This window comes from Pogona vitticeps, chromosome 1 (genome assembly GCF_051106095.1).
Source record: "Pogona vitticeps strain Pit_001003342236 chromosome 1, PviZW2.1, whole genome shotgun sequence".
NCBI classification, from domain to species: domain Eukaryota; kingdom Metazoa; phylum Chordata; class Lepidosauria; order Squamata; family Agamidae; genus Pogona; species Pogona vitticeps.
In genome coordinates this window covers 289925468-289985206 of record NC_135783.1, presented here as the reverse complement: position 1 = coordinate 289985206, position 59739 = coordinate 289925468, and the positions used below count along the sequence as shown (strand labels likewise).

General features: G+C 40.5%; 1 protein-coding gene across 1 annotated transcript; it reads left to right on the top strand.

The window, feature by feature from the left end:
* Nucleotides 1-23690: 23690 nt before the first annotated feature.
* LOC110082493 (astacin-like metalloendopeptidase) lies at nucleotides 23691-56443 on the top strand. Its single transcript, XM_020800080.3, has 12 exons — nucleotides 23691-24940; nucleotides 25068-25092; nucleotides 26712-26849; nucleotides 32646-32763; nucleotides 33348-33526; nucleotides 38578-38659; nucleotides 39849-39976; nucleotides 40809-40924; nucleotides 42750-42975; nucleotides 46715-46833; nucleotides 48214-48436; nucleotides 56222-56443. Exons 1-12 carry the CDS (start codon nucleotides 24866-24868, stop codon nucleotides 56233-56235), a joined length of 1443 nt encoding a protein of 480 aa, XP_020655739.3. The 5' UTR covers nucleotides 23691-24865; the 3' UTR covers nucleotides 56236-56443.
* Nucleotides 56444-59739: the final 3296 nt, after the last annotated feature.

Genomic DNA, 59739 nt, shown 5'->3' with positions numbered 1-59739 from the left:
ATGCAAAATGCAAGTAGATAAATAGGTACCACCATGGTGGGAAAGTAACAACATTCCGTGTCTAGTCACGCTGGCCACGTGACCACGGAAACTGTCTTCGGACAAATGCTAGCTCTATGGTTTGGAAACGGAGATGAGCACCACCCCTTAGAGTTGGACTCGACTAGACAAATTGTCAAGGGGAACCTTTACCTTTACCTTACTAAATAAAATATATGAGTGACATTCCGTTTACTGTGTGATAATCAATCAGGGTGATATTCTGGCATATAGATTACAAACAAAATCAAGGGAAGATTCCCAGGGGGCAGCAGTGCATTTACACAATTCTGCTTATTGCTCCAGCTATGACCTTTTCTGAATCGACCTGACTTTGAATGCACTCCCACAGAGCCGCAGTTTGTTCACACTCTTGTTGCTTTTCAGAAGGGTATGGAAACATTTTTTTAGCTGACATATGGAGCTATTTAATTTATTCTGACAATTTTAACTACCTGTTTGTAGTCTAAACTATTTTAATGATTTTATTTCTGAGCCTTTAAAAAAATCTTATCTCAGTAATGTTATGGAGGAATCAGTTTGCTCCTTGATGTTGCCATCTGTTTTACTGATACTTGTAAGCTGCCTTGAGTACTACTCTGTTGTGGAAAGGTATAGCACCTAGGTAACTAATAAATACTAACAATATGCTCATAGTCACTGACAGGTGATTTAACAATAGTGGCTAGAACCAGTAGAACATCACAACTAGAGTAGGCCCATTGGATCAGTGGCAATTTGGTGTGCCAGCTCTTCTGTAAGTTCCTTTGATTCAACTGTTCTCCTCTAACTGTAAATTACTTCTGGATTTCAGCCAACATCACCTTCATGATTTCAAGTACATACTGTTTATTATAATGCATGAAGCCTTATATCAACAACTACTGTGCAAGATAGACTAAAGCTAGCATTACGCTCAGAGCCTCTCTGCCTGAAGAAACAAATGAACCTCATTGTTATCTATCAATATCTTCTCAATTATCTGTTGTCCTCTTGCTTATACAAACAAGCCATAAAATGCACGAGATATTCCATGCTGCTGAAGCAGTGCATTCAGTGCACTGGCTAAAAGTAGCAGCTCTTTTCATCTGGGCACTTACTGAAAAGTATAGCAAGCAGTTTGGTTTGCTTGTGATCCCTGGGCTGTATCAAGAGATCGTAACCTCATTAACATCAGCAAGAATAGTCCAGCTCCGGTCATTAGACCAGAGGCTCCCAAACCTGGTAACCCAGGTCTTCTTGCACTGTAATTCCCAGAAGCCTTCATCACCACCTGTGTAGGCCAAAGTTTCTAGGAATTGCAGTTGAAGAACACCCAGGTTACTCAATCAGTATGCCCAATACAGTTATTTCCTAATACCTAGGCATGGCTGGCTGTTAATGTGCACTAGAGGTGGGGACAAGGCAACAAAATGGCAGCTTGTCTTGGTTCGTGGGTCATCAAGCTTGACAACCCATGAGCCATGAATTGCCCCCCAGTGGCCCCGCAAACGATTCATTGGATCATTTTTTTAGACAGCCCCTGGGGCTAATCTTTTACAAAAAAGCCCTGGTTCCCACAGTCTTCCTATGCCCTACTGGGGCTTGGATAAGGCTTTCCCTCTCTTTTCCCAGCCCCACTGTCTTTGTGCACTGGGGGATGACTTGGGTTGGGCTTTCCCCCTCTTCCTATACCCCTGCAGAGGCATAGAAAGAGGGGGAAAGCCCAACCCAAGCCATCCACCAGCTCCACTGCCTTTGCAAAGGCAGCAGGGCTGGAGGATCGCTTTGATCCCTTTCTCCTTTTTCCCACAGGGCATAGAAAGAGGAGAAATGCACAATCAAGCCATCTACCCACCCCAGGGGTGGGATTCCCTTTGGGCAGGCTTTAGCAAGCCCCCCCATGGAAGGGAAAATCCCTCTCTGCTTATGCCCCCAAGGAACAGCTGACCCGCAGGGGCATAAGCAGATAGGGAACAAAGGGATGAATGTAAAAAGGTTATATTAATTGCTTCATATTCGTTTGGGTCTCTGGACTTCAAGAATGTGAAGCAATGAATATCTGATGAATCAGGGATATTAGTTGAATATCCCTGATTCATTTTTATATTCATCCCCATGTCTAATGTCCACTCTTTTTCTTTGGCACAATCACTGTGTCAGGGACACAGTGGGTTTTTTAAAAGGGGAATATAATGACTAGATAACATTCATATAATACTGTAACTATATGACTATAAGAATGTTCCAGATGTCAAAACATTTCCAGAATTTTAAAATTCAGAATTCCATATCTGAAGGGCTGTGACTCTAAATTCTGAATCTAAATATAAGTTCTAGTGCACATCCGTAGTAAATCCCTAGTAACTAGTAGTGTGGTTGAAATTTGTGTCAAAGCAAGCTTCCATCTCTCTGTCTGTGTAAATGATAAAGAACCTGACAGCTTGAATGCTATTCTCATTGTTTACTTTCATTCATTAACAAAACTTTATACCATTATATTGAGCCTTGTGGCACAGTGGTTAAAGTGAAGTACTTCAGTCAAAACTCTGCTCATGACCTGCATTTGATCCCAATTGATTCAAGTAGCTGACTTAAGGTTGGCTCACCTTCCATCCTTCCAAGGTTGGTAAATTGAGTATGCCGCTTGCTGCGGGGCAGCAGCAATGTGTAGCCTGCATAATTAAATTGTAAGCATATGGGGCTTTAAGCATATGGGGCAGTATATAAGCAGCACACTTTGTTGTTTGCTTTTTCTGTGTGCATTATAGTATACTTTTTGTTTACAAAGCCTGTTTATTAGTTTTGAAGACACCAGTCACCAGACATTTTCATGCACTCTTCTGTGTGTTTCACCAGCAGTATTCTTAATGTTTCTACAAGGGTAGTGTAAAAAGCAAAAAGCAAACTGTGCTGTTTATATACTGCCCCATTGCACTTAAAGCACTCTCTAGGAGGTTTACAAGTTAATTATGTAGGCTGCATATTGTCTCCCCAGCAAGATACATATCCCCCCCCCCAACTCAGCATTTCACCAACCTTGGAAGGACAGAAGGCTGAGTCAGCTTTGTGCTGGCTACCTGGGATTGAACTCTCGGTCATGAGCACAGTTTTGGCTGCATGAAGTACAGCAGTTTAACCACTGTATCTCAAGAGTAAAGTCAGCCCTTACCTGTTGCATTGCTTGCACAGTAGCATAAAAGCAAACATTTGGCTGTTTCCGTAGATTGGTGATAGGGATAATCCAGGAGAAGGAATCTCCATTCACAGGTTCGAACAGTAACCGTAAACTTAGTGCAAGGTTTTGGAGTGGTCACCATTTTAGTGGTACCGCAACACAGGTGAGGAAGCTGTGCAAGTGATTAAAACCCGATACGTAGTGTAGGAAATAATACTGGCATACCCTGTAGGACTATTAGAGCAGTAATAAAAAGGAAAGAAAAAGAAAAGAAAAAGAAAAGAAAAACAGAAGTTTTACAGTGCTTTAAAGACAAACAAATTTACTTCAGTATGGGCTTTCATGCATTACAATCCACTTTCTTTGCTTTGTCCCATGTGTCCTTCCGACTAAGGCGACAAACTGTAATCCATGAGCTCTCGTGCAGAGATAAATCTGTTAGTTTTTAATTGTCACAGTATTCTTGTGTTTTTGTTTGTGTTGATTTTGTTATGAAAGCTGAAATAGGACAACACATTTACCTCTCTGAAAACCATGGAAGGACGGGCCAGGATTTCTTTAGATGCTGCCACCTCCAGCAGAAGCAATTGGGCAGCATGCAGCAGCATACAGTTTTGGGAGAGTCCTGGAGATAACAACATAAATACCGAGTTTATGAGCTAAGTCACTAAATGAAATATTAAAATATTAAGATGTATTTTACAGATATTTTAGAAATATAATCCCCTTTCATCAACCTGCCCACGTTACCATCTAAATAAAAAATATTGAAATGTACTTTTATTTCATGTTTTTATATGGAAAACAATCCCCTCCCGAATTAATTAATCCTTCCAAAAGGCTACATTCACACTATATGTGTCTAACGCCCAATAGCATATAAATCATCAGCAAGATAATGTAACGTAGGCCATCGGTGTAAGCATTTGTTATCACCTACCAGTCACACACCAGCTAAAGTAGGGAGTCAAGAGATAAAAGAAGCAACAGGTAAGTTTGACTTTAGAGTTCAAGACGAAGCAGGGTGAAGGCTAATACAATTTTGTAAAGAGAACAAGCTGGTCATCACAAACACTGTTTTCCAAAAAAACAAGAGGCAACTCTACACATGGACATCACCAGATGGGCAATACCGAAATCAGATTGATTATGTTCTCTGCAACCAAAGATGGAGAAGCTCTATACAGTCAGCAAAAACAAGACCTGGAACTGATTGTGGCTCTGATCATCAGCTTCTTATAGCAAAACTCAAGCTTAAACTGAAGAAAGTAGGAAAAACCACTGGACTAGTCAGGTGTAATCTAAACCAAATCCCTTATGAAAACACAGTGGAAGTGAAGAACAGCTTTAAGGAACTCGATTTGGTGGACAGAGTGCCTGAAGAACTTTGGATAGAGGCTTATAACACTATACAGGAGGCAGTTACAAAAACCATCCCAAAGAAAAGGAAATGCAAGAAATCAAAGTGGCTGTCCAACGAGGCCTTAGAAATAACAGAGAGGAGAAGGGAAACAAAATGCAAGGGAGATAGGGAAAGTTACAGAAAATTCAATGCAGAATTCCAAAGAATAGCAAGAAGAGACAAGAGGGCCTTCTTAAATGAACAATGCAAAGAAATAGAGGAAAATAATAGAAAAGGAAAAACCAGAGATCTGTTCAGGAAAATTGGAGATATTAGAGGAACATTTTGTGCAAAGATGAACATGATAAAGGACAAAAATGGAAGGGACCTAATAGAAGCAGAAGACATCAGGAAGAGGTGGCAAGAATAAACAGAGGAATTATATCAGAAAGATTTGGATATCCCAGACAACCCAAACAATGTAGTTGCTGACCTTGAGCCAGATATCCTGGAGAGTGAAGTCAAGTGGGCCTTAGAAAGCCTGGCTAACAACAAGGCCAGTGGATTTGATGGCATTCCAGTGGAACTATTTAAAATCTTAAAAGATGGTGCTGTTAAGGTGTTGCACTCAATAGGCCAGCAACTTTGGAAAACTTAGCAGTGGCCAGAGGACTGGAAAGATCAGTCTACATCCTAATCCCAAAGAAGGCCAGTGCCAAAGAATGCTCCAACTACCATACAATTGCACTCATTTCACATGCTAGCAAGGTTATTCTCAAAATCCTCCAAGGTAGGCTTCAGCAGTATGTGGACCGAGAACTCCCAGAAGTACAGGCTGGATTTCGAAGGGGCAGAGAAACTAGAGACCAAATTGCTAAATGCACTGGAAGGATTATGGAGAAAGCCAGAGATTGCCAGAAAAACAACTACCAGTCACATGACTTAGTGTACAACGGACATGACTTAACAACTAAACAAAAACAACCACCAGTCACATGACTTAGTGTACAACAGCAAATGCCCACAATGACTTATTGGCTTGCTGCCATGCATGGCTGAAATTTCAGCTGGTGGAGTTTTGCTAGCACTAATGTGTAATCATGTTTGTGATTTTATTGCACCATAAACCTTCTGTTGTTTTAAACTGTTCTGTAAACTGCCTTGAGTCCCAGTTCTTAGAGACACGGACCACATGAATGAAATAATAAATAATGGGATTCTGTTGAAAGAATCAAGGAGGGGATTGCATCTCCAATAATGGCGCACCTCAAACACATTCAGAGGGTAGGTGTGAGTGTCTTTTTCTCTCTCAGAACTTTGGACGTAGCTGAGATTAAGCACAGCTTCTCCTTGCACAGATATCTCCTAAGCCACAGTTTAAAAAGACAGTCTGACAGAAGGGTTAGTGTAGAAAGGCATGAGCTTGGTCTGTTTGGCAGCTTCATATTATCAGAGTGAGCATTGCTACCCTGTTTCCCCGAAAAGAAGACCTAATCTGAAAATAAGGCCTAGTCTGATTTTTCAGGATGCTCGTAATATAAGCCCTACCCCAAAAATTAGCCCCAGTTAAGTGAAACCCCACCCTCCACGACTGTACAGCAACCAGAAGATGACATAACTGTAAAATAAAACATCCCCTGAAAATAAGCCCTAATGCATTTTTGAAGCAAAAATCATTATAAGACCCTGTCTCATTTTCGGAGAAACACAGTATTACTGAGTGAGTGGCACCCTCGTGTGGCCTTTACAAAGATATCTTAAAATGAGCTCCTTTAAAACTTGGTGTGCTAGGAAAGAGTCTGTCTTTCATCAGGGGTTCATTTGTAGATCTAATCGGTTGCAATATCCTGCCACAGAGTCTGACCTCATTTCAGTCCCCCTGCTCTGGAGGTTTTCTTTCTCCATTCTTCAAGATGTGTGGAAATCAACAGGGACTGTGTGTTAAGACAGCAGGTAATAGAGTCATTTGTCACCAGGAGCTAACATGCAGCATATAAGGGTCACCTGCCAGAGCATGATGCAAGGCAGATTAAAAACAAAGAAACCAAGGCTACCTAGTATGCCATAACATTAACCCTTAGCAAAGAATGCACAGTGATAGTGAAAAGGAGTGGCTGGTAGACAGAAGGATGACAAATTTATTCTTAGTTTCTAATACAGAGAGAAATCTTGCTGCTCTTGGTCAAAATAATTCCTTCTTTCTGCAAGTCACGAGTCCTGCTGAGAACCACATTACGAGGGTTTTCCAATGCATATCAGAGCATGAAGTTCCAAGACCTCTTGGCCTCCCATGAACCTACCCAGGATTGGTTTAAAGTTTCAGTTTGGAAGAGTCTTCAAGCTAGTCATTTCTCATGATGAGCTCATTAAACTAATAGTCCTCATGTGCATAAGGGAAGGTGCTGCACAGCCAGGCAGGTCTATTCTGATGAGTGATGACACCATAAAGCCATAAGAGTAAAAAGTAAATGGAGTTCAAGGCTTCCGATGTGCAGAGGAGCAGACTGCAGTATTATTACCTTCAAATGAAAAAGGAACCCCTGCAGGGCAAGGCCTTTCATTCCACAGCATATAACCTGCCATACGCATCCAGTTCCCTCCCGGAGGCAAAGGCATGTGAGATGAAGCCTGAAACCTATATTCACGATGATGCAATTTCACAAAGTATGGGACGGAGTCAGCAGAGCAAAGCCCTCTGGACTACCTGGTGTCCCTTTGTGTTGCCATTACAGGAAGGTGAACAGACACAGCTTCAATGGATCCCAGGAAAACAAGAGTGGAACATGGTTGCAACAACACAAGTTATTGTACCTTTGTTTCATTTTATTGTTTCATTTTACATTGCAAAGCTTTTTGGGGGGGGGGGTTTGCAGGAATAAGGCTGTTAAGAAGAGCAAGCTGTACTAAAAGAGTGGGCATTTAAAAGGTAAAGGTTCCCCTTGACAATTTTTGTCTAGTCGTGTTCGACTCTAGAAGGCGGTGCTCATCCCCGTTTCCAAGCCATAGAGCCAGTGTTTTGTCCGAAGACAATATTCCGTGGTCACATGGCCAGTGCGACTTAGACACGGAATGCTGTTACCTTCCCACCAAGGTGGTCCCTATCTATCTATTTGCATTTGCATGCTTTCGAACCGCTAGGTTGGCGGGAGCTGGGACAAAGCAACGGGAGCTCACTCCGTCGCATGGATTCGATCTTACGACTGCTTGGTCTTCTGACCCTGCAGCACAGGCTTCTGCGGTTTAGCCCGCAGCATCACCACATCCCATTTAAAAAGTTATGCTTAATGGCTCTCTCCACTAAAAGAACTTGAAAGCTTTTTGTTGTAGACCACTTTGTTTTAACAACATTAGCATCGTAGCCTGGAGAATCAGTGTTCTAAGTCTTCTTGGTTTCTGTTAAAAGAAAATGCAGAACCCTATTGTCCCCAACAACATACACCATCAGCACTCCCACTCCATACTGGTGTAGGTGCCAGGCAGAAAGGCCTACAGCATGCAACCCTCTGACTTCCTTGCCACATTGGTAGGTATCATTCAACTTTAGACAGTGAAGCCAACAACATTATTACCACAGGCAGTGTTAATTCTAGCACTTCCTTCCAGCTGTTCTATGACATCTCTCAGTTACTCCCTCTCAAACACACACTTCTAATATTAGCAATAGAAGGGCTGGAGAAAAATAAATATTGAAAGTGCTGGCAGTGCAATTAAAGAAAAATCCAGCTTTCTAGTATAGCAATTTTCAATTAGTTGGGTGACTCAAGAATAATGAAAGACAGGGGTTCAGCTTGAAATGCTATGAACTGCACAGTGGGTTCACTGTGGATTCAAATGATTGAATAGGACTGTGCTGGTTGGGCGAACAAAGCCTTAAAATTCACTTTTCCATGTGTGTTTACTGTCTTGTTCTCAGCCAGAAAAGGCCTAGAGAAACCGTGCATCCAGTGTTTGGGACAAAAGGTTAGGCCTACAACTTGTCCCTCTCATCCTCAGATCCTGGGAGACAGAGAATGAAAGCAAGTCAACGAGCAAAAGTGAAACCAAACCACATTGGCACGGTTGTGTACAGTGCACAGCCAGGTTTGATTAAGTAGCAAGGTTTGGCCATAGAATTCTAGATTCAAGATCAGGCAATCCGCATCACCAAGCCAGCAAAGCCAAACAGGAATCTACCAAGGAAGGGGGGTAAGAAATGAGACACTGATCAGGCTTGATAAATTTGAGTAGGCAAATATCCAGGAAGTGAGGTTTAGCTGTCAGAATTCCAAATAAGCACAGGCAATATGCTGTTGTTATTTACCATTAGGTCACAATTCCTCCAGTGGGGGCATGACATTTATTTTGGAATAAATCCCATTGAATTCACTGAGCACAATATCAAGTTGCATCCAGATTTATGTGCAAAACTGGGCTGGGTGGAAGTGGATTTTCCTTCCTCCCCACCCCATGGAAGTTCCTCCTAGAATGATATATGGAAGATGAAGGGATTGCATCAGTAGGGTGAACTGTGGCCATGTCTCCTCCCCCAAATCAGGTAGAGATAGAGGCATAATCCAATTACAGAGTTCTTCCGCCCATGGAAGGCAAATCTTGGATGCAGTCTCTCATAAGCAGCTATGTTGGTCCACTGAAAACAATCCGAATATCCCAATGTGGAAATACATTTTTTTTAATCTAAATATTTTATTAATTTTTCAATATATCTACATTCAATTTGTGCTTGTTAAACATTGCGTTACGCAGGTTGCTTATAATTAGAGTGGTGCCCCGCATAGCGAGGTTAATCCGTTCCGGATTAACCTTCGCTATGGGGAAACATCGGTATACGGAACGGGGAAACCCATAGGAACGCCCTTAAGGCGTTCCAAATGGGCCCAAAACACACCGTTCTGCGATGTTTCCCCATCCGGCCGCGGGCATTTTTGGTGTTCCGGTGGCCATTTTTGGTGTTCTGGCAGCCATTTTGGGTGTTCCGGTGGCCATTTTGGAACCGCCGAACAGCTGTTCCCCCATCGCACTGCGAAGAAACATCGGTATGAAAAATCTGCATCGCTATGCGGATTCATCGTTATACGGTGCGCTTGTTATGCGAGGCACCACTGTATTTGTTTGTTGCATCTTGGTGTCTTCTTAGTTGTCCCTTCAAAATCTATACATTTTTTATAACATTTAAACTATTCATGTGTGTATTTTAGTGTACAATATTGACTACTATCATAATATTGTTCTCATAATATACAAAATCTTCTAATAACTTACCTAATAAAAGTAATCCACTGGAAACAATCAAAAAATCCCAGTGTGTAAATACATTTATTGATTAGATCTAGACATAGATTGATTACCTTACCTTACCTTATATGCGTATATGCTGTCTTTCTCCCAGAACTGGGATCCATGGCAACTTATAATTAAGAAACAATTGCATTAAAGTAAGTGGCTGAAATCCAGCAGTAAATCATAATTAGAGTAGGTCCACTGACTCAATGGGACTTACAGAGGAATTGACTCAGCAAATCCCCACTGATTCAAGAGGCATACTTTGGCTGTAACGTACAACTGGATTTCAGACAATAAGTTACTAATGTTGGGCAAAATCCTGTTTGTGTAGTTACACGAGCCTAAACTGGAATCTGGCACAATAAATAACCAAGGTAAACCAATCAACCCCCCCCCCAACATTCCTTGCTAGGGCTGTCTTTTGGGAGCATTGAGTTGAGGAGGAGAGCCTTTGATAGTCAAAAATTGCTTACAGATCACCACTACCAGGATCAGAACCACTGGTAACAATCCAGCAGCACTTTTTTTTTTGACTAATTAAGTCCCCCCACCCCCATTCCAAGGTTCCCAAAGGCTTCCCTGGGGCAAAGGGGAGCTCCGAATCTGAAGAGAGGAGAGAGGTAGTTAAGCTATTGATTTGTTTAAAATGATTGTTTCTGGTGCCTGCAGTTTACTCCAGTTTAACTATGGTAACAACAGTTTTAACAGAATTAAATTCATTATATTATTAAAAGATATGCTTTACCACTTTTCATCAGGCTGAAATAGGAGTTGGATACTAAACAAAAGAACTAGTGGGTTGCAAGACTCTTCAACTTTCCCTTCATTTGCTAATCTTTAGGAATTCTGAACTGACTTAAAAAGTAATTTCCTTAACTCATAAAAATTGACAAGAAATTAATCTAACAACATCATGACTCTTCAGTGCATTATTCATCTAACTCGCCAGCAAATTCAGATTTATAAATGATTCACAAGTTACACAGATCTTAGAACATCAGATGAATCAATACTGTTATTTCATCACAATTCCCCTCGAGGTTGTTGCTTTTTAAATGAAGAAAATGCACACATTCACATTGGTATATCATATTCAGCTCTACATTACTCATATCAGGAACATTTTCTAGAAAATTTATGTGAAATACATAGTTAAAAATCCTACTGTCCCATGTCTAGCAACTTCTACAAAACTTATATTTATTGGATTGTGACAGAGTACATTATATGTACCATAGACATATTACTTAAAAAAAAGGAGAATTAAAGCACAAAATAAAAGTCTTTATCATCCAAACATCAATCAGCCGGATACATACTAATCTTCCTAATAAAGATGAATAAAGAGTTAGTTTTTGAAGTTGTAGGCATGTTAGTTGTGGGAAGCATTTCAACAAGAAACTGAAAACAAAAAAGCAAAAAAGCACATATACACACACAAACACAAACACACACACAGAGAGAGAGAGAGCAATGTTGTATCAACTTTAAGACTAGCTTCTATATTTTAAGGGCCAGCTTTTGTGGAAAATGTCCACTTCTCAAGAACTGGATATGTTTAGTCTTGAGAAAAGAAGACTGAGAGGAGATATGATAGCACTTTCAAATACTTCAAAGGCTGCCATACAGAGGAAGAGACGGATGTGTTCTCAATCATCCCAGAGTGCAGGACACGCAACAATGGGCTTAAGTCACAGGAAGCCAGATTTGTTTGAATGTCAGGAAAAACTTCCTGACTGTTAGAGCAGTACGACAGTGGAACCAGTTACCTTGGAAGTTGGTGAGTGCTCCAACACTGGAGGCATTAAAAAAAAAAACCTAGATAAGCACATGGCAGATATGCTTTGATTGTATTCCTGCATTGATCAGGGGTTGAGCTAAGCCCCTTTCAACTCAGTTATTCTATGATTCATCAGACATAACAGTTAGAATACAGATATTGCACAGTAAAACATTCAAGCAGGACTCTACGGTAAAGGGACAGTGGTGTTTGCATTTCACACCTAGTACTGTATGGGCACTCCCTAGTAAAAATTTATGGGCACACCCTCTTTCTTTCTCTGGTGAAGATACCTCTTCAGAGGCTGAGAAGTGGGTGAGTCTCCAGATATAAGAATATTGCCCATTAACTTTTAAGTGCAATTATCTGTTGGTCCTGAAGCTGGGAAACAGCCTGACAACATAGAGGGTTTGGAGCAAAGACGAATTCCCAGAAAGAACAGTCCAGACCAACCTTGATAGAGAGTCTCTCAACTTAGGCCTCCAACACCAACTTTTCTAGGAGTTCTGCTACAAGGAGGATGAGAAGCCCCGAGCAAGGCCTGGGACATTCCACGTTGCGTCTTCAGAACTGGTCACCTCAGAATTTGTCCACCCAAGACAGAAGCTCTTGAGGACCTGGCTGTGCATTTCTCAGAATGAGTGGGCTCTGCTGGATCTAGGCCAAATGGGTCTGCACAGGGAAATCATGGAAGAAAGTTTGGCCAATATGGTGCCTCTGGAAAATCTTAGGAGGCAACAGTGAAGTGTTCTATCAGGTGGCCTTCAAAGCCTTTGTGCCTCTTGCAGCACAGAAACTCATGTTCTCATCGCAGCTCTACCACAAATTCACCAAGCGGAAAATATTAAGAAACAGCAAATGAGAAACTATTGGTTAAAGCAGTGGTCCCCAACCTTGGGCCTCCAGATGTTCTTGGACTTCAACTCCCAGAAATCCTGGCCAGCAGAGGTGGCGGCGAAGGCTTCTGGGAGTTGTAGTCCAAGAACATCTGGAGGCCCAAGGTTGGGGACCAGTGGGTTAAAGAACACAAGGTCGAAGAGGTGATCATATTAATATCTGCTCTCTTAAAGGCAACCAGTAGGCAGCAGTATTAGCTGAAAGTGACCCTGCTGGAGGAAGCTAAGACAGAGACACTCAAACTAATTTTTGTTAGTACTACATAGTAGGTGCCAATGGTAAATCCTTACTGAACTTCCCTTATCATGAAAACCTTATGATGGGATAGAGATGGAGTATGAAACTCCTAAGCAACCAGCTACTAAGGAAGAGCTAAGGAAAGTCCAAAGCTGCATAACGTGTAAATTTGGAACATGGAACATGAGAAGTCTGAATCAAGAGAAACTGGAAACCGTAAAGCACGAAATGGAATGTATAAACAGAGACACAAAATCTATTAATACAATATATCTTTCTGTGTGCAACAAAATCTTATCCCCGTGTTCGATATACCCCAAAGAGCCCTAAACCTAATATATTTCACTGATGATTTATATTGTATTAAACTGTGAATCTACTAATCCTATTTCCTATTCCTAACTATATTAAGTCAACAATATACAATGTGATACAGAGAATGTAAATGTAAGTTGAGGGTTCAGAAAAGGACACAGAGAACACTGCTGCAGTGCAGGGTTGTGACAGAGCATATCTGAACATCAGCAAATGTTCAGGAGATTTATAAGCAGCGATACCCACCTTTCAACTGAAGAGAACCAATGTGAAAAAAATGCCTTCTGGTGTCTGTGCCTGCATCTAGATTTCATTGGTGCAGACAGATATAATTTACAGATTTGCTGTCATTCCAGCCCCCAGCCTTAGGATATCCATGGCAACCCCAATCAGGAGACACAGAGTTCTCTGTATCCACTACCCTTAGTGCTAGAGTGTTCTTAAGATCATGGTCACACCAGTGAAATGTCCCCCTGTTTTCTTCCATCTTTTACTCCCTCAGCAGTTGCATGTTGCGATCACATGACATATATTCTGGGTTGTGTGTTCTGACATGTTTTTGAATTACTATAACATTTCCCTAAATTTGATGCAATATGACTGGCTACATTTTGGTACTAGAATACTTCCCTCTGGGTTGTTTATGTCTCTGGGACTGCTTTTTGCCTTTAAAAAAAAAATCATTACATCAAAGTTTCGGCAACATTGCCTTGATGGGTATGAGTTTCTCTGCTGCCTTTGTGGCTCTTGCAGCAGAGAAACTCATGTTCTCTATGCAGCTCTACCACAAGTTCACCAAGAGAAAAACATGAAAGAACTTAGGGGAGGGAGCACCACCTGGTGGAAGGATCTGCAAACAAGTGAAGTGCAGAGGCCAATGACATAAGTTTTCCAATGCATTGGAACTCTACTCGCTAATATATATATATATTTAAAAAAATAAAAGGACATACAGGCAAATGACATCACTGGTTGAAGCAACACAAGGTGGATTTTCAGAAGAAGTATCAGTACAGACATGCACAAAGGACACCACTGTAAAACTGTTGCATGATAAATCCCACAACAAAAAGTAGAAGCCTCCTGGCAGATGGAATTTGATGAGGAGATAGCACAGAAGCAGACCAAAAGATTCAGTAACGGCCATGCATCATCTGACCACGCATACAAAAAAATAAAAATCAAAAAATCAAAATTAATGAGAAAGAACTGCTGGTGTGACCATGTCCTAAGTTTCATTTTTTAAAGAAATAACTCCGGGAAGCCTAAGAAATAGGTTTCACTTTCACTTCTTCCTCTAGCAATGATAAACCTAGCCTTTCGCTTTCTAGTGTGTAGGAGTACACGAGACTCCAAATATTAGGAATTATCATTACATATATTCAGAACTATGAAATTAGGATTCAAATATATTCAGAACTATCTAAATACGGCATTACTCACTGAATTCCAAATATTTGCAAATCCAAATACACATGCTTTCTCTTTTCCAAAGCAAAAAATTGCAAGACTAACAATAAAAGCCCTATTCAAGTAGACATTTGCCCTTAATTTCTTAGTATTTCTTCCTTTGTGCAGAACATGCAACTCTTCTTTATCTTCTGCTTTAAATAATTGGGATTGATTTCCGTCTCTGGTTTGATACTCCCAACTTGCCATTTAAGCAAATTAACAGCCCACACATTTAGCACCATGTTAGTGTTAGGTTTCTTGAGGAGTTTCATAGGCTGGCCCACCCCATATATGCAACCTGGTCATACTAATCAGGGGATCAGGTACCGCTAGATAGAGACACAACAGCTATTTCTGTGTTTACAGCATGTGCATGAAGAGGAGGCCATTTCCGTCCACAACAATAACATAAACAGTTATCAATGTTGCCGCTTATCCCACAGCCCCATTCCTTTCCATATTGTGGTGTCCTTGCACATGAGGAATTAAAGCAAAACCAAAATTATGCTCCTGCATACAACAGTCCTACTGTAGATTCAGCATACTTAGAGGAAATGGCAAGAAAACAATATTTGAAGAGTAAAAACACATCTGAATGCCCACACATGTGAAGCTAGCTATTTGGTTATTTAGACAAGCAAGAGAGCTCCAGAATGGCTGAATTACAGGTGCCATTTTCACCCACGAAGGGCAAGATTAGGGATATAGCATGCTCTTGGTGTGGTGGTGGTGGCTAATTTTTACTGAGCACAGCTCTTCACACTCATTCCTGCCTGCCATTGCTGCTGAACTGCTTTTTTTTTTTTTTTTTTTGGTTAACCTGTGGGCATCTTTCTTGGCTGGCCAACAAGGCAGCTTGAAAGTACCCAAAGATGAGTACTGCTCTTTCAATTGAGGCTGTGGACACACGCCATTTTATTTTAAACTCCCAGAATTCTCTCTGGGGGGTTCTTGGAGAGTTCTGTCCAACACCCCCCCCCAATCCCCTAATTTTCATTTTATCATCAGGCTACAGGGCCCTGGCCATAACCTGGAAATCTAATAATAACAGCACCACTGCTTTCACATTCTGCTATTGCTGTTACTTTGAGAACAAACAGGTGCCCAAGAAAGAGGTGGTAATGAACACGAGTTGTTGTTTGCATAGGAAGCAGATTGAGAAGAAGAAAGGAATTTGGAGTAATTTTGGAACTGGAATGGGAATGAACTTTAGCTGTCATACCAAAAGCTTGTATACAGGCCTATTATGTCTATCCCTGCATGCCTACCCTTTACAGCTGATCTGCTTCTACCAGCAGAAATCAGTCCAATTAAAATGAGATCATTCATTTACCAGATAATGCAACGTTGTGAAAAGGGAGCAGATGACCTAACTGGATAAGTGGCTTAGTCCTAGAACGATCCTGTATCATTAATAAAGCCTGACAGCAGCTGATTTTTAAATCCTGCTTTATTCCTAGTTAAGACATTGAAATAGGATCACATTAATCATAAGCCTAATTAGCGGCACTTTGTCATAACAGGAGTCTGACACATTCTACATCAGGTACTATTCCCTTGGGCTACAAAACAAGCCCTGGAGTTCACCTCCCCTTCTACGCTGCAGCGCTATGGGATGGTTACCTACAAGGAACAGAATCCTGAACATCAGAGAAGCCCTCCTTTTAAAGGCTAAAAAAGGAATTCATGGTAGAAGTTTTAAGCACTTGTCCTTCAGGAGAGTCTTCTTGCAAATAAGGCTATGTTTTCTGCTATACAGAAGAACGGCTCTGTGAGGAAGATGCTTTACTGAAATCTAGGTAAGAAACCAGAAAAAAGAACCCTGTAGTAAAGTTGAACATTTTGACTTGGATATAGAGTCATTTTTGGTAAAACTGTCCAATTCCTCCACCACTTGGATGGATCTGCAGGATAGTTCCGTACAACACATCCCTCAATCCCCTGACAACCCCACTGTGGTTTCTTTTAACAGATGGTACACCATGGGTTTATCAGCATTGACAGGATGTTTATATCCAACGAAATAGATCCTGACGGATAGTCTGCAGTTGGGCTACCTGACTAACTGGAAGCAATACCAAAATTCTCCTTCAATCAGGCTTTACAAGAGGTGACAAGTACTTATATAAAGTACTGCTCTGTCAGAGGTGGTCTAGCTACAGAAGACTCGGCTGACCAATAAGACCTTCCTATCTCCTTTTGCACTCCATTATTTCTCTATCAGGAGGTTATACATATACTAGAAAAGGTCAGAATGAAACAAAGTCATGCCAAGTAATAGCCCTGTAGTGACTATAACTATTTATAAAGATAACTGAGATCTTCCTTTGTTACAAATGACTGAGAGAAATGCACATGGTCATCTGTATTAATATAATGCAGGGGCAGATATCTTTTTTTTAGCCCAGGACCAAATTCCAGTTTAACAACAGTCTTGGGACTAAAGGCATGGGACAAGACCAAGGGTGAGAAGGCAGGACCAAAGTAAAATTGATGAAGCCAGATGTGGTTGTTATAAATCTAGACATTTTCTCATCAAGTAAACCCAATACATCAGCTTTAGCCACCCAAATAGCAAAGCACAAAAGATATGCAAGGTATCTACTGCATGTTGTTGCTCTGTGCCTTCAAGTTGGAACTGACTTAAAAGGTAAAGGTAAAGGTTCCCCTTGACAAGTTTTTGTCCAGTCGTGTCCGACTCTAGGGGGCGGCGCTCATCCCGCTCTTCAAGCCATAGAGCCAGCGTTTGTCTGAAGACAATCTTTCCATGGTCACATGGCCAGTGTGATTTAGACACGGAATGCTATTTACCTTCCCACCGAGATGGTACCTATTTATCTACTCGCATTTGCATGCTTTCGAACCGCTAGGTTGGCGGGAGCTGGGACAGGCGACGGGTGCTCATTCCGTCGCGTGGATTCGATCTTACGACTGCTTGGTCTTCTGACCCTGCAGCACAGGCTTCTGCGGTTTAGCCCACAGCGCCACCACGTCCCTATGGAACTGACTTATAGTGACCTTAATAGGACTTTTACAGTAAGTGAATTATTTAAGGAGTAGTTTTACCAGTTCTGTGTGCACACCATGAGTTTCCATGGCAATGTGGATATTTGAGCCCTATTCTCCAGGGTCCTAATCCATTACTATACCACACTAGGAATCTGTAAATTTACTGCTTAAATAGCTTTCATTACCTTGATTGATCCAATCATCAATCAGAGGTAGGAGCAGAAAATAATCCAGGCGAGATAGGAAACACTTAGGGCAACCACTAATCTTTTTTGGAGTATATTTCCCCGCCTAAGAGCTCTTCTCAGGTTCCAGGGCCCCCGTCAAATAAGGATACAACATGAACAGATAAACATAAAATCATTTATTATTGAGCATCAATAAAACATGAATATTCCGACATGCTTGACAAAACCTTTAAAAAGACTGTATGAAATTAAACATCTATGAGGCCTAATGCAATCCTTGAACTTGTTGCTTTTCTACAAGTGTCATGATATTGTTACCAGCCATTTTTGGGTTTTGGTTTTCCGGCAAGGAATCAGGCGAGAATGCAACAGCTGAACCAAATGTCCGATTTTATTTTGAATAGCAAAGTAACAGGAAAGGTCAGCTGGCACTTCCCTTAAAAGCAGAGAGAACCCCGATTATATAGAGTACATACATTTTATAATGATATAGACAAAGAGCAATAAAATGCTACATTTCTATTGGTCAATTGTACCCCAACTTTACATGGGATGTGCTGGCACTGTGGGCTAAACCTCAGAAGCATCTGTGCTGCAGGGTCAGAAGACCAGCAGTCGTAAGATTGAATCCACGTGATGGAGTGAGCTCCTGTTGCTTTGTCCCAGCTCCTCGCCAACCTAGCAGTTCGAAAGCATACAAATGTGAGTGGATAAAGAGGTACCACCCCGGTGGGAAGGTAAAACGGCATTCCTGAGTCACGCTGCCCACATGGCAACAGAAATTGTCTTCGGATAACCGCTGGCTCTACGGCTTGAAAACGGGATGAGCACCGACCCCTAGAGTCGGACATGACTGGACAAAAATTTGTCAAGGGGAACCTTTACCTTTACCCCAACTTTGGATCCAGTCCCTCATTGGGTAATTGATGCCAACTACACTAATCTATTGGTTATACAGAAATACGCATATTGTGCCCCCATGTTCCCTTGACCTGTGCCCAAGATGTGCCTGAAAGTCTTGGAATAAGGGTATCCATTTCCCCTTATCTTTTGGTATGTTGATGTGTCTTCTTCCTGGGCCCTGGTGTATGGCCTTCAATACTGTGAAATTTTACAACAATTATGGCTGGCATCCTCCTAGAAGCATTCCAAGGATGGGCCATTTGCTACATGAAAAAGTAAAAGGACAGTAAGGGAGAGTTACATTGTTATTCTATGTGTGCCATAAATACTTCTAGGTGAGGTGTGAATATTTCAGGGTTAGATATTCCTAGAATTCCAAATCTAGGCCTGTGTTTTCTCTTGGCCTGTCAATTGTTAATTCTAAAATCTAGTTTCATTTCTACTCGGTATCAATATCAGGGTGTTTCAACTTTTAAATATCACCTTTTAATTATTCTAAGGCACCTTGGATCCTTTAAAGAGAAAGGTGAGGTAAAAATATTTTAAATAATACATAAATTTATTTAATAATTATTCATTCATCATTCATTTTGTATTCCACTCCCATTAGCGTCACAGCACTACTCTGGGAGAATTACAACTTGTAAAATAGAAAACAAAAATAATAGGCAATAATCATATATGAAAGGATCAGAGTTTGAAAAAGTTGATTTTTTTTCACTTTACAGTTCTTGAATTCACATGTATGGGAAGACAGACATGTTTTGACATTTTCTGCATGCTGCAGTTGACATCAACAGGCATTACCAAATGACAAGGAAAAGAGTCCAGTATTAACTACAAATCTTCTGTGCTCTCAAAATGGGAGCACACATAGTGTAGTTTATTATATATGCCAGTAGAGAGCAATAGCAGACTAGGTTTGGAATGGCTCCCCGGTGGCTGGTTGCGAAATAGTGAGATGCAGGGACTGGGAACCACTTTGATGGAGGTGAACAATGAAGGATGTAAAAAGCTGACTAGTTTTTCTTTTTTACGTAAATAATTAAATCCCAAACCTTCATTTTAAGTGTCTTGAGTATTTAACAAAGAACTTAATTTATAAAGTGAAAAAAAAATGAGGATTCATATAATAAAGTCTACAAAATGATTCATAGGGTCCCTTCCAGCTCTGCAGTTCTAAGATGATGATGATTAACTAATACAACATATTAAAAGCAATAATTCCATAAAAATAGGCAGCAAAACTAAAATTGCTTTAACAAAAAAATAAAAAGAATATTGACAGTACTTAAAATCCTGTGGGGGGTGGAGAAAAAGGTGAGGAGTCCCTTCATCAGACTGCCCCAACCTGGTGCCTATTATGTCATGTGGACAATGGGAATTGCAATCCAGTCCATCCGGGATGGGCATCATTGGAGGAATTTGGTCTAGATCAGCAGTTCCCAATTCTTTTTTTGACATCAGACCACCTTTCTAATTTTTTGAAGCCCTCATGCATCCTCACCTCTCCTTTATGATCCATCAAATCCTCCTAACCGGGGGGGGGGGGGGGGATAAGTTCATACTTCTAAAAAAGTGAAATTAAGCAGATTTATTTCCTGATAAATCTTCAGTCCTAATGATGATATCTGTCACAGAAATTTGTTTAAGCTGTTTAAAAAAATGTTATTAATGAGAGTCTCACATTTCCCCTGGAATTTCTTTATCCTCCACCTGACCCCCAGTTTGGGGATCTACTGTATGTTCTGGTGGACAATAATGTGATATCTGGCACATTTCCGGGGTGGGCATTCCAAATGCAAGGAGTAAGTATTGAAAATGTTCTGTTGCCCATAGTTACCTTCAGACAGTAAGACGTTTATATACTGACCTTTCAGAAGCCTTCTCAGAAGCCCTCAGGGCTCATTAGGCCATAGTTGTTCTTGGTTTGAACATAAGTTAAGAGAAACAATTACGATTTGTTAGTGCCATCACCTTGAAGGTTGGGATACCTTCTGAGCCCTTTTAAGGTAAAACACATTTTTGTTTCTGAAGGAGTAGATTTTGATCCACCAAATCTCACTCTGAAACACAGTGGTTCCATCTTTGAAGTACCACAATATGTTGTCTTTTTCTTGTTTCCCCCCTTCCATTTTGCCAACAGGCTGAGAAAGACTAACTGACACAACTACTTGTTTGGAAACTGTTGCTCAAGTTTCACATTTTGTGATACCTCCTTCTGGAATGATTGTAGAGTATAGTACTTTTAGTTATTTTTAAGTTGTTTTCCAGCACGGAATTGTTTTACATGTCCTTCCATCGTGGTACTTTTAAAATGTACTGCAAATACTATTATTTGATTTATATGATAGACAGACAGACAGACAGACAGACAGACAGACAGACAGACAGACAGACAGACAGATAGATAGATAGATAGATAGATAGATAGATAGATAGATATTGATTGATTGATTGATTGATTGATTGATTGATTGATTGATTGATTGATTGATTGATTGATTGATTGATTTCCAAACACTGAGCTGGGTATTTGCCCTTGAGAGATCACAGTTATCAGCCAACATCTTTGGCATTTAAAGAAACATAATTCTCAATTTTTAAAAGGATTGTAGTTATACCTGGTCAGTAACTCTTTTTTGACCCTTTCATAGTTAGGGAGACAATAATCACTAATATGCTGCCTCGTCTCTTGTATTCTTTTAAAGCACCTTTAGCCTACCTAACTCTTTCTTTTTGTTTGTTTTGCTTTGCTATATGTTGCCTTTTTGAATAAAATCTCCCTAAGAATTTTATTGAAGGTTGGTGTTAAATATCCATAGTAAATAAATAAGCAAATGTCTCTTTTTGCTTTTGTTGTTTTAGTTATGTCACCTTATCATCACAAAGTTTAGCTTATTGGGTTGGAACCAGATTAAACTGGATACATTTTCCAAAGCTGGTTCTGAATTGTTTTCACAAACTGTTTATTACCCTGTTGCTTTTGCATCTCTATGAGGAGTATACTGAGAAGGTAAGGCATATGGATCAGATTTGCATCAAAACCATCTGAAACCGAATCAAAGAGGAATTTCTTATTTCTCTGGCAACGATTTGTAATAGGCCATTTAGGTCAAGAGTGTAACTAAGATTTCTAGCCTAGAGTTGCTTGTTTTTTATTTTGTTCATTGTTGAGTAAGGAGAAATGTAATAAGAATGTTTTAGGCCTCTCCTGCCTTTCTAGAGAGAGCCTTGAGTTCTCTCAAGGAAAGGTGGTCATGACTGGCAATCAATGGAAAACTGGAATAGTACTACAATTTAATCTCCTGATGGATTAGAATTTTCTCTCTGTGCTCCTTTAAACGTCATTCTGGAATGGTTTGAGATACAATGAAATCTAACTTCTCATAAAGAAAGGACTGATGTTTGAAGACACTTTCAAAGTATGTTCCCATGACTGCAGTATTGCCAGAATATTCCCATTAAAACCAGCTAGTCATCTAACTGAGACTGCAGCCCAGAAGCAAACAGCTGGGAAAATTGCACCTACATGGCTGTGTCTTCTTTTCATCTGTCTCTTCCTGCTCAATGGCTTGTTCCACAGATGCATAGGAAAGGTGAAATGACTTCTGTGGAATGTTAATTTTAAGAAGGCATATAATAACCTGTTGGAAATTTGCGGTAGCATGGTGATCACGATCCCTGAGCATCATTCTACCACTGCTCTGTCACAAATGGCTTTCTTAAAAGTAAGTTTGAAGCTCTGCCTCAGGATATTTCCTGAAGATCCTAAAGATATTTTGAAAAGTCATATTTAGAGTAACTAAGGAAGAACTCCAATAAATGTCCCCAACAGGTCAAGTACCCTATTGCCAAATGGGAATTGAACATTGGTTGGATAGCAGAGTAGAGGAAAGGGTTACGGTTCTAAATTGCATCCTTGGAGCCAAATTGTTTTGTCAAGAGTCGAAATCTATTCCTGAAAATTATCATTATAGTAAAGCAGCTAGGCAAATGATGGCACAAGGGAAGTCTTTTAGAGAGGAAGCATTTGTTTACAAGGCTCTAAATGTAAGGTTGGAAAAGTTTCTTTTATTTTGAAGATCTTCTGCAAATTACATAAATTATGCAACTCCAGTTATTCATTTCAGTTGCCAATCCACTCCCGGTCACGTTGGAGTCAATCACAGATTAGGAATTGTATTCCACCAACTCATCTGTTTGAAATCCAAGGCAAGGCTCTGAAGTTCCATTTCCCTCCAGCCCTCAGCTGGAGAGAGTGAAACATGGTGTACTCACTGGAGAAGCCTGGCTTTTGTTTCTTTTGTTTTTCTTGCCTAACAATTTGAAACTACTTGGCCTGCTGTTTCATAATATGCAGCTGTAGAAAGTTGATTCTATATCCCTTTCATGGGACTTGCAAAGTGTCCTTCCTAATGAGTCATGTATTTTCAGAACTACCAAAGTAGCAAGGACATTCATTCTTTAAACATCAGAGTTTGGCTTTCAAATGTTGAATATGGTGTTGTATGGACAGAAGTAGATAGGAACAAAGAGGATTTTTTTTTCTGTAGTTCAAGTAAGCTGTAAAATGTTTATTGTCATTATAACAGTGAATTCTTCGCAGCTCCTAGAATCCCCAGCCAGTAATGGGAGTTGTAGTCTAAAAAAGTAGTTTTCTAAAATTTGGGAGAGAAAAAACAACAGTTTCAGACTTTGTCAGCCAGGAAGAAAAGATTCCACTACTACTGCTACTGTAGAGATTATTGTTATGTGTTGTCAAGTTGGTTCCAATTTATGGCAGTCCTATGAACGAGAGATTTCCAAACTGTCCTATCCTCAGTTGCCCTGCCTAATTAGCTCTTGTAAACTCAAGCCTGTGGCTTTCTTTTGGGAGTCAGTCCATTTAATATTTGGTCTTCCTCTTTTCCTGTTGCCTTCCACCTTTTCCAGAGAATCCTGCCTTCTCAAAGTAGGACGTTTAAATTTCTTTCTTTCTTTCTTTCTTTCTTTCTTTCTTTCTTTCTTTCTTTCTTTCTTTCTTTCTTTCTTTCTTTCTTTCTTTCTTTCTTTCTTTCTTTCTTTCTTTCTTTCTTTTCTTTTCTTTTCTTTTCTTTTCTTTTCTTTTCTTTCTTTCTTTTTTGCCTACAGAGATAATTCAGGCTTGATCTAAGACCCACCAGTTTGTCTTTCTGGCAGTGCAGGGTATCCACAAAGCTCTCTTCTATTAGTCCATTTCAACCAGATCGATTTTTTTTCCTGTCAATTTTCTGAACTGTCCAGCTTTTATACCCATACATAGTAATCAGGGATAAAAGGGTGTGGACGATCTTGATCTTGGGCTCCAGTGATATATCCTTACACTTGATGAGCTTTTCTCCAACTAGTTCAATTTTTTAATTGTCAACATTAAAGTTGCGTAGTTCTACTGTAGTCGTGATCTTTGTCTTCTTAATGTTCAACTGCAATCCTGCTTTAGCACTTTCTTATTTTGCTTTCCCTAACAGTTGTTTCAAGTCATTGGTGCTTTCTGCCATTAAGATATTATCTGCATCTTTTAAATTATTATTATTATGATTATTATTAGAGGCAGCCTAAACCATTTTGCTACCTAAAGAAAGACTCTACTTTCAATGTACTGGATTTAATTTTATAGACCATAGTACATATAAATACAACCCAGGAATTATGGGTTGCTTTGTACTACTTACCAGACCAAAGATAACTGGACCAGCAGCTGGGTAACAGGTTTCACTTTCACTTTTTTCTCTGGCAAACAGAAATCTAGCTTTTGCTTTATAATCTGTAGGAGTAAATGGACTCCAAATATTAGGAATTATTATTTCATATAGTTGGAACTATCAAATTCATATTTGGATATTTTCAAACTATCTAAATATGATATTATTTTGTGAATTCTGAATCCAAATGCACACCCCTAGTGTTAATGATCATATTGTTCTATATTTTTTTAAAATTACTGATTGATAGATTTTTTACAAAGTCCATTTTCAGTTGCCCAACAATTACATTTGCTCATATTGCAACACTTCCTTGCTTTGCTGATGATAAAGTAACACAAAAATGACACTTGGTCAGCTCTGCTGGGAATTCTCACAGCTTGTTTGTTTCTGTGAAAATATGTGTTACTATCTAGCTGTTCTACAATAACTAAAGCCAGCAGTTATCATATAAAAAACAACACCCAAGTAGCAAATAAGCCAGTGAAGTCTGAACAAGTAGAGTTCCTGAGAACCCACAAGAACCTGTGGAGGCATCCAAAAATGAATTTCCTAACCCTGTCAACTACATTATTTCTAATAGTTTCTTATGGATTCACAGTAGGTAAACAGATCCAGGTGAGTCCTTCATCCAGCTGAAGATGCTCTTTGAACATCTTTCTTGAAGAACTGAACTCCTGCATGTCTGTTTGTACAATGATTGCTTTTCTATATACGCGCTTAAAAAATCTTCATTCCTTTGCAGGGAATCCAGGAAAGCAGTGACATAGGTGAGCTTGATTTGTAACTAGTCTATGAAATGTGAAGTTCCCAGGGTTTTTTTTTTTTCTTACTGCACTTGTATCTCTCTAACTTTAGTCAGTTGCTTCTGGTTTATGATGGCGCTTTATTGTGTGTTACCAAAAAGAATAACAGTCAGAGCTGTGTTTCTATAACAAGATTGCTAAATCATTACACTAGGAGGTTCTCCAGTATAAGATATGCTGAAATCAATGGGAGCTACATGACAAAATGGTGATATTCTTGCACAGCTCCCACTTACTTCACTGAAAGCCATGGAGGAGAAATGCCCAACAGATTTTACTCAGGATATTTGTGTCTATATAGAGGTATTTGAAAGTTGGAAAGAGTAGCAGAAGACTCAAGAGTTACATGCATTCAATTTTAACTTTCTATGAGGTTTTCCTCACTGTTTATGACAGTCGAGTGTGGATAATTTTTTCCTAATCTGCTAAGGACAAAATAAGAGAAGTGTGTAGGAACTGTCATACTTTTTGTTATTATATGATAACTGTCAGTCCATAAATTGTGATGAAAGCAGGACTGGTTTTTATCGCCATTTATTTAAGCTCACTACTGACACTCGTCTCGTGTAGTAGCATAGGCTTAATATACTGTAAACATTTTTGTAAATGTGAAGTCTGGTTTGGATGAATGACAGAATGAGCTTCGTGGCTTAAAACAGACATAAGTTGCTCATGCCATATGTGGAGGGCAAGGGTGGAGAAATTTTTTACTTTCCCAGCGTTTTGGTATGAACTTCTATCAAGCCAATTAGCATGATGAATAGTTAGAGGCTATGGCATGTCTATCCCAAAAGGTCAAAGAAAAGAAAGAAGATAAACACCAGTACAACATAGACACACAATTCACTGATAAGTTCTTCTGAGTAAACATGCTTGGAACACACTATCAAGCTTACAAAATGGTTTATAGTCAAGAAATAAAAATGACAAACTATAGTCCTTAGTATTGGGGAAACACACTATTTCCAAAGCAGGAATATCCATAATGTTAATATTTGTTTTATTAGTTCCATAATCTTCAAGTGGGCATATTTCTAATGTTAATATTTATCTATATTTAGTATAATTTTAATGATTGTATCACTTAACTGCTTTGGAGTGTTCCATCTCTGATCAAATCTTCCCTTCGTCAGCAACTGGCAACATGGGGTACTAAAGAACCCTTTGGCCTAAGCCAGCATTCCTCTTCTTATATTCTTAGCTTTCCATTCATATCCAGTTGGTATAGGGAAGATATTAATAGTTCTGTTGCTCGAAATGTTAATTCATTAAAAATAACAGGAAAAACCACCAGAAATAATCACCTTGAGTAATGTTTTGGGTTGATCAAAAACTCTAAATTTTCTGTTACATAGAATGAGCCATTTGCATTCATTTCATAACAATAATTTGCCTTTTTACCATTACATATGGCAAAACCCTGGCTTTACATTGTTTGATTTAATTTAATATAGATGGATTACTACATGTCTGACCATGAACAGTAATCTTTCACCTGGAAAAGATGCATCTTTAATCTCATTCTCTAACACTTATCAATATGTTTCATTCTCTCATCTTCTGTTGACCCTTCCTTTCTGCAGGGGAAACTGACTTGCGCCAAGATGACATTGTCTATAGAAGGACTCCGCGCAGTGCCATGACCTGCAGTGGGCGCTGTTATTGGCCCAAAGCAGAAAATGGACTGGTGAACATTCCAGTTGACATCTCTACAGAGTTTTGTAGGTCACTTCTAAGCTTTATAACAGACAATCTGCACATTTACACAATATATCCTTATCAATGGCAGTGAACATTCATCGTACAAAAATCGGCAGCTGATTGAATTGTGAGGTCCCTGACTTCAGATTGGCTATTGTAGAGCAAAGATGGTTCAAGGGGTGATTAGAAAAAGAGTCTGTTGACTTCCAAATCATTAAGATATTTTAGCTGATCACCATGAATCAGGTTAGTAGAACTGTTATAGCTAAAATCCTGTTGCTTTTTTTATGCAGGGAGAAAGCAAACGGTGTAACATTTACTTGTTTCCAGCGGGAAGTTAGAGACACTGCTGCAGTTCTAAGTGCATGCTCACTGGCTTGGTGCATGATCAGGAATCCCAGCAAGTGTTCTGGTAGCTGGAAGAGATTGAATGCTGTGCCAGTTGCCTTCCAGCTGTGTAGAAAAGCAACATAATTTCAGCCTATGTGTATTAAATGGCTTACCCGGTACTAAGAGGCTGCATTATCAACTATAGTTATCAACATTGGCCCAACAGTGAAAGGGCAAGGTTAATGTGTTTAAAATACCATAGAACTTTCTGGGGTTTCAGCTATAACACAGCATCACAGCTAACACTGTCAAAGTACAGTGTAATATTCTTTATTGTTCCACAATGTGAAGGAAACAGAATGAGAGGCTGGTCTGTGAAAAAGTGCCAGCATCTCGCCAGTGTCTGCTGCCAGGATATTTGTGCTAATGGAATTACAGCTCTTAGTAATTCGGCATTTAAATTCACTCTTACTTTACTTACTTTGCTACTGTATTTACATCCCAGATCCTACCCCAAAATAGGTGTGAAGTACATACACTAGAACCTTCACGCTAACTCTTTAAGCATTGGTGGAAATAGACTATGGTCTCTGAAAGCTCACAATAGTAAATTAATAGTTCTAGATATGCCACAGGACTCTCTGCTATTTTCTGTATATGTTCATGAATAAAGATGATTGTTGTTGACAGAATCCATATTTTAATCAGACCAGTGTCATGTTCCTTCTTGATCAAAGTTTTGGAAGATCTGACCATGATTGCAGGATGGTTATCTCAAACAAAACAAGTCCAGAGTAGGAAACAGGTCAGTCTTGGGTTTTCCAGACCCCAGGAGAACTCATAAGCATCAACAAGCCTAGCCCAATACCTAAGGTTGACCTTATATGCCCAGATATGTTTTGATGTATATCTCTGCTCTCAAACCAAGCTGCAAGATTTTAAGAGGTGACACTGTGGCTTGGGATCCAGCCAAGAGTAGACTATCTGTCTAGATGGGCAGGGTATAAATATAAAAATGAATGAATGAATGAATGAATGAATGAATGAATGAATGAATGAATGAATGAATGAATGAATGAATGAATGAATGATATGGAAAAATAGATTTTATTCATTAAAGTAGCCAAACACAAAATAATTGGTTATTTTGTGACCTTATTCAGGAATAGTGAAACATCAGCAATTACTGATATCAGGTAAACTTTTTCAATAAGTATCAAGTGATGAAACTTGGAAATAGATTATTTGAGATCTCTGTAGGCCCCTGAAGGTGGCCACAAAGTAGCCAACTGACCAATGAATGAAAACCTTAACCCCCTCCCCATCTTGAGACTCCATCTCTGCACACTGGATTTTAGTGGCTGTTTCCAGAATCATTTGCTTTTATTTTGATCTGAGGACAAGAAAAACAGTATTTTGTGTTTACTTAGATTATTCAAAGTCTTCCCCAGATTTACGCTAGGGATCCATAATGTACAATTTACAGGCAATAGACAGCCCTATTCCTAGAGCTTTGAATACCAGAAATTTGGGAAGAGAGGGAATGTAAAAATACTGGAGGTCTGTCAGATGACCTTGATGGCTGCAGAAATGCCCCGGGGGGGGGGGGGGACGGACTTCTAGCCCATAACTCTATGTTGCCCACTTTTGTCATAATACGACAGTGTCAACAAAAGTCTGTACTAAATAAAACTTTAAGGTGCTAAAAGGGTCTTCCCTCAAGTTAATGCAGCTACTCTTCGGGCAATTAAGGCAATGAGTCATAACTGGACAATTAAATAACACAACTCAGTTGATTCTTACAATAGCCTTGAAGTGGAAAAAGCTTGTATGCCATCAAATACCACAAAATGTCAAGTAGCAGAAGGAAGTCTTGAACTGATGCCGAAAAGATAGCAATGTCAGAGCTGTTGACCTCAGTGACGTTGCTTTGTAGTCATGGAAAGATCATCTTCAGAAGGGGGTTAGATATTTTAAAGATTGTTTATGACTGAAAAAACATAAACAATCAAATCTCAGAGTCTCAAAGCACCTTCAAGGCTAACATGTTTATTGTTTCATTGGCCTTTATCAGATGTAGGAATGAAATCTCAAAAATTTTACAATATTATAATATATCCAAGCCAGAGCTGGGTATTTTGTACTTGTGCATCTGTACACCAATAAAAAAGGGGAAAACCAAAACATCAATTTGTTGTTGTTCAGTCATTAAGTAGTGTCCGACTCTTCGTGACCCCATGGATCAGAGCACTCCAGGTCCTCCTGTTTTCCACTGCCTCCCGAATTTTGTCAAAGTCATGTTGGTAGCTTCAATGACACAGTCCAGCTATCTTGTCCTCTGTGCCCTTCTCCTCTTGCCTTCACACTTTTCCAACATCAGGGGGTTTTCCAGGGAGTCTCCTATTCTCGTGAGATGGCCAAAGTATTGGAGCCTAAGCTTCAGGATCTGTCCTTCCAGTTTGATCTCCTTGCTGTCTGGGGAACTCTCAAGAGTCTCCACCAGCACCATAATTCAAAATCATCAATTATTTGGCCATCAGCTTTCTTTATGGTTCAGCTCTTACTTCCATACATCACTACAGGAAAAGCCAAAGCTTTGACTATTCGAATTTTGTCAGCAAGGTGATGTCTCTGCTTTTTAAGATGCTGTATGGTTTTGTCATCATTTTCCTCCCAGGAAGCAGGCGTCTTTTAATTTTGTGGCTGCTGTCACCATCTGTAGTGATCATGGAGCCCAAGAAAGTAAAATCTGTCACTACCTCCATATCTACCCTTTCTATTTGCCAGGAGGTGATGGGTCTGGTGGCCATGATGTTAGGTTTTTTTATGTTGAGCCTCATACCACTTTTTGCGCTCTCCTCTTTTACCTCATTAAGAGGTTCTTTAATTCCTCCTGACTTTCTGCCATCACAGTGGTATCATCTGCATATCAGAGGTTGTTGATATTTCTTCTGGCAGTCTTAATTCTGGCTTGGGATTCATCCAGTCCAGCCTTTCACATGATGTATTCTGCATATAACTTAAATAAACTGGGGGACCATATACAGCCTTGTTGTACTTCTTTCCCCATTTTGAACCAATCAGTTGTTCCATATCCAGTTCTAACTTTTGCTTCCTGTCCCACATATAGATTTTTCAGGAGATAGATAAGGTGGTCAGCCACCACCATTTCTTTAGGAACTTCCCATAGTTTGCTGTGGTCCACACAGTAAAAGGCTTTTGTGTAGTCAATGAAGCAGAAGTAGATGTTTTTCTGGAGCTCTCTGGCTTTCTCCATAGTCCAGCACATGTTAGCAATGTGGTCTCTAATTCCTCTCCCCCTTCGAAACCCAGCTTGTACTTCTGGGAGTTCTCGGTCCACATATTGCTGAAGCCTACCTTGTAGGATTTTGAGCATAACCTTGCTAGTGTGTAAAATGAGTGCAATTGTACATTAGTTGGAGCATTCTTTGGCACCACCCATCTCTGGAATTGGGATGTAGACTGATCTTTTCCAATCCTCTGGCCACTGCTGAGTTTTCCAAACTTGCTGGCATATTGAGTGTAGCACCTTAACAGGGTCATCTTTTAAGATTTTAAATAGTTCCACTGGAATGCCATCACCTCTACTGGCCCTGTTCTTAGCCATGCTTTCTAAGGCCCACTTGACTTCACTCTCCAGGATGTCTGGCTCAAGGTCAACAACCACACTATCTGGGTTGTCCGGGACGTCCAGATCTTTCTGGTATAATTCCTCTGTGTATTCTTGCCACCTCTTCTTGATGTCTTCTGCTTCTGTTATGTCCCTACCATTTTTATTCTTTATCATGTCCATCTTTGCACAAAATGTTCCTTTAATATCTCCAATTTTCTTGAACAGATCTCTGGTTTCCCCCTTTCTATTATTTTCCTCTATTTCTTTGCATTGTTCATTTAAGAAGGCCCTCTTGTCTCTCCTTGCTACTTTTTGGAAGTCAGCATTCCATTTTCTGTAACTTTCCCTATCTCCCTTGCATTTTGTTTCCCTTCTCTTCTCTGCTATTTGTAAGGCCTCGTTGGACAGCCACTTTATTTTCTTGCATTTCCTTTTCTTTGGGATGGTTTTTGTTGCTGCTTCCTGTACAATGTTACAAGCCTCCATCCATAGTTCTTCCGGCACTCTGTCCACCAAATCTAGTTCCTTAGATCTGTTCTTCCACTATGTATTCCTAAGGGATTTGGTTTAGATTATACCTGACTATCCTGGTGGTGTTTCCTACTTCAGTTTAAGCTTGTGTTTTGCTATAAGAAGCTGATGATTAGAGTCACAATCAGCTCCAGGTCTTGTTTTTGCTGACTGTATACAGCTTCTCCATCTTTGACTGCAGAGAACATATTCAATCTGATTTCAGTATTGTCCATGTGTAGAGTCACCTCTTGTGTTGTTGGAAAAGAGTGTTTGTGATGACCGGCTTGTTCTCTTGACAAAACTGTATTAGTTTTTGCCTTGCTTCGTTTTGAACTCCAAGGCCAATCTTACCTGTTCCTTTTATCTCTTGGCTCCTTACTTTAGCATTCCTGTCCCCTATAATGAGAAGAACGTCTTTCTTTGGTGTCTGTTCTAGAAGGTGGTGTAAGTCTTCATAGAATTGGTCAATTTCAGCTTGTTCACCATTGGTGGTTGGTGCATAAACTGGATTACTGTGATGTTGAAAGGTCTGCCTTGGATTCGTATTGAAATCATTCTATCATTTTTGAGATTGTATCCCAGTACAGCTTTTCCCACTCTTTTGTTGACTATGAGGGCTACTCCATTTCTTCTATGGGATTCTTGCCCACAATACTAGGCAAGAATTGAATTCTTGAATTGAATTGAATTCGCCCTTTCCCTTCCATTTTAGTTCACTGATGCCCAGGATGTCAATACTTATTCTTGCCATCTCCTATTTGACCACATCCAGTTTACCAAGGTCCATAGATGTTACATCCCAGGTTCCTATGCAGTATTTTTTTTCTTTGCAGCATTGGACTTTCCTTTCACTTCCAGGCACATCTGCAGCTGAGCATCCTTTCTGCTTTGGCCCTACCTCTTCATTAGCTCTAGAGCTACTTGCACTTGTTCTCCACTCTTCCTCTGTGGCATGTTGTGTGCCTTCTGATCTGAGGGGTGCATCTTCCAGTGTCATATACTTTAACCTTTTGTTTCTGTCCATGGAGTGGCTTGCCAGTTCCTGCTCCAGGTGGATTGCGTTTAGTCAGAATTCTCCACTATGACCTGTCTGTCTTGGGTGTTCCTGCATGGTACAGCCCATAGCTTCTCTGAACTTCTCAAGCCCCTTTGCCATGACAAGGCAGCAATCCATGAAGGGGCTCTCTAGGGATACCTCTTTCCCTTGGGAAGCCTTTGGGAACCTCAGGATGGAAAAGGGGGACCTTTAATATCAGGAAATTACTGCTAGATTGACAACAAGATGTCAGACATTATTTCAAAATGTTCATTTTGTCTTCCTTGCAACATTTATTTTTAGCTGCGGAGGAAAGGCTTTTGATAGCAGAAGCTATGGAAGAATTTGCCACACTGACATGTATCAGGTTTATCAGTCGTACAAGAGAATATGACTACATATATATTATTCCTGGGGACACGTAAGTTTAATCTTTCCTGAGATCTGAGAGTATTATTAATAACCAGGAATACGAAATACACAGAGGCTTTGAACTGCACTTATGATGTTTGAAACCCCTATTCTTTCTGAATGCAGGATTTACACCCAGTATTGTAGAATTAATGGCATACCCCTAGTACGTCTTCTGACTAGAGGCTTTAAAGCAAGCATGGGCAAAAATGTGGCCTTCCAGATATTGGTAGAAAGTACTTTCCTTCATCTCAGCATTGGCTAAACTGGTTAAATCTGATTACAGTAATCCATTCAGTGAATGAATGGGGCTTATTAAGTCAATGCTTATGTGAGTCCCAGTGATTCAGTGGGTCTGTTTTACATGGGTCTATCAGTCATATTTAGGCCTCAGTGCCAATGCGCCAGAAACTCCGTATCAGTACAAATTGGACAGGTGCTGAGCTTTCTGGGTTTTTAGTGGCTATTGAAAATTCAGTTCTATTTTTTAAAAAAGTTAAGTTCATGTTCTTAAAATTAAGTGGGGTGGTTTCTGAGAACTAAGTCAATTATTCTTATTTAATGACACTGCTTTTTGCTTTTTTAATATCTCAGATGTTGGTCTTACTTTGGAAAGATTGGAGGCAGACAGCGTTTGGGCTTGGCAAAACATGGCTGTATACACAAAGGATTAATTCAGCACGAACTCAACCATGCATTGGGTTTCCTCCATGAACAGGCACGGAGTGACCGAGACAAGTATGTTAAAATCAACTTGGAGTATGTTGCCACAGGTATGTCAACTACACTCAAGCAGCCATTTTAACTCTTGATTGATGTAAATTATAATTTATTAATTTACTATATCTGTCAAAACACTTTCAGGCAGCATATGCATTAAAACAATATAAAAATAAATGTTAAAAAGATAAAATAATCATATATTTTTTTAAAAAAAGCTTTCAGAGCATCTTCAAGGGCAAGCTCAAGTCCACTACAGATAAAGGTCTTTATAGCTACTGATCCAGAAGCAAGACTGGATCCAGGAGATAACAAGAAGAAAACTATGATTTAGTTTTAGTTAGCTTTGAAACCATGATAACTACTAAAAAGAAGAGGCAAACCACTTTCTTCTCCAGGGTTTGGCAATTTTCAGATACAGTATTTGAGGCCTACATTGCCTCACCCTTGAACCTTGGGGTGCTACTCCACAAATTAATAAAATCCCTTGGAACCCTCTTGCACCTATTTTTTGTTTTAATGGAGCAGAGGAGCAGAAGTGCTGGAGGAAGTAAAATGTGTCAAAAATGGCTGCCACGGCCCCTAGAGGGCACAAGGGAATTTTATGAGCAAATTTAAAAAGTATTCAAAAACTAGGAATCGGGAAGTTAAGGGTCCCAGGAATAGTGGTGTTGTGGTACAACTGAGCCCCCTGGGTGCCTGCAAACAGTCTCTGTGTTGCATTTTGTTCACATTACCGTCTTCTGCTATTGTAAAGTTACAGACTCAAAAAAGCCCAGGGGAGTTTTTGGTTGGTATTGCTGGACTCCCTGTCCGAATCCTGCTCACTGGGTGTGGGATGCAGATATGAGTTGACAGATGCAGTCACTTCTGGTACTTCCTCCCACTCCATTCTGTTCTCCCACATTCCAGGGAACAGCCTGGGAAACAAACAGAACATTGTTATTGTTGTTGTTATCTGACATCAAGTAGCCTCCAATTTATGGCGACCCTATGAATGAGTCATTTCCAAAATGCCCTATCTTCAACAATCCTGCTCAACTCTTGCAAACCCAAGGCTGTGGCTCCCTTGGGCATCAAACCATCTCATATTTGATCCTTCTCTTTTCTTGCTGCCTTCAAGCTTTCCCAGCATTTCGGTCTTTTCTAAAGGATCTTGCCTTCTCAGTTTGTGCCCAAAGATCAACGGCCTCCAGAGGTAGTTCAGACTTGATTTGCTCTAGGAGCCACTTGCTTATCTTTCTGGCAGGTCCATATTTCAAACAAATCATTTTTTTCCCTTTCAGCTTCCTTTACTGTCTTCTGTCACACCATACATAGTTTTCAGGAATAAAGGGGGAAATGGTCTTGGTCTCCAGTGACACATTCTTACATTTAATACTTTTTTTCTAATTCTTTCATTGCTGCCCTTCTGAGTCACAGTCTTCTGGTTTATTGGCTGTAGTCTCCATTAGAATTGATGGTTGAAGCAAAGTATACAAAATCTGTATTTCAATTTCCCCATTGTCAGAATTAAAGATGTGTAGTTCATCTGTAGATTTTTGTTTTCTTGATGATTCACTGCATTCCTGCTTTGACACTTTCTTTTTTTGCTTTCCTCAGAAGTTGTGTCAAGTCATTGCTGCTTTCTACCAATAAAATGATTTCATCTGCATAATTTAAATTATAATAATTTATATCAATAATTGTTATTTCTTCCACCAATTTTCACTTCTCCTTCATCTGAATCCAGTCTGGCTTTTTGAATGATACGTTCTGCATACAGATTGAATATATGAAATAAAATCTGACTCCTTTGCCTATAGGGAGTCATTCAGTCTCTCCAAATTCTGTCCTAACAGTAGCTTTTTTAAATCATAATACAGGTTATGTATACAGACAATCTATGCTGGGCCACACTCGTATCTTTTTTCAACAATGCATAGCTTCTCATGAGCCACACAGTCAAAGGCTTTGCTGCAAAGAGCAGGCCGATCATCTGAAATTCTTTGATGTGCTGCAGTATCCAACAGATATTTGCAATATGATCTTGAATTTCAGAATCCAGCTTGAACATGAGACATTCCTCACTCCGTAAAAGGTAAAGGCTTTTGTTGCAATATCTTGGTCATAATTTTCTTGGGAAATTAAATCAATGAGCTTTCTTGGGGATTGCAATGCACATTGAATGTTGCCAGCCTGTGGACAATTTTTTGTTTTCCATATTTGTTGGTTATTCATGTTAGGATCTTGACAGATTCCATTTCTATGGCATGAAATATATCTATCACTGTCTCATCTACTCTTAGTGATTTATTTCTTCCCAGTGCTTTCAAAGCAGCTTTCACTTTCTAGAATTGCATGTTGTTCATCATAGGATACCTCTTCAGTAGAGTCTGTAATCCTTTTATTTCTTCTGTATAAGTCTTCAGAATATTGTTTCCATCTTCTCTTTACTTTCTCCTGTTCATATAGGGTGCATCCCTGTTGGTCATTCAGCATTCCTAAACTAGACATGAATTTCCCTTTGACATTTTTTTGGATTTTCTGGAAGAGATCTCTTGTTCTTCTTCTCTTGCTGTTCTTTTCTATTTCTTCGCACTAGTTATTATAATAGTTCTCTTTTTCTCTATATGACATTCCCTGAAAAGCTGCATTCAGAATTCTGACTTTATTTCTGTCATCTTTTTCTTTTGCTTCTCACCTGTCCTTTGCAGTTTTGTTTTGTTTGTTATCCATATAGTATTTTCTTTTCTTTTTACTACAGGAATCATATTTTTGCATTATTCCCTAATAATATTTCTGGTTTTGATTGACAGCTCTTCTGATTCATGGTCAGTTGAGTTTAGTAATGAAAATCTGTTCCTTATGTGGACTTTAAATTCAAAATTATCTTTTGGAAATGTGATTCTTCAGCTTCACTATAATGTTTAATATTAACAGTCCATGATCAGTACCATAATCCGCTCATGGTCTTATTTTGGCAGAATGCATGCTTCAAATCCAGCCAGACTTGGGTGACTCTACTGTGTGATTACGGCAAAGAAGCAATCCTTTTTTGTTGGAGGTTTTTTTCAACTTTGCTTATTGCCTCTAGTAGGTGTGACTTCGAGGAACCTTTCTCTAACCAAAACTAATCAATTGTTCCTTCCCTGCCTTTGATCCAAAGAGAACCATATCTCTCTGATAAGGGTTCTTTTTTCTCCATTCAGTTGAAGTCAGTTATTCTTTTGAGGCCTGTTGCTCAGGCAGATATGTAAGTACAGTAAATGATTCTTTCTCCAAGTTGTGTCTCCCTGTGAGTTATTAAGACTATAAGTGCCAGGTAATGAGAAAAATAGGTGGACATATCTGGGGAATGTGAAGTTAATTCTGCTGTGTGGAATTCAGCCAAAATTCAAAACTGCAACATTTTTGCCAACCCTGTGTCCATAAATACTTTTACATAGCTTCAGTTTGGTCTTCAAAGCAATGTTAAGGGAACTTTGGAGGCTCACAGCCTTTTTCTTGGAGCAGCTGTGATTTTATTGGTTTTTTTAAATGTATTATGACCAATTAAAACAAACTCTTTTGAAACATTTTAACTGAAAGATATAAGGATGTTTTTGCTCCCATTGCAAAAGTGCCTATGGTTTTTCTGCCACTAATAAGGTAAAGGTAAAGGTTCCCCTTGACAATTTTTGTCCAGTCGTGTTCGACTCTAGGGGGCGGTGCTCGTCTCATTTTCCAAACTATAGAGCTAGCGTTTGTCCGAAGACAATCTTCTGTGGCCAGCGTGACTAGACACGGAATGCTGTTACCTTCCCACCATGGTGGTACCTATTTATCTACAGTCGTGCCCCACTTTACGATTACCCCGTTTAACAACAAATCTGCTTGACGACGATGTTTTTGTGATCGTTTTTGCGATCACAAAATGATGGTTTGAATGGGGGAAATATGCTTTGCCATGATCGGTTCCCTGCTTCAGGAACCGATTTTCACTTTACGAGGATCAAAAACAGACTAGCGATGGGAGCTCACTGTGTCGTGTGGATTTGATCTTATGACTGCAGGTCTCCTGACATGGCAGCACAGAGGCTTCTGCAGTTTAACCCACAGTGCCACCTAATACTCAGGTTAAATTTCAGCCAACTGAAGAACCTGATCCACAGAGCCCTTTTAAAATCCTCAGTTTTCTTTAATTCTTTTCTTTCTTTCCTTAAACCTCAGAAATAACTCCCCCTCCCCTTGGAATTGTACAAGGTGAGCTCTTGTACTGTTTCAACTGTGAATGCAATCAATACTCTGTGACCAGAGCACAGTGTGCTACTCCTGTCCTCCGAAGATGCTGGCCACAGAGACTGGCAAAATGTTAGGAAGAACAACCTTCAGAACGCGGCCAAAGAGCCCAAAAAACCACAACTGTAATCAATACTACTAGTTTTACAGTTTTTTAAAAAATTAGGAACATATTTTCATACCTTCTTTGGACCTTAAATATTCATATTTATTATTTTATAACAATCTTTGAAAAATGGCCTGCTGTCCTTTCCTGCCTTTTGAACTCCCTGTTTTTTTATCAAGCACACAGACCAGGAGTATATGTATAAATACATAAACTGGCCAGGTATTTGCACTTCTGTTGCCTGAGGAAATAGATATGGATCCATGAAAGCCAACAATGGAATGAAATTCTTGTTCTTTAAAGTGCTACAATATTTTCCTTTTTTCCCATTCTTTTGTTTTGTTTTCTGAATATGCTAAGACAGCCTGACATGGCTGCTTCTTTGTAAATTGCTACAGGTCTTTCGGTTCTCCAAGAAGTGTATTAATGTACAAATCCTTCCAACTTTCTCTTTCTCTTTGGACATTTTTTCTTTAACTCTCTGTACCTTCCTTCCTCCTTTGCTCAGCTCTTTGATTTCCAGACAAGAACCTATTTAATCCTCAAGATTAAAGCTTGAAGGAAGTGAAGGAAGTGAAGAAGGACTTCATGGGTAATTATTAATATCAGGCCAAACCCAAATAAATTTTTTTAAAAATTTTGCAACCTCTTTGTTTTCAGAACAGTAAAACTCGTCCTCTGTCTTTTCCTCTGTGTGTTTTTGTGGGTATCTGATCTATTTGCGCTCGTTTCTTACAGGACAACAGGGGAATTTTGACAAACAAAACTCTACCAATTTGGGTCTTCCCTATGACTATGATTCAGTGATGCATTATGGCGCGTAAGTCTGGATTTGGGTAATCTCTTTTCAGACAGAATTGCTTCTAATTTTAGGGGAAATAATTCTTTAAATGTTTTCCAGTTAAGACCAGTCTTTAAAAATGACCATGTATTTTCTCTTAGACTTCTTGTTGTTGTTGTTGTTGTTGTTGTTGTTGTTGTTGTTGTTGTTGTTGTTGTTGTTGTTGTTGTTGTTGTTGTTGTTGTTGTTGTTGTTATATTCCTGTCTTTCTTGTAATGTGCTTAGACTAGGATGACTTTAAACAAAAAAAAGCTGCCTTATTCCCTGTTGCTAACATACAGTCTTTAATACATTACTAGAAACAAACACATTGTATGTGCATTTGTAATATATGATGGAAAAAATACTTCGCATACTTTGCATACCAAAAAAATATGGAAATTATAGTTGTTTGCACAACTACACTGTATAAGGGTGATGATGATGATGTCCTCAGCCACCACAATTTAATTTCTTTTCTTTTCTTTAATTTCCCAAACTCACTGGTACCACTAAAGTCATACTGGTGGTACCGATTTTCAAAAACTAACGACTCCCCCCTTCCAGTCCCATGATTCCCCCCCCCCGCAACAAGATGAAGAGAATCCCATAGAAGCCTTGGGACCTCTGAGAAGTGGGCAGGATCAGAAACATTTGACTTCTAAAAACATGGTTATGGATGATGATGTCATCAGCCTTATATGCTGTAGCTGTGCAAACAAGGCATTAGTTCTAATGAAATGGATTTACGCTAAGGGAAGAGTCCTTAACTTTGTCAAACTAATGACTAACATATTTTTCCCTAGAATAATTCAATGTTATTTGTAAAAAGTGTTTATCATTATGGGTCCTTTTAAGGAGGAAGGTGGGGCAAAAATATTTTAAATAAATAAATAAATAAAATACTTCTTTTTTGTCTTTTGAGTGAATGACTGGGACAGCCTTATTAGGCCACAGACATCTGTCTTGATACAGATGAATAAATGTTTCCTTATACAGTTTTGTTGCTGAGAGAAATCATGCACACATGCAGACCATCTGGTGTTTATGACTTTTTTTTTCTTGTTGCAGTTTTCCAGTAATTAAATGTTTCATAGGTTGATTGCTTTGCAAATATTATTTCAAATATTGTATTATACTAGATTACCAGATGAGATCTAATGAGCACATCTGTTCCTGTTTTCTGCAGATATGATTTTTCTAATGCTGCTGGAAAACCAACCGTTGTTCCTATCCCTAATGCATCTGTACCAATTGGTCAGAGAGTTGGGCTAAGTAACCTCGACTTAAAAAAAATCAACAAGCTATACAAGTGCAGTAAGTAGGGGGAATGCTTCATGGTTCATTTTCCATTAGAATCATGAGCTACTGTTAAATCTAGTGCCTCAGTAGACCTCATATGATAGTTTGGCATTCTTTCTTTACAAAAGCATGTTCTTTGGACCCCAGCCAAGTTGTGTGGAATTGTTACACAGTGATTGGTACTTCGCTTAATAACTATCTCAGGCCTCTATAGCCCACAGCAGATCAAAGTCCCAACTCTAGAACTTGGTCTCTACACTGGCCAGGCTAGGTAGAATGGGTCTTGGAACGGTAGTCCCAAAAAAGTAATTTTTCCTACATGCATCCTGCTTCCAGGAATAATAATGTGTCAGAAAAGGAAGCAGCACCAAGCCACAGCTAAGTCAGCTTGTGGATTTTGCCCCTGAAGAGCAGAATGATTAGCAGAGCACACATCTCCTTTGGAAAGAACTCAGATCCAGGGTTGTTACTCTAGGAAAGTGAGAAAACTGCTACTTATTGAAGAAGTTTACTGAGATAAGAAAGATGAGAGAAATTCTGATTTGGAGATGCAGAGAGCTATGTATACACCCTTACCTCCCAAGAACAAAAGGAAAATGCCTCTGTCCTCTCCCTCAGAGGACTGAGTGAGACAAGTGAGAAGGAATCCTAAAAATATCAAAGTTGAAGGAAGGTCAGAGCACAGATACATCTTCTTCAGTGCAAGCTGAGTTGCACCCAGTCACCTTGAGCAATATCTCTCACAAATTATCTTTTTGTTGCACAAATTATCTTTTTGTCTCACAAATTATCTTTTTGTTACACATAAAGCCATGTTTCTCTCCCCAATTTTGTTCTTTTTTTCTAGAAGACTGCAGCACTGTGCTACAGAAACCAAGTGGCAAATTCTCATCTATTAATTACCCCCACCCCTACCCCAGCAATGTCACATGTCTATGGCTAATTGAAATCCCAGAAGGAAAGGTAAGCATGCTCAAATCAGATTTTGTGCTAAGGTATCAAATATAGAGTATAAAACCCAGCTGTGATAAAGTGTATCTAGAGGTGATGGGGCAAACCTTTTCTTACTGCTTTCTGTAGACCTTGGAGAGCTATTCTTTCGAAAATCCTATGTAACTGAGAACATGTAGGCCAGGATTTCACAACTGAACAGCATCCGGATTTGCAGGACTACAAATCCTATCACTGTCTGCTAAAGGGTCAATCAAAAGACATAATAGGAGTTGCAGTTCAAATTTTGGAAGGGCACTACAATGTGGAAAATGGATGCAGCCAATTACTAACTTCTTTCCAGTAGCTTTCAGGAAAGCTATCTGCAAGGAGATAAGAGGTAGAGTTTAAAAAGTTATGAAGGAGAATGTATTTATTCTTTAGAACAGTGGTTCCCAACTTGGCCTCCAGCTGTTTGAGATTTCCTTGAAGTTGCAGCTAGCATTCTGCAACATGATGTATGAAACATTGAGACCAAAGCTTGAGAATTACTGCCTAGAAAAACTACTTCTTCATTGGCATCACTTCACTTTTAATGAGACATATATATTGAAGAAGAAGATTATTTCGGGCAAAGCATCTTTAGCCTTAGTGGAAGGTTTGTCTGAAAGTATATGTTGGTATTATCCATAAAAACAAGTAGCTGGATTTAGACTATCATTTGAGTCTTGTGTGTAGCTCTCCATTCATGCACTACGAAGCAGTAGACAGTGCACAAGGGCAGGATAGTGTTCTGTGCAGCCAACCAAACCATGAGATGGTATGAGGTATTTTTGAAGAAATACTTCAGTATTTTTGGAGAAATACAGGTTGAAGAAAGGCATTTGGAACACTGAATCTCCTACTTGGGAAATAGGCACTCACATAGAGCTGTATTGTTAGAAAATGTATTGGCCCAGAAAAATGTACGGTGGTGCCTCACTTTACTATTGCCTCGTTAAACGACAAAACCGCTTCACAACGACATTTTTACGATCGCAAAACGATGGTCTAAATAGGTTTTTTTCACTTTGGGAACCGATTCTTCACAAAATGATGTTTTTTTAACAGCTGATTGGCGGTTTCAATATGGCCACCAGGTAAATGGCTCCCCGCTGTGTTTAGGGACTTTTTTATTTCGCAAGACAATGTTTTCGTAAGACAGCGATTTTCGCGGAACGAATTAATATCGTCTTGCGAGGCACCACTGTATTACAGTCCTTGTGAGGACACTGTTGGAATCTGCTTCCTCCTCATGGTGGTACTGCAGTGTATAGAACTGTTAGGTTCTACTAAATCAAGCGTCGGGTCATCCCATCATAAACCTGGTGTGAGTCCAGCTTCACAAGATGATGGCTTAGACTGTTGAATCAAAGCTACCTGAAGTGATAAATGACATGTGATTGTCTTACCAAGAGCTTTTCTCACTTTTGCAGTTTGCAAATCAGCTGTCTTTGTTTTGGGATTATTCACCATTTGATCTTTCAGACAATAAACTCTGAGGGTATCACACTGCTGGAGGGGGAAACCATGCTGTTAGCTGGTTTAGAAACTCAGAATCTCATCTACCTGGATCTTAGGTGGCTTTTGATAGGAATATGACAAGGAATTTCACATGATGAATACTGATCTTGTATATGTTACAGCTAAGAAGGGAACTAGCTGCCATGAGGATGCCTTTCAGCTGCAATCCTATGGCAAGCCCAGCATGGGCAAAACAACAACAACCCACCTTTGGCTTAATGACACTTAAGAAGAAAAGGTAAGAACCAGGTTCAAAACAAGTTAAAATGGAGTCATTTTTCTTATTATCCTGCAGGTCTTCCTGAGTTTTCCCATTTTTGAACTCCAGCATTCCCCAGACTGTGGCTCTGACTATGTCCGGGTTTATGATGGGATCAGCAGAAATGCCCATGCTCTTGTTGACAGGTTTTGTGGAAGAGGGCAATCCCCTGCAGTGGTGGCTTCTGGAAACACAATGCTTGTGGAGTTTGTGAGTGGTGGGGATACAACCGCAACAGGTTTCACAGCTTCTTATGCGCGTGGTATGAACTGTTCTTTGTCCCATTAGCCACTGAAATCACCAACATTTGAGAAGGGAAAAAAATGCTTATATTGAACACGGAGCATGGGTGGTGGTGGTTTTGCAAGCTTGTCCCTTGTGTATTTCAATTCTAAGCTATTCTTTTCCAAGGGCCTGCATTTTCCTAATTTTCTTTATTTATTTGCTCTCAGATTCCATATCACCAGATTCTAGGGTTTAGGGACTTCTCACTAAGTACTAACCTTTAGATTCAAAGAACCTCATTTAAAGCACATTTACTCAAAAAAATACATCCCAGTGAGTTAAAAATGACCAGGAATTCAACTGAGTTATTCAGTGAGGAAGAAACAGACAATGGCCAAAAATCCAAATTGTAGTAAATCTAACTAGAGTAGGCCCATTCAATCAATGAAACTTAGGGGAGTGGACTCACTGATTCAATGGGCCTACTCTAACTGGAACGTACTACTGAATTTTAGCCAGTGTGTAGCTATCCAGATATTTAGTTAGGCATCCTTCAGTCTCGAAAGACTATGGTATCGTGCTCTGTATGGAGGACTTGGAGCAGCGTCTAGTGTGGCTGAGGAGGCCGATTCGAGAGTGACAGTCTCTTCCACACTGATGACAAATCCAATTTGTCCCCTGTCCAGCTCCCTGGTTTTGCTGCTTTTGTGACTTCCTCTTTGCCTCAGCCTGCTGGGCAAGGGTCTCTTCAAATTGGGAGAGGCCGTGATGCAATGCCTGCCTCCAGACTGAACGCTCAGATGTCAGGGTTTCCCATCTGTTGAGGTCCATTCCTAAGGCCTTCAGATCTTGCTTGCAGATATCCTTGTATCGCAGCTGTGGTCTCCCTCTGGGGCGGTTTCCCTGCACTAATTCTCCATAGAGGAGATCCTTTGGAATCCGACCATCAGCCATTCTCACGACGTGCCCAAGCCAACGTAGACGTCGCTGTTTCAGTAATGTGTTCATGCTGAAAATTCCAGCTCGTTCTAGGACTACTCTGTTTGGAACTTTGTCCTGCCAGGTGATACCAAAAATCCGTCGGAGACAACGCATATGGAAGGTGTTTAGCTTCCTCTCCTGCCGTGCACAAATGGTCCAGGACTCACTACAGTACAGGAGTGTGCTTAGGACACAGGCTCTATAGACCTGGATCTTTGTATGTGTCGTCAGCTTCTTATTGAGCCATACTCTCTTTGTGAGTCTAGAGAACATGGTAGCTGCTTTGCCAATGCGTTTGTCCAGCTCAACATCCAGAGACAGGGTGTCAGAGATGGTTGAGCCAAGGTACACAAAGTCATGAACAACCTCCAATTCTTGTGTGGAGATGGTAATAGAAGGAGGTGAGTCCACACCCTGGCCCATGACTTGTGTTTTCTTCAGGCTGATTGTTAGTCCAAAGTCTTGGCAGGCCTTGCTGAATCGATTTATGAGTTGTTGGAGGTCTTCAGCAGAGTGGGCAACAATGGCTGCATCATCTGCGAAGAGGAAGTCCCGCATGCATTTCAGTTGGACTTTGGTCTTCGCTCTCAATCTAGAGAGATTAAAGAGCTTTCCGTCTGATCTAGTCCGGAGATAGACACCCTCGGTTGCAGTTCCAAAGGCATGCTTCAGCATGACAGCAAAAAAGATCCCAAAAAGTGTTGGTGCAAGGACACAGCCCTGTTTCACTCCGCTTCGGATGTCAAAGGGGTCTGATGCTGAGCCGTCAAAAACTACAGTGCCTTTCATTCCCTCATGGAAGGATCTGATGATGTTAAGGAGACGGGGTGGACATCCAATCTTGGGAAGTATTTTAAAAAGGCCATCCCTGCTAACCAAGTCAAATGCTTTTGTAAGGTCTATGAAGGCCACTAAGAGTGGCTGTTGTTGTTCCCTGCATTTCTCCTGCAGCTGTCGGAGGGAGAATACCATGTCAGTGGTGGATCTATTAGCTCGGAATCCACACTGTGATTCTGGATAGACTCTGTCTGCAAGAACCTGGAGCCTCTTCAGCACAACACGGGCAAGCAGCTTCCCTACAACGCTAAGAAGAGAGATGCCACGGTAGTTATTGCAGTCACCCCTGTCGCCTTTGTTCTTGTACAATGTGACGATGTTTGCGTCCTTCATGTCCTGTGGGACTCCACCTTCCCTCCAGCAGAGACAAAAGACTTCATACAGTTCAGTGGTGATGATCTCCTTACAGCACTTCAGCACTTCAGCAGGGATGTTATCCTTTCCAGGTGCCTTGCCGGAGGCGAGGGAATCCAAGGCCGCTTTTATTTCTGCTAAGGTTGGTTCACTGTCCAGCTCTTCCAAGACAGGCAGGCACTCAATGTTATTTAATGCTTCTTCGGTTACTACATTCTCTCTGGAATATAGCTCGGAGTAGTGCTGTACCCAGCGTTCCATCTGCTGTGCTCGGTCCTGGATGGGCACACCTGTAGCAGACTTCAAGGGAGCAGATTTCTTCTGCATTGGACCTAAGGCCTGCTTGATACCATCATACATTCCTTTGATGTTACCTGTGTCCGCTGCTATCTGTATCTGGGAGCAGAGCTGGAGCCAATAATCATTGGAGCATCTCCTGGCAGCCTGTTGGACTTGGCTACGAGCAGCTCGAAGAGCTTGCAAGTTGTACTCGCTAGGACAGGTTTTGTATGCTGCTAGAGCTCTTCTCTTATCCTCGATGGCTGGCATTAGCTCCTCTGAATGGGCTTCGAACCAGTCAGCCATCTTTTTGGTCTTCTTGCCAAAGGTGGACAAGGCGGTGTTATAGACAGCGTTCTTGAAGTGTTCCCATCGTTTAGGTGCATTTACATTAGCCGGACCTGGGAGGGCTTCCTCGAGTGCTTGGGCGAATTCCTTCACTTTTCTTTGATCACGAGTCTTGCTGATGTCAATACGTGGCCTTCCTTCCTTTTTCGTGTGATATACTCTCTTTGTTCGTAGTTTTACTCTACTACACACCAGGGAGTGATCAGTATCACAATCAGCACTCTGGTAACTGCGTGTGATCGTAATACTAGGGAGGCTAGAACGTCTAGTGAGGATCAGATCAAGCTGATGCCAATGCTTGGAGATATTACTGGACTGTCATTGTCCCATCATTGACTACATAGACTACAGCTGATGGGAGTTGCAGTCCAACAGCATCTGGAGGGCCACACATTTCCATTCCGTGTAGTGCTCTCCTTATCCTATTGCTGCTTCACAGCATCTGTATGTGTGTCCTATTGAGACGTGGTTCCAGAGGATGCTGGGGGCTGGGATGTACCAGTGGCGGAAATGGTCGAGCTCCTCCATTTCAATAGTGACCTTTCCTACAGCCATGTTTTTCCACTGCTCCTGGTGACCTTTTTCTACTGAAATGCAATAGGTTAGTGTGCTTGTTATATTTATATTCTGCCCTTTTTTCATTCAAGATACCCAGTGAACCTCACAGCTGAGTGCTGCAAGTGTGGCTTTCACATCCCTTCCAAACACTTGAGTAGTGCCACTATACCGGCTTGAGAGAAGTGCTACTGACACTCTCAGCATATACTGGACAACAGGAGAGCAGAGCTTAGGGAAGTTGCTTTTTGTGATGGCAGCTTCCAAAATCCTCCAGCTCCTGTAGCCATTGCTGTGAGTTTTGGGAGTTGTAGCCCCGCCCTTGTAACTTTTCTGAACTTTGCAGATGAGTATTCATTGTCATTCTTTTTAACATGATGATTTTTCTTCTCTTATGAACTGTTTCAATCTTTTCATCACAGTGCAATGTGGAGCAACTTTTACTAACACTTCTGGAGCAGTTACTTCCCCAAATTTCCCTAAAAAGTATGCCCCAAATCAAACTTGCCTATGGATTATCAGTGCTCCAGCAGGATGCAAGGTAAGAGGTGCTCTCTCTCTCTCTCTCTCTCTGTCTCTCTCTCTCTCTGTGTGTGTGTGTGTGTGTGTGTGTGTGTGTAAGTGTAAGAGAGAGAGGCTTCAATGATTAGAACAATGGCTTTGAATTTGTTATAGTCCGTGAATTTTCTCCAAAACATATAATAACATCAAAATAGAAAACTAGCTTCTACCCCATAAATGCGATAAATAAATAAATAAATAAATAAATAAATAAATAAATAAATAAATAAATAAATAAATAAATATCTCAGGGCAAATTACTTCCATGGTCGATCATTATTGCCCAATGGTGCTTCTCAAACTATCTTTGGACATAGCTGGTATCCAGCATATAGGAATACCAGGTTCATTCTTTGGGTATGGCAAGAGTGATGTCCAATAGGCATGAGGGAAATGTCTTAGGCTTTGGGGACTCCAACTAGACAAGGGGATGAATGAAAAAACAGATCATGAAGTTGCTGATTCGTTAAATATTTATCCCTTCATATTAATGGGTTACAGAGACCCCCATACAAAGGGTGGGTGGCTGTGGGGGTGGGTGGATGCCTATTGACTCACCGATCAGCTGATTGGTGGGATGGCTGGCAGAATGGGAAAGCCATAGGGAGAGAGGGGATGCTATTTCAGACATCCAGACTGACCCATAAGGAATGAAGGATTTTTTTAAAAAAATCTATTAAATAAAAAAAAATATAATGCAGGAAGATCTCATATTTAGTTTTTTTTTTTTAAATCAGATCTCATCTAAGGGTGAATATGTGTAAGGTATTTGGGGTTGACTTCCTTAATTCTTTATTTAAATAATTTATTATTAGCCTCCTAGCACATAATTTCTGGATGACCCATTCAACTCCTTAGAAGCCTGCAGGTGAGTTTGTTTTTCTCAGGTGCATCCCCAAATCTACTGCTGATTATTAAGATGGATGTTATGAGTTTGCGTTTGGCTCCTCTTTGGAAAGAGATGTACTATTGAAATTCAGTCCGTCTCAGAGCTACCTGGTTAGCCACAGGAGGGCATTTCCTGCACAGAAGAAACTAGAAGATATTTGGAGGCTTTTTCAACTCTGTGGTTCTATGATAGCTGAATTCTTAGTGGTTATTGGTCAGAATCCAATTCATGATTTCCACTTGCAAATTGCTATGAATTAATGATAGGGTGGTTGTATTCCTGGTTTTGGCAAGGCAACTTGCTTCTAGAAATTGAATTAGCAATGCATTAATGAACAGCAACTTGCTGCAAGGACTTAACAGGACTTCGCTTGTGCATGCAAGCAATGCCAATTGGATTGTGGCCATTAATGGAGCTTCTTAAAATTGCTATGCAGAGCAACATTTTTTGTGTTATTGTTTTTTTCCTCAGATATCCCTTACATTGGCCTCTTTTGAACTGGAAGCTGCCAGAGACTGCAGATATGATAGACTGGTCCTTCGTGATGGTGGTCGAAACCACTCCCCACTTGTTGGCATTTTCTGTGGAAAAATGGAGATTCCAGCTTTCATTTCGACTGGGAGCTTTCTACGTATTGAGTTTTACGCTGATGTTGCTTTTGAATTTTCTGGATTCAAGTTGGATTATTCAATCAGTTAAGTACTGCGGTTCTTGTGCGGGTGTCTAATTACACATTTTCATGTTGGTAAACTGTGAACAAATAATGAATTACAGCATTAAGGCCTTGAGAGATATTGGATCCATTATTTGTAACCACATGTTTAATTAAAAGGAAATACTCTCTTAAACTAGCAATACTGATGTGATACACTGAATGATTCTGGAGTGAGAATTTTTAAAAGGGCAGAGGTGGGGAATTCCACAATGTCAAAAGAACAAGGATGAGTGATGCCTTTATTTGGCTGTCAAAATGCTAAAAACAGGAATACTTTTGAGTCTAGCTGGACCCTTCATCATGGCGAAAGTTGAAGGGATTGGGAAAAAAACAGCATAGTTCAAAAGTCATCCTGACCAAACATTGCAAGATGGAGACGGGAAGGTTGTTGTAGCTTGGGGAATGTGGTTTCACCTCAGGCAATGCAGGACAAACTCTCTGTCTCAGAATACAGAGAGCTGCCAGTCATCCAGTGTATTCTCCACAGACTTGTGTCAAAACATATCATGTCTGTTTGGCTCAGAGTAGAGGCACAGAGACGTGGCAATCGCCATGTCTTCTCTGAGCACCAAGTTCAGTGAACGGGTTTGTTGCCTGTACTAAGAAAGATGGGCTACACCTAGTGACTGAAAGCTAGGTCTCAGGTGCATTACAAGTATGATGTGATGTGAGGAAGGTAAACTGAATTATACATTTGCCCCTTCTGCAGTCAGATAAAGGCAACGTGATGAGCTCAGTGAATATGCCTTTGAAAGGCCTTTTCTATTAGCACATAGAGAGCAGCTACTCAGTGGTAATGGTATGAATCAAGAGGCAACATAATTGATCCCCATCCCTGTATCCAGCGTGGGCCTCAGACAGCTATCGGGAACATTTTTGAGACTATACAAGTGTGTGTATATATGTACAAGTGTGTGTGTCTAGTACCTTATTTTCACTCCTGGAAAGAAGGTTTTGCATAAGGAGCTTACAAGCCCCACAAAACTGGGATAAGAGCATCAGAAGTGTCTGCCTGAGCCATTGCTATATACATTTTTAAATGCCTCAAGTTAGGCATTTCAGAATCAGATGCAATTCCCAGTGGTAAAGAACTCTGATTTATGAAGCTACTCAGCTTTATAATCTATCAACACATCTACCATCTTACAGTCATTTGTATAGAAATACACTGGTTTTCATCATTTAAGATTGTCCTGATAATGGAAGTGACTTCTGTCTACCACAGAACCTATAATCCTGACTGACCTTTCATAGCCAGGCAGCTGGAATAGGAAGGCTCTGGAGAGCTGAGAGCCATACATGGCCACCTCTGGACCCTGGAGGGCCACATTAGCACCTTCCTGCTCCCAACTATTTCTCTTTTTAAAGACCTTTTAACAAACTGATTTTTCTTATGACCCTCCTCAAATTGACAGTGTGTATGTAGGAACCAAGGAATGCTTATTGTTACATACAGCACTGATGTTACCTGTCTGTCATGGGTTTGGAGGGAAAGTTCCATCCTATGGGGAGTGGAAGGAGGGACATCAGGAGGAGGGGCTGTACTGTATATATATGTGGAGCTTGTGTGAAGCTGAAGAAGCAGCAGCAGCTGGGAAGAAGAAGCTGGTGTGGGAGTCTGTGTGTCAGACAGGGTACTACTGTGTGTCAGTCAGTACCAACCTGATAGGTTCAGGTGTCTGTATGGTTAGCCAGAACTGATAGGTTCAGGGTCTGTGCTTCAAGTTGAGTGTTCTGTGTGAACCAAACTGTGTGTATGTATGAATGAGACTAAGCCACGTTACTATATCTTATTCACCTGATCATTTTATTTTCCCTGTGTGTTGTTTTAAATAAACCTTATTCTTTTATTTGTTGAAAATCCATCCCTGGTCTGTGTGACTTCTTATAGGGAATGGTTGGTGGCAGCTTAGTGAAACTGTGGCATATCCCAGTAGGTCTGGGTTTGTCACATTGATTGGTGTCCAGCGTGTGGGATACGACTGGTCCAGTTGTCCAGTGGTCCAGCAAAGCCTTGGCAAGTGTGCCCAGAGCAAGGGGGGTCTAGTCAGGGACAATCTGAGAGCGCGTAGGTAATCTTCTAGGTGTGCCTCACGGGGAGGTGCACTAGTAGAAGAACGTGTAACCTCAGATTGGGGGCTAGATTAGGGAGCTCTGAGGCAGCCTGTTTTGGCGGGAAAAAGCTGAGGCAAAACTGTGAAATAGCAGTGAGCTAGCTTGTCTGCTGAGAGGCCCAGCAGAGGGGGGTAGACTCTGACTCGCAACTGTTGCAAGTTAGTGCTGAAGGACAGCAGCAATCTATAGAGAAAGCTGGTTCTGAGGCAAAAGAAAAAAAAAGTGGTCGCTTTATTTTGAGGCTTGACTTTTGAAAGCAGCCTGTTCTGGGGGGGGGATTATGCCCTTGACTCGAAGCCAAATGGCAGAAATGGGTGAAGTGAAAGACCCCCAGGTAGACCAAGGTTCTGAGGATGAATTCGGCTCAGTGCAGGGTGACAGCACGGGAGAACAGAACCCAGAACTCAGGAAAATGCTCATAGCCCAACAGCATGAACTGAGGATGAGGCAATTGGAAAAGGAGGAAAGGTTAGAGAGAGAGAAAATTGCTCTGGAAAAGGAAAGGATGGTGTTTGAGTTAAGAAGATTGGAACTGATGAATCAGAACAATAATAACAATAGGGATTCTGAGGGAGGCCAATTGTCTAAAGCTGACCTGAAGAAATTCCCTGTGTACCACAAGGGAGATTGTCCTGAGGTGTTCTTTTCCTTAGTGGAAAGAGTGTTTGTGGACTTCTCAGTGAGGGAAACTGAGAAGATGACCATCATGCGATCTTTAATCAGTGGCAGCCTTGCTGAAGTTTATTCAGAGATGCCAGAGGAACTGATGAAAGATTTTGCAGAGTTTAAAAAACTGGTGTTTGCAAGACATGGGATAAATGCGGAACAGCTGAGGCAAAGATTCAGGTCAATCACCAAGAAACCAGAGCAGACTTTTACCCAAGTGGGGGCCCAATTGGTGAGGCTGCTAGAGAAATGGCTATCTCAGGAGGGGACAGAGACCTTTCAGCAGCTCAAAGACTTGATAGCGCTGGAACAGTTCTATTCAGTCCTGCATGGGGAACTGAAATTCCAGGTGAGGGAAAGGAAACCGAAATCTGTGGCAGAAGCAGCCGAGATCGCAGATTTTATTTCGCAAATAAGAAAGCCCTTGGGTGAGGGGAAAGCAATGGGGAAACCTAAAGAAACCTACAGCAAGTACTCTCAGGGACCAGGGAAAAGCCAGCAAGGGGGAGGGGCCCATGGTGAAGGGAAGCCCTCAGACATGAAACCAAGACCTCAGATTTTGGAGGGAAAACCAAAACAAGATGAGAAAGACTCAAAATATAGCAGAAAATGTTATTTCTGTCAGGGAAAGGGCCATCTAATCTCAGAGTGTGAGAAATTAAAGCAGCTAAAAGGAATTGTGCCTCAGGATTCGAGTGGAACCAAGCCAAAAGCTGTGTTCTATGTCCAGAAAGAGCAAGGCTCATTGTCACTGAGGGAGCCTGTTGCCATGGCTACTCAATCTGGAACAAGTACATCTGCTGATCAGGCTGAGGAAAATGGTCCTCTTGTGGAGGTCAAGCGATGCTTGCTCGTGAGAACAGATTCTCAGTTGTTTGAAACAGCAGGGGTGGACGTAGGAATACTTGACCGTCAGTATCGGGGGCTGAGGGACACTTGTTCCCAGGTGACCCTGTGCCATCCAGATATTATTCCTAGGGAGTATGTAATCCCAAATGAGAGCATAAAGGTGGCAGGGATTGAGGGGCAGGTGATCTCACTGCCAGTAGCTGAGGTACCTATGAACTTTCAAGGCTGGAGGGGAGTTTGGCGGCTAGCAATTTCATCGACTCTGCCAGCAGCCGTGCTCGTGGGAAATGACCTGGCTGAACATGTGAAACGGGTGCTAGTGATTACACGTTCACAAGCCACCACGGGGACAGTTCAGGGGGGTAATGATGAGCCAGAGACGGAAGCAGAGGGGAGTTCAGAAGCTGTGGTGGAAACCTTAACCACAGACAGCCGATTTGGCCAAGAGCAAAAGGCAGACGCCACTCTCCAAAAGTGTTTTGAACAGGTGACTGACGCCCAGCTAACACCTGAAACCCCAGTGAGATTTCTAGAGAAAAAGGGGATTTTGTATAGAGAGACCCTGAGGAATATCTCAAAAGGGGGAGATGGGATCCGAAGTCAGCTAGTGGTACCTGAAAAGTATCGCCCCATGATCTTACAAAGGGGGCACTCTGACATGTTTGCTGCGCACTTAGGGGTGAACAAAACACAGCAGAGAATCACACAGAATTTTTACTGGCCTGAAATAGGGAAGCAGATCAAAGAATTCTGTAAACAATGTGATGTGTGTCAAAGGCAGGGGAATAACCGCGACAGGACCAAAGCAAAGTTGTGCCCTTTGCCTGTGATTGACACTCCGTTCAAATGCATAGGGGTGGATATTGTGGGACCTTTGCCCAAGGCCACAAAGAGGGGGAACAGGTTCATTCTCACCATTGTGGACCATGCCACGAGGTACCCTGAAGCCATACCCTTGACTAACATTGAAACTAACACAGTGGCAGATGCCTTGGTGGGGTATATGTCCAGGATGGGATTTGCCTCAGAAATAATCACAGATTTGGGCGCGTCGTTCACATCGAAGCTCATGAAACGGTTATGGCAAATCTGTGGAATTAAGCACAAGGAAACCACTGCCTATCACCCTGAAAGTAATGGGTTAACTGAGAAGTTCAATGGGACTCTAATGCACATGATTAGGGCTTACTTGGCAGAGAATCCAAACAATTGGGACCAGAAGCTGCAATCCCTTTTGTTTGCTTATCGATCAGTGCCACAAGCCAGTACCGGGTTCAGTCCGTTTGAACTTTTATTTGGGAGAAGGGTGAAAGGGCCCCTTGACTTGATCAAACAAAATTGGGAGCAGATCACCCAGGATGACCCACAAGACGTTGTGACATATATAGACACCTTAAGGAATGACCTAAAGAGGAACCTAGAACTGGCAGCAGAAAACCTGCAAGCTCAGAAGGTCAGACAGAAAGCTTGGGATGACCAGGAAGGCAGGGAGAGGCGCTTTAATCCAGGGGAGGAAGTGCTTTGGCCTAGGCTCTGCAAAGAGAACAAACTGCAGCTGGGTAGCCCAGAGATTAAATACTTGGGTCACATAGTAGGGGGAGGAGTGATAAAACCCCTAGAGGCCAAAATAGAAGCAGTTCGTGATTGGCCCAGACCCAACACCAAGAAAAAAGTCAAATCATTTCTTGGGTTGGTGGGCTACTACAGAAAGTTCATCCCGAGGTTTAGCGAGATTGCGGCTCCGCTGACCGATCTGACGAGGAAGAAGGCTGATGACCGCATCCCGTGGACCAGCGACTGTGAGGCGGCGTTCCAGAGGTTGAAGGAGGCGCTCGTCCAGTATCCAGTGCTGCGTGCTCCAGACTTCGACTGGGAGTTCATCATCTACACCGATGCGTCTAACAGCGGGGTAGGAGCAGTTCTTTGCCAGGAGGATGAGAATGGTGACCAGCATCCAGTGTCCTACCTGAGTAGGAAACTCCAGAAAGGTGAGAGACATCTGGCAACCGTGGAAAAGGAGTGCCTGGCCATAGTCTACGCGATCCAGAAGGCCAAGCCTTACATCTGGGGAAGACATTTTATTCTGTGCACTGACCATTCACCACTGCAATGGTTAAAGACAATGAAAACCCACAATAGTAAACTTATGAGGTGGGCTTTAAATCTGCAAGACTATGACTTTGAAGTGAAGGTGGTCAGAGGGTCAGTGAACTGTGTTGCTGACGCCTTGTCAAGAAGACCTGAAGAATGAAGACGGCGAAAGAAACATGGACTATGTATATATTTTGATGACAAAAAGTCAAATGTGTCTGTTTATTAAACATGTTGGTTTGTATGAATAAAGATAACTTGATGTATTGTTAATGGTAAATGTTTAAATGCCTAATAGAGTGTAAGTATAAGTAAGTATGGTATTGTATGTTATTATATGACTGTTTTTGTTTGTTTTGGGTCCAGGTTGTTTTTTGGTGAAAAGCACCTTAGCTTTCCCCCTACAAAACAACTTATAAAGAGGGGAGGTGTTACATACAGCACTGATGTTACCTGTCTGTCATGGGTTTGGAGGGAAAGTTCCATCCTATGGGGAGTGGAAGGAGGGACATCAGGAGGAGGGGCTGTACTGTATATATATGTGGAGCTTGTGTGAAGCTGAAGAAGAAGCAGCAGCTGGGAAGAAGAAGCTGGTGTGGGAGTCTGTGTGTCAGACAGGGTACTACTGTGTGTCAGTCAGTACCAACCTGATAGGTTCAGGTGTCTGTATGGTTAGCCAGAACTGATAGGTTCAGGGTCTGTGCTTCAAGTTGAGTGTTCTGTGTGAACCAAACTGTGTGTATGTATGAATGAGACTAAGCCACGTTACTATATCTTATTCACCTGATCATTTTATTTTCCCTGTGTGTTGTTTTAAATAAACCTTATTCTTTTATTTGTTGAAAATCCATCCCTGGTCTGTGTGACTTCTTATAGGGAATGGTTGGTGGCAGCTTAGTGAAACTGTGGCATATCCCAGTAGGTCTGGGTTTGTCACACTTATCCCCACCACTAACACAGAAAATTGCTTTTGACCATTCAGTGCGTGTGCATAATCACACTTTCTGGCAAGAAGTAGTTTTTAAAAAATTTGGGGGCAGGTGCTGAGAGGTGCATTGGACACAAAGGCTGTACTTTGCCCACTTTTGCCACATAGACAGAGATGTCAGGGGTTTTAAGTCTAGGGACCTATAAAATCCAAAGCACGTATTTTTCTGCTGAACCAGTTTCCCCATATCCTATCACTGATCTTTGAACATGCAGAATCCTCTTTAAGGAACACTTCAGTAATATGTGGGACTGGACTGGGAAATTTGAATCCAGCCCAAGAATTTTCTCAAGACTTCTAACTGTAATATAGTTGACTTAGTTGTTTTAGACTGACTTGTGAATATTAATTTCTTGAACCCTAAATTCCATGATTTCCTAGCCAACATGATAAGTGGCTGGCTAGGAGATTCTGAGAGTAGCCATCCAAAAAAGTAACTATTCCAGGGTCTAGTTTTGAACCAAGAGAGGTCTGACCCAGGGGTGAGAATTTGCCCAGGGATGGGGAGTTGTTCACAAATTCCAGCCCCTGGACTTTGGTGAGCAATACCCATACCTGTGACCCCATCCCCAATGTTTTGTTTGTTATATTTATTTTTTTTAAAGAATTGAAAAAGCCTCTGTGGTCCCTCTAGCAGCCGCATGTTGTTGTTTTTAAAATATATGTGGTGGGTGACAAAGGATACTGGAATCGTCTTAAAACATGAAAAAATACTGCCCACATCCCAGATTCTCAAGCATCAAAATACTGGAAATGTTTACTTACAGTCTGATAATGGCTGCATAAATTTGTGTCTGGGTTTCTCATGTAGTAGGACAGAAAACAACATTTCTACTATGGTTGAAATCTGGTCATTACTAGAGTAAGCCCACTGAATCAGTGTGGATTTGGTAAGTCCTCCTCTCTAAGTTCCCTTGATTCAATGGTCTCACCCTACTACTAGTACCACTACTACATAACCCATGTATTGTAGTGGCTGAGGCACAGATAATTTTAATCTGTTAGCACAGTTTTAGCACATGAACTGATATGGCAAACTTGATCTGTCATTGCAGTTTTGCCGTCATGAAGAAGAGCCTGCTCAAGAATTGACTTCATCCTTAATTGCCAGCAATAAAGAGAACAGATGTTTTGGAACTACTATACCTGTGCCTCTTTCTGAGATTGTGCTTTGGCTTCAAAAATGCAGACACCTGAGCAGTGAATCTAACTAGCAAAGACATAAAGGGGCAGCTGAAGCAGACAAGGAGAACCATTCTGTGCTGCATCTCTTCAGTCCCTGTTTCTGCAAATCGCTTGCTGGTGCCAGCCTTGAACTGTGTAGAAAGATGCATAAGTAAACCTTTAAACTTCTTCCATTTGTGGAACTGTGCTTTCTGTTCAGACTGCTTTTCTCTATGAAATTTCCCAGTGCCCAGTATTTTTTCCTCGTTTAGGTGCACAGCCCTTTGCCAGAGGGTTGTGCACCTGTACTTTTCTAGGACCTTCAGCCTTAAACATCGCAAGTGCCCAGGTTGCTGTTCTTTGATAAAGAATCTGCAGTTTTAGAAAGTGGAGTGAAAGCCGCTCTCAGCCTTTTGGAAGTCAGTAATTTTTGAGGTTGCCATGAAAAAAAAGGAATTTGGTGGTACATAGCCTCTCTGAAATTGAGGGTGCCATGCATGGTTCTTTACCCTTAGCTTACATTCTTAAAGTTTGAAGAGGGTATCAGTAAAGATCGGGGGAGGAGAAAACCTGTCTCAAATTAAGCTTTTTGACACCTTTTAAAGTTATTTTGAAAAAAATAGCCATAGTGACCAGACCCAAGCTTGCTACTATTATAGTTTCAACATTAAAGAAACAATTCTTTACTCCTATATTTATTCAAAAGTATTCAAAATAATTCTTTTTAGTTACTTTAAAAATGACAAGATGGAGAATGCTACATGCGGCTGGCCTGTGGTAGAAAGACAGTGAGACCACACACTCTGTAACTATGAAAACAACTAACACCAGTTACAGTTACAATACAAAAGAAAGGAAATTACCCCTCACTACATTACAATTGTAATGCAACTTAATTATGAATTACAAATGAGGCATTATTTACATCAAATACACACTTTATAAAATTTTGCAGAGACCTCATACAATGTTGTTCTCCTCTCACAGCCCTCTTTTGTTCTTCCACCACTTTCTCCCTCTTGTTTTTCCTCAGTAGAGAAAATCCCTGCATAGTAGCTAGACGGCACCTTCTAACTGCTAGTGTGACAACCATCCAGAAAATCCCTTAGCTATTAAATAAAATAAGTAATTGCATTGCTCCCTGTAAATACAACCACTATTTAATGCAAGCAGTTGCTTACAAAGTGGTTGCTCTAGACTTATGTCCAGTTGTGTGTTGCATATGAAAAAATTTATCCTTAAATTCTCAATATTGTGCAATAATTGTCAAAAAAGAAAAGAATATTTTGCTGAAACATTACTATGATGTCAGTTTTCAGTAGAAAGTTTGACAAAGATATTCACAGTTTAAGAGTAAATCTGATTTCACTGTTATTTAATATGTATCTGTGGATGACAGGTGCATGCAAAAACATTAGTTATACAGTATAACTTCTGTTTACACCTTTAGTAGAGTGAAGGTTTGGTTCCACTGGCAACAAGATCAATAGTTCAATCACTTTTACCATTATTTAAATTGATTTATAAATTTCTGGGCACATAGTGCAAAGGTAAAATTGGTTTATTTGATCTGCAAAGCAAATTTTGTTTTAATTGTCCAGAAAGGACTTTTTTAAATAATTTGCTTCCTAAATGAATTTAATTCACTTTGGGTAGGTGGTTGTGAACAGTACTGTTGATTTACTTTGTTTCTATTTTGAATTTGAGCACCATTGGTACATGGTTTTTCTTCTCCAATATTTTATTCCTTATTAAGATGTTTAGCGATGCATCACTTAGTGCGCTTTTTGTATTGTTGAGAGCTTATCACTGCATCACTTCATCAATATGTTCTTTATTAGAATCATCCTCCCTGTTTGCTCCTTTTCTTTTTTCCTATTAGTTATCACTTGTGCTCTCCTCTTCAATTCTTCTCCCTCCCTTTTTTTTTCTTCCACATATATGATACCAAGTGGTGCCTCATTTTACGAACAAGTATGGCCATCGATTTAGTGATGTATCACTTAATTTTTTAAAACCCAAATTTTAGGAAGAGCGTTCTTCTAAAACAGAATAGGAAATGAGTCAATTTAACAGTGTAGTCTCCCAAATTGGTTTAAATTAACAAACATAAATCAAAGTAATTTAAATCAAAGTGAACGCCCATACTGATTTATATACCACATGACTGTGCAGCAATGTAAAAAAAAATTCAGACACGGAATTTATTCATGGCCAGTTTGACCGAGACCTAAGTGATTTTCTAAATTTAGCAGATGAAAAGATACTGGTATCCTCCAAAGGCTGCTGATGTTCAAGCCACAAACTGACGTTAGAGGTAGCTTTGACTTATATTTTTACCCCATGTGAGTGTCTGTCAGAACAGAAGCTTGTTTGGTGACTGGCCCTCAGGATTTAAGCAGAAGATTCCTTTTAAGTTTGACTTCACAAATGAGGGGGGAAAAAAAACCTCAAATCACCTTTCTGTGGAATTAACATGCCTTCAGCTTTAATTATGGACAATGTCTAAATTCTATTTCTGGACTCAAATTTCACAGTGGGTTAACACATTCTGAGCAAAACAGTTTTGTTATTAGTCATATTGCTTCTCATTTTATATAAGAAAGAACAGAGACAAAAGCTAACATCGGTAATGGTGAACAGGTGGTGATTCTAACCGTTTTCAAGCTGTTCGGTTTCTCAGGACTTAATATCAAACTGTACAAAAGAAGAGATAAAATTAGTGTGAGTTCTTTGTAAATCATTACATACTACAATCTCAAATGATAGAACTTTTATGGTGGCACTATTTTACCCAAATTCTGCAGCCAGAAGAATTTATATATTTCAACAACAGGTAGTAATGGCAATAAATTGCCCTGCGGCCCCTGAAAGGCCTTTAAAAGAAAAACGGCATAAACTTTCACAGGCTGCAGCCTACTTCCTTAATGAGTTAAACACTGCCTTTTGGGCATGACCCATGAGGCTATGATGTACATTGTTAGCATCAGCAAAGGGGTTTGTGGGATGAAACAGCACAGAACATCGACATTATAGGCTAACAAATATTATTGCGTGCTGTTTTTTTTAGATGAATTGGTGGTAAGAATGTGCCTTTATAATGGGAAATATTATTCACATCTAAGGTAACCAGGGGATTACTTGGGGTTGTACTAAATTTCATTTTAAAATAAGTAGCATACAAATGAAATAAGTTTACAAAACTAGGGTTGCCAGTCAGTAGTATCTAAATCCCTGAGGTAACTTGAGATTTGGAGATGTATCCTTATAATGTTACAGAGGGCAGGCCCCTTGCGAAAATAGTGTATCCGTGCTTGTTTATGTGTTTTACAGAGAGACTACCGAGATAATGTATGATGAATATGAAGTGTGAATTCCAGCAGCAGCTCTATAGCAAAGGAGATAATAA

Excerpts from the sequence above, each read along its gene's own strand:
- LOC110082493 (XM_020800080.3), top strand. The coding sequence starts at position 24,866 with ATGAATTTCCTAACCCTGTCAACTACATTATTTCTAATAGTTTCTTAT. Across the intron at positions 32,764-33,347 it reads TATATTATTCCTGGGGACAC|ATGTTGGTCTTACTTTGGAA; the intron begins GTAAGTTTAATC and ends TTAATATCTCAG. Across the intron at positions 33,527-38,577 it reads CTTGGAGTATGTTGCCACAG|GACAACAGGGGAATTTTGAC; the intron begins GTATGTCAACTA and ends CGTTTCTTACAG.